The 72089-nt window shown below is 39.2% G+C and overlaps 2 protein-coding genes, 2 long non-coding RNA genes and 1 pseudogene across 4 annotated transcripts; all 5 read right to left on the bottom strand.

The window, feature by feature from the left end:
• Window positions 1-28065: 28065 nt before the first annotated feature.
• Window positions 28066-29681, bottom strand: LOC127074107 (UDP-glucuronate 4-epimerase 5). The gene has a single exon (XM_051015398.1). It carries the CDS (start codon window positions 29523-29525, stop codon window positions 28215-28217), a length of 1311 nt encoding a protein of 436 aa, XP_050871355.1. The 5' UTR covers window positions 29526-29681; the 3' UTR covers window positions 28066-28214.
• A 5772-nt stretch (window positions 29682-35453) lies between these two features.
• Window positions 35454-37284, bottom strand: LOC127136413 (DNA replication licensing factor MCM7). Its single transcript, XM_051062969.1, has 5 exons — window positions 37173-37284; window positions 36879-36997; window positions 36201-36343; window positions 35786-35963; window positions 35454-35522 (listed from the first exon to the last, which is right to left on the bottom strand). The coding sequence occupies exons 1-5, from the start codon at window positions 37282-37284 to the stop codon at window positions 35454-35456; spliced, it is 621 nt and encodes a 206-aa protein (XP_050918926.1).
• Window positions 37285-37766: 482 nt separating this feature from the next.
• On the bottom strand, window positions 37767-52126 carry LOC127074106 (uncharacterized). Its single transcript, XR_007785925.1, has 3 exons — window positions 51821-52126; window positions 37946-38000; window positions 37767-37789 (listed from the first exon to the last, which is right to left on the bottom strand). It is a non-coding gene; the product is annotated as an uncharacterized LOC127074106 (long non-coding RNA).
• Window positions 52127-52146: 20 nt separating this feature from the next.
• On the bottom strand, window positions 52147-52690 carry LOC127074105 (uncharacterized). The gene is made up of 4 exons (XR_007785924.1): window positions 52614-52690; window positions 52450-52526; window positions 52317-52350; window positions 52147-52227 (listed from the first exon to the last, which is right to left on the bottom strand). It is a non-coding gene; the product is annotated as an uncharacterized LOC127074105 (long non-coding RNA).
• A 66-nt stretch (window positions 52691-52756) lies between these two features.
• On the bottom strand, window positions 52757-67276 carry LOC127136412 (transcription factor SCREAM2-like; annotated as a pseudogene).
• Window positions 67277-72089: the final 4813 nt, after the last annotated feature.

Below are 72089 nucleotides of genomic sequence, written 5' to 3'. Positions count from 1 at the left end.
AACTAAAGAAGCAAGAAACCCGATGACCTCTCAAGCTGGCACCATCAAAGAAAACAGGTCAGCAAGGTAATCGGAATAAATCTCCAGATGGTATCCCACAAATAAAGTGGAATACCAAGCAAGCTATCTCTTCAAGAGTCATGTGAGCCCTCACAAAAACTCAACAAACAGGTTAGAATAACAAGATGGGGTGCAATCAAGAGTTGCACCAAATCAGAAGGATCGTAGCAACCACATGAATCATGCTATTAAAGTTCACAAAAAGCTCACAAGAAGCAACCAAGGGTAGGAGGCCTAAACCTCTTATCAAACAAATGCATCAAAAGGGTATCAAAACTCAAGGTCAGGGTGTAAGGATCCACACATCAAGACGTGACATATATACTAAAACATGTGCCCGAAGGCAATAGAAAGCATGTCATAACAAAGCGTGAAACAGATTGGAGAGCAAACAAAAAAAAATCAGCTACTGTCACGATCGCTACTGCTTCGCCTAGCGAAGCTTCGCTGCAAGCTTGCCTAGCGATGCGGCTAGCGAATGCCTGCGGGTTCTGGATTTTCCATGGATAACAGTACGATTTCAGAAATTAAGTGGTCAAACATTCAAGGCATTGTTTTACACATTCATGCATATCTAAACCCACATGTGAAACCTAACTATACCCACTCTCCCGGATTCAACCATAATACCTCATGCTTTAGGAATTTCAAATTAAAAGCGTAAAGTAATGGGAATAAGGCAAACCTGATTGGAGAGATCGAATGAAATTGAATTGCACCGTTGGGTTTGCAGAACAATCTTAGGGTTTATATGAGATGGAATTGGTAGAGGTGATCCCTTCAGTCTCTGGAGGCTGCTCTGAATTAGTTAGAATCTCTCTCCTTTTTCCTTCTAGGGTAATAGGAATAGAATAGGGTTTGGCTCAATGAAATTTTCAAAATTTATACTCTGATTTTCGTGGATTTGTGGGCTCAAATGAGAGAGTCCAAGTCCAAAATCCTTTCTGTTATATTTTTTTTATTTTCAAAATGCGTAGGCTTCGCCTAGCGAGCATGACAGTTCAGACTCTGGTGGCTCGCTAGGCGAACCATTCTGCTCGCCTAGCGAGCATGACAGTTCGAGTCAACTTTCCAAATTTGTAACCTGTGCGCTGGACCTTTGTTCCTTCAAGAGTAGTATGTCGAACGATGAATAGACCCCATTTGAACATGTTGGAAGTAACTCAAGTCATCCTCTAGCCATTTGACCTTCAGTAGACCAAAGTTGACCAGAGGTAATTCAGATGAACTTTGCTGAAATGCAGTATGAAATGTTAAATGACCTAAAATGAATGCATGAATGAGGAGGGCAAATTTGAGGTGCTACAGCTGCCCCTATTCAATCAACAGTGAACCTGAACGGATGAAAGCAGCGGCTATCAGACTTTCAAGGTAAATAGGGATTGAATACCACAAGAACCGGAGAATTTGCACTCGGTGGGTGATGTATCAAAGAAAGCGAGGCCATTTACCGATGGCGGCTTCAAAACAAATTTTGATATTTACCGATATCAAGGAAAGCGAGGCCATTTACCGATGGCGGCTTCAAAACAATTTGATATTTACCGATATCAAGGAAAGCGAGGCCATTTACCGATGGCGGCTTCAAAACAATTTGATATTTACCGATATCAAGGAAAGCGAGGCCATTTACCGATGGCGGCTTAAAAACAAATTTTGATATTTACCGATATCAAGGAAAGCGAGGCCATTTATCGATGGCGGCTTCAAAACAATTTGATATTTACCGATATCAAGGAAAGCGAGGCCATTTACCCATGGCGGCTTCGCTGGGGATGAAAATGATGTTTGTAAGTGAAACAAGACCAGACATTTACCGATGACTGGGAAGGAACTCGACGTTTACCGACATCGAATAATGATGTTTAAAAGTGAAACAAGACCAGACATTTACCGATGACTGGGAAGGAACTCGATGTTTACTGACATCGAACAATGATGTTTACCGACACCAAAGAAAGAATACACTTATGAAACGAAACCATTTACCGATGGCAAAAATGAAACACTCGATATTTACGGATAGCGAATCTGCTGGGGAATCTTAAACGACAAAACCATTTACCGATGGTTAACAAGTGGCTGATGTTTACCGACATCGAACAATGATGTTTACCGACATCAAAGAAAGAAAAGGACACACACGGGTGTTGACAGAACGATTTTTTTTTGTAGACACTATGAGAGACATGCCGTTTACTGATGGCCAACGATTGGAATTCGACGTTTACCGACATCGAAAGATGATGTTTGTCGACATCAACGAAAGCACAGACATTTACGGGGATCAATACGACACTTACCGGTATCGCAAGGATGATATTTACATATGTCAAAATAAGGCAGACACTTGCCAGGGACTAAATCGGAGGGGAATCAAGCTTTCCTTTCACGGACTGGTGAGAAAATAAATCTCACTGGGATTATCGATTCTGAATGTTGCCGAGAGCAACTGCTGATGTGAAAAAAAATGATCTGTCTCTGCTGGGGATAAGATCCAATCTGGTTTAACACATGTATGCATATGTTCGAGTTTTTTATGGCGTAATGCTCCATACTGGATGGAAATGCTATGCGATTTGAGAATGCGAATGCAAATGATGATTACTACATGCAAGATGCAAAGGGAGGAAAACTCCTGCTGGGAAAGCAAATGATCGCTTTACTGAGCGCACAATCTGATTCGATCTTCCAGCTCTGTGGGGATATACAACAATTCTGCTGAGGATACTTACTGATCTGACATTCTCGGTACGGTAGAGAAACCAACCCAACTGGGGAGTCACTTGTTGGGAAAACACCACCCTCTCGACCATGCTGGGGAAACAAATTCTGAACTTGACTTAGACGACCCAACTTCTTACACGACTGGACAGCGTTGAAACAACAGGGTCTTTCTTCGAACAAACTTTGGCTCAACTACTTTAGCCATCAATCAAAGATAGTGACCTGCAAAACGGCAAGACATACATGCCCCAGGGGATCGTATGGACAAAATATACTCAAGTGTACTCAGCATTCAAAATGATCTTCAGATGTTTTATCTTTCCGCACGTCATTGTCTAGCCTTCATGTTTCTAGATGCAATGTTTATAAAAAATTCGGACGTTTTTTGCAAACAAAACAGTAGAATAAAAAAAACAAGAGAGCAATTTGACTGATGAACGACTTTTATTGATTAAAAATGGCCTATAAAGGCAAATACATCAGGAAGCAATTCCTAGGAAGAGGTAATTGCGCCAAAAGAGAAAATAAACTATCCTATTGGCAATGTGAACACGACATTCCACTATTTTCCAATTCTGTTATGACTCATAGATCTTCAATTTCCTCAAATTCTTTGCTTTCCGAGAAGAGTGATTGGACCGATCGTATCCTTCAAGATGGTAGACACTGAAACACGATGAAGTACAAATAATTCAGACTGTAGCCTTCGCTTTAATCCCTCTTTTGCCTGGACCGCCTTTTCAGGTTTTCAATCCACCGGGATACCCATTTTTGCCTAAGCCGCCTTTGCAGGTTTTCGACTTACCGGGTGTACATATTATTTTTTATTCTTTATCCCTAACTTTTGCCCGAACCTTTTTCTTTTCTTTTTCTCTTGGTTCGCCGGGATGCCCTTTTTTGCCTGGACTTTCTTTTTTTGTCCAGCGGGTCAGTTCATGCGAAGTATTTTTTGACTACATCTGAATTCACAGGAGACGGAAAATCTTCACCATCCATAGTTGTAAGCATCAAGGCTCCACCAGAAAATACCTTTTTAACAACATATGGACCTTCATAATTCGGAGTCCACTTGCCCCTGTTATCTGTACCGGGAGGAAGGATCCTCTTCAAAACTAAGTGTCGCATTACGCGAAAAACCGGCGGGAAAAAGAAAACAACAGAGCCGCCACCGTGCGTTATTTATCCCAAAGGAGGGAAAGGAAACGCTCGAAGTAAACCTGGAAAGGACATGGTCTCGCGACCGGAGATTGATGGGATCGGGAGTCGGTTATGCGAAGGGAAGGTATTAGCACCCCTACGCATCCGTCGTACTCGACGGGATCCACGCTCAGAAAGGATAGAAGAAAGGTTGCTAGAGACTGCTCGAACACTGCACACACGCTGGAAACGAATACAGATGAAAGACGGAAGAAACGGGACTCGGCAGGATATCGCATCCTGGGCCTACGTAGTCTGTCAGACACAGACATCAGAGTCGACGTAGTTCGGGGATAGAGGAAACGTGCTCGCTAGGATGTCGCATCCTATGCATACGTATCTTCTCTAACCAGAGAAGAATCAGAGCACTCGTAGCTCGGCTAACGCACGCCAAACAAAACACAAACAGGAAACCGACTACCAATCGCTGGACTTACGTCAGACTCCACACAAACAAGCAAACATGGAAACCGAATGCCAATCGCTGGACTTACATCAGAGTCCGAACCAACAAACACACACAGGAAACCAACTTCCAATCGCTGGACTTACGTCAGACTCCAACAAGCAAACAAGACATAGGAAACCAACTGTCAATCGATGGAGTTAAGTCAGACTCCAAACACACACAAGAGGGAAAGAAAGTGCCCGGAGAGATCAGCTCAATCTCCTGCCTACGTACCTCATCTGGTATAAGGATCAGGGCGACGTAGTTCCCCTTAACAAGGAAAGAACTTCTAACCTAACCAGAGACAAAGGGGGATAACAAGCTACTAGGGAGACTACGACTCGAGCCTGGAAGTTGTCATGCATAAGATCCCTATGTTGAGGTCTCTATCCTAACTTGCACAGGAAGCAAGCTAGCCTAAACAGCACAATCAAGCAAACAAGCACAATAAAGCAAGCACACACACTATATGCAAACAATGGGCTCATACAAGGCTAGGCTGTAGAAACAAGCCAACTGGAATGGGGTGTTTTTAGCTCTTAACCCTAACATTGAGAGTTAGGGTGAAGCAGATGAAATGGGAAGTGAGGGTAAGACCTCACAGCTCTTATCCCTGGCCTGGGAGAGCTTGACTCAAATAGAAAGCGCGGGAGTTCAAAATGTAGGAACTCTTCTCCACAAATGACTGACACAACAAGATCTTGGATTCTTATTCACAATGCATCAACACCTGGTGTGAGCAAAGTGAATGACACAACTGAATAGCAGGGGATGGATTGCACATCCCTTTTATCTGCCAATTGCCTCTTGAGAGGACTTTACCTGCTTGGCACAAAATTAAACATCCACAAACATTGCCTCTTAAGGAGGGCTTCAGACAGGTGCCTGCCAAAGTAACATGACAGGTCTTCCAGACTACATGAAGATCAAGGAATTATGCCTAAGTGGTATGCCAACCACAAGCAAGCCAAGCAAAGTTCAAATGAACTTAAAGCAACTTAGGTACCTCTTGAAGAGCAGAACCTTGTTTTGCACGTTCCAAGGCTTGTAATGGTCCAGATCAATTCCAGAAGTCTTGTGGAGATGTTTGATGAAGAATTGGAAGCTTAAATACGTGTGAATCCAACTGAATTTGAAAACTCCATTAATGCTTCAAGCTCCAAGCATGCACGAAATTGAGCAGAGAAACACCAATGGCACGTCCAATCTCACTCAAAACCACTCCATGATCAACAATTCAACAAGAGAGATGAAGTTTGTGTGAAGAATTTGGAAAATCTTTTTGAGAGAAACTTGAGAATGGAACTTGGATCTAGATCTGAAACTTGTGTTCTGTTCAATACAGTTGTGATTAAGCTTATATACTCCCTCTTAATTAATCTGAAATCCAACTTAAGCCATGGTTAATTGAGATTAAGAGAATACAAGGTGTATGCACCAATTGGCATTTTCATCTCATGCATGAGATGCACACGTGAACAGTGCACACCAAGGCCCAAATCCACTCAAAATTACTCCATGCACACATTAGGATTGGAATTACATGCATGTGATCAACCAATTTTGATTTTGGCAAATTTCCTTCAAAAACTTCATGAATAAGCAAGTGATCATATGTCCAAATTTCATGCAATGTGATTGTTGATTTGGAAACTTCATGTCATGAGGAGAATTGTGCAAGAAGAACCACCAAATTTGGAGTCTTGGTTCAAAAGATATGGCCATTTGAAGTTTCAAGCACACTTTGCAATGATTTGATCATAACTCCTTAACCATTCATTAGAAATTCATGATCTTGGACTTTTTGGAAATGGGAGAGAAAGATATTCAACTTTCATGTTGGACAAAATTTCATTTGAAGCTTCTTTGATGTTGGAAAATTAAGGTGAAGTTGGTCCAAAACTTGCCATTTTTGGAAACTTTCAAATTAAAGGTCACTTTCCATTTTTGGAAACTTTTGATATGGCTTCAAAATCTTCAAGGTAGATGTTTGATATGTTGAATAACCTTCTTTGGGACATGAATGAGGTGTCTCAAACCATTTCTCCATCTCCTAGCCCTCAGTTGACTTGCAGTTGACTTTTATGGGCCCCAGATGACCTGGTCATGCACTGTGGACTTCTGAGCCTCTAGCCTTTGGTCAAGTTGCTTCAAAATGATCCTTGGGTCATGTAAGCTCTCTAGAACAACCATAGGGCCTTTATCTCATGGAAAAACCTTGGTCTCTTGCACAGATGGATTCTCCTGATCAGTTTTGACTGATGCAATGCAATGTTAATGACCTAAAAATGAAATGAATGTACAAATGGGAGGTGCAAATTTGAGGTGCTACACTAAGTCACCTATCTGATAGCTTCGAGGACGCACTTTCTGATCAAAGGCCTTCTTCATCCTTCTCTGATATAGTTGTCCATGGCACATAGCTGCTAATCGCTTTTCCTCAATTAAATTTAACTCATCAAACCTGGCTTGAACCCACTCAGCCTCGTCAAGTTTTACATCCATCATTACCCTCAAAGAAGGGATTTCAACTTCTACTGGCAAGACTGCCTCCATGCCGTACACAAGTGAAAACGGAGTTGCCCCTGTTGATGTACACACTGAGGTACGATACCCATGCAAAGCGAAAGGCAACATCTCATGCCAATCCTTGTACGTCACAACCATCTTTTGCACAATCTTCTTAATGTTTTTGTTTGCCGCCTCTACAGCACCATTCATCTTTGGTCTGTAAGGAGAAGAATTGTGGTGTTCGATCGTAAAGTCTTTGCAAAGCTCTTTCATCATCTTGTTATTGAGATTCGAACCATTATCAGTGATGATTCTCTTAGGAACCCCATAACGACAGATAATTTCTTTCTTAATGAATCGAGCAACCACTTGTCTGGTAACATTGGCATAGGAAGCTGCTTCCACCCACTTGGTAAAGTAATCAATCGCGACTAGGATGAAGTGATGTCCATTAGAAGCGGTAGGTTCAATCTTTCCAATCATGTCGATGCCCCACATCGCGAATGGCCAAGGAGAATTCATAATATTCAGAAGGTTTGGTGGTACATGCACTTTATCTGCATAGATCTGACATTTATGGCACTTCCGAGCGTATTTGAAACAATCAGATTCCATGGTTATCTAGTAATAACCGGCACTTAACAACTTCTTGGCCATTGCATGACCACCAGCATGGGTACCGAAAGATCCCTCGTGTACTTCCTGCATTAACATGTCTGCTTCGTGTCTAACCACGCATCTGAGCAGAACCATGTCAAAGTTCCTCTTGTACAACACATCATCCTTGTTCAAGTAAAAGCTTCCAGCCAACCTTCTCAGTGTCTTCTTGTCATTCTTTGACGCTCCTTCAGGATACTCTTGATTTTTGAGGAAATTCTTAATATCATAAAACCATGGTTTCTCATCAATAACAGACTCGGCTACAAACACATACGCGGGCCTCTCAAGTCGATTCACAGCAACGTGTGGCACATGATTCTGCCAATGAACTTTGATCATGGAAGACAACGTGGCTAAGGCGTCAGCCATTTGATTTTCATCTTGGGGTACATGATACAACTTTACTGTCTTGAAGAAAGTCAGGATCCTTCTGGTGTAATCTCTATAAGGAATCAAATGCGGCTGATGAGTATTCCAGTCTCCATTGACTTGGTTAATCACTAGAGCAGAATCTCCATAAATGTCTATAGTTTTGATCCTTAGATCGATTGCTTCCTCAATCCCCATGATACAGGCCTCGTACTCAGCTTCGTTGTTGGTTACTTCGAAAGTCAATCTGGCGGAAAAAGGTATGTGTGCACCTTTAGGATTGATGAGTACTGCCCCAACACCATTTCCATTCACATTTACCGCCCCATCAAACATCAGTGTCCACTTGTCATCGGGGTCCGGTCCTTCCTCGACAAGAGGCTCTTCACAATCTTTCATCTTTAAGTACATGATATCTTCATCGGGGAATTCAAACATCATCGGCTGATAGTCATCAATTGGTTGCTCGGCAAGGTAATCAGACACAATACTACCCTTGATGGCCTTTTGTAACGTGTACTGGATATCATACTCTATCAAAATCATCTGCCAACGAGCCACTCGTCCGGTAAGAGCCGGCTTTTCAAAGATATACTTTACTGGGTCCATCTTAGAAATCAACAAGGTAGTATGGTTCAACATATAATGTCTTAGTCGGCGAGCAGCCCATGCCAAAGCGCAACAAGTTTTCTCGAGCAACGAATATCTTGTTTCACAGTCGGTAAACTTTTTGCTAAGGTAGTATATTGCATGCTCTTTTCGACCAGACTCGTCATGTTGTCCCAATACACACCCCATCAAATTCTCTGTTACTGAAAGGTACATTATCAGAGGCCTCCCAGGAACTGGAGGTATAAGAATTCGAGGTTTCTGCAAATATTCTTTTATCTTATCGAAAGCTTTTTGACAGTCATTGTTCCACCTGACTGCTTGATCTTTTCTTAGCAATTTAAATATCGGTTCGCACGTAGCTGTTAGGTGAGATATGAACCGTGCAATGTAGTTCAGCCTCCCTAAAAACCCACGAAGCTGCTTTTCCGTTCTTGGTTCAGGCATTTCTTGAATAGCTTTTACTTTCGCTGGATCAACCTCAATCCCTTTCTTACTGACAATGAAACCTAACAGCTTTCCAGATCTCACTCCAAATGTACACTTGTTTGGATTCAGCCTCAGTTTGAACTTTCTCAATCTTTTAAACAACTTTTGCAAGTTTACCAAGTGCTTCTCTTCTGTCTGAGACTTCGCAATCATATCATCCACGTACACTTCAATTTCTTTGTGCATCATGTCATGAAAGAGAGTCGTCATAGCCCTTTGGTAGGTAGCATCGGCGTTCTTCAACCCAAATGGCATTACCTTATAACAGAACGTGCCCCAAGGTGTAATGAATGTCGTCTTCTCCATGTCTTCTGGCGCCATCTTGATCTGATTATAGCCGGAAAATCCATCCATGAAAGAGAAAACCGAGGACTGGGCAGTGTTATCGACCAATACATCAATGTGAGGTAATGGGAAGTCATCTTTCAGATTGGCTCTGTTTAAATCTCGGTAATTAACACACATCCTGACTTTGCCATCCTTCTTCGGCACGAGTATGATGTTGGCCACCCAAGGGGGATAATTGGTAACTGCTAGAAAACCTGCATCCAACTATTTCTGAACCTCCTCTTTGACCTTGACAACCATATCAGGACTAGTTATGCGAAGCTTCTGCTTTACCGAAGGACAATCTTCTCTGAGAGGTAGCCTGTGCACCACAATATTTGTATCCAAACCAGGCATATCTTGATACGACCATGCGAATACATCCACATATTCTTGCAGCATTTCAATCAGCCCTCTCTTGACCTTTTCCTCTAAAGCAGCCCCTATCTTGATCTCTTTCTTTGCGTCCTCAGTACCAAGGTTAATGACTTCCAACTCTTCCTGATGAGGTTGAATGACCCTTTCCTCCTGTTTCAATAGTCTGGCCAATTCTTTGGGGAGTTCACAATCTTCTTCACTCACCTCTTCGGCTTGGTAAATGGGATTATCAAAGTCATACTGAGCCATAACAGAACTGTTTTTAATGGAATCCGCAAGATCAATTCTGCACGAACGATGTTTCATGCTTTATTTTAGAAAAGAGTTCAAGGAAGTCACAGAAAAACATTGCCATTTTTATTGTTTTGAAAATGAAAGTAAAAATAGAAAGACAGTGAGCACAAATTTGATTGCAAAACATCCTTTATTGATGATAATCATTGAAAATTCAAAACATGATGTGGCCCTACAATGAACCACTACGCCCTGGGCAGAGCGTAGGGTTTTCATGTAAAATGCAAAACAAAAGAAAATTACTCTGTCTGAAGAGTAACTTGGACTATTTCTTCAGCAGTCCAGTTGTTGATCTTCTCCCCTGGAGCACACGGGCGCACCCAATTATCCATATCACAATCACTGTCACCATCTTCATTGTCTGTTGCAAAGACATCCCCGTGATTCATCAATCTAGCACTAGTGAAAGTACACGGCTCTTTCTGATCAAACAGTAAACAACCTTCGTTCATCAATTCCTGGATACCTTCTTTCAATTTCACACAACCGTTTTCATGATTACCACAATCTGAACAATTCTTGTCACATCCCGGGAATACTCCCCCTCTAAGCAGACGTTCCTTCACCACAAACAACGAAGTTTGAACGTCATTAGCATCGACTACCAAGTTCAAAATTTCCCCATCTTCCACACTGTTTACTCTGGGCCCTCCATGCTGAGGCATATGATTATTCATCACATTCAGAGTAAGAGCAAAGTTAATCGTCTTGGCATCGATCAAGTCTTGGACTTTATGGTGAAAAGCCCGACAATTCTCGATGTGGTGCCCTGGCGCACCAGAATGAAAATCACAACGGACATTAGCATCATAACCAGCGGGAATCCTTGTTAATGGAGCCATAGTGCGAAGTTCAACAAACTTTAATCTGAGTAGTTCAGGGTGTAATTCAGCATAAGTCATTGGCAACGGATCAAAATGACGATCTGGCATTCTTTGTCTTGGTTGGAATTGGCGTTGTTGTTGTTGTGGTTGTCCTCTTTGTTGTTGTTGAGGTTGGGTTGCTGGACTAGTCACAGCAGCAACTTGACGATATTGTTGTCCTCTGTTTCCACTTCTTTGATTATGTATAGCATTTGTCTCACCTTCTCTCCTTCTGGGTGCCCCTGAAAATGGTTTCTTAGCACTTGAAGAACCAGGGTCTTGGATTTTTCCCGCTTTGATAAGACTTTCGGTCCTTTCTCCGCAAATCACAACATCCGAAAAACTACCAAATGGGCAACTTCCCATACAATCCATGAATACACCTTGCAGGGTTCCAATGAACATATCCGTCAATTCTCTCTCCAACATCGGAGGTTGTACTCTCGTAGCTAGTTCACGCCACCTCTAGGCGTATTCCTTGAAACTCTCACCAGTCTTTTGAAACAAACTCTGCAACTGGGTTCTGCTCGGAGCCATGTCCATGTTATGCTTGTACTGCCTCAGAAAAGCTTCACCTAACTCTCTCCAACTTCTGACAGATTCTTTTTTCAAGTCCATGTACCAATCCAAAGAGGCTCCAGACAGGCTGTCTTGGAAAAAGTACATCCACATCTTTTCATCATCAGTATAAGCGGATATCTTCCGGTAGTAAGCTTGCACATGAGTTCGGGGACAAGAAGTGACATTGTATTTGTCGAAAGATGGCGCTTTGAACTTGTACAGGATCCTCAACCCATCAACTAAACCCATATTAGAAACATCAAAACCCAAAGAATTCTGGCACTCCATGGCGCGAATCTTTTCAGCAAGGGCGTCGACCTTTCTATCTCTCTCTTCCGCCTTTCCAAATTCATCATCATCATTGGAAATGGTGAACATATCTTCTTGCTTGTCAACCAAATAAGAAGGATGGTGAACTGGAGAACGTGTCGCTCGAGCATTAGCAGCCTCTGTAATGATGGGTTGTCCATTGATTCTAATGCCACACAACTCGTCACCATTAGCATGGTTGTTGACAGGGTTGGTAACAGCAGCGTCATCGACAGGGGTCCCTTATGGCGGATTCTGACCGACAGGGGGAATCACAGTTTCTTGTCTCTGGACCAAGGCTCGGAGTTCCTCTTGCCCTTGCACTACCCCTTGCATCATACTCATGAATTGGGCCATGTTGGTTCTCATCTCTGCTAGATCTGCTTGAAAGCTTTCCATTACTCTCTGCTGGTTTCTGCGGGTACCGTACCGATGAATGCCTGAGTCAGCTATCCTGCTAGTGAACACCAAATAATATAAGAACACCGCAGCGGTACCTGTTATGCAAGATATGCAAATGAATATGTAAATGCAATGACATGTTTATCAATTCCAACGGGTATTCTACCCCCTTGATTCCAGTCTCACATCCGACAGAAGGCGCAAGAAGACCGAGTTGTGGATAAACTTCTGAGATCAAGATGCAATAAGGAAAACCATCATATAAATAGGTTCAAGAAGGGAAAGGCCTTAGCCAATAGTTCATCAAAAAAGGATCTCCACAACAAGCCTGTGGATCATCACTACAATACAATAAGTAAAGAGAGGAATATAAATCAGGAATCAGCCTCCTGTATACAACCCATAAGGACTGCTCCTCACTTCAGCCAGTAGTACTACTGTGTCAGGATGATCCGGAGATTCTGTCAAACGCCGGATAAGCAGATTTCTCTTGTGAATAACTCCATCCAACTCGTTGATGTGCTCTCTGTAGTAATTCCCATCATCTTCTCTGAATACCTCTTCAAGTCTGGATTTCTTCAAACCTGCCAGCACTTTGAGTTCCTCAATCTGTCCTTGAGCTTTGTTGAGTTGATATGTGATATAACCATTGGTTGAACGGGCGCACAGAAGCTCATTGTTCTTCTCCTTCAGCAAAATCTTCAACTTCTCCATTTGACCAGTAAATTCGGCCACCATCGCCTCCTCTTTTACCTTCCTAGAAGCTGAAAATGTATCCCATTGCTCTTGCCAACCAGCTAGCTTACCAAGAGCATCTGTTAACTGCTGTTTGACTTGTCTCAACTCAGAACTGGATGATCCCAGGGCTTCGTCTGTCTTCTTGAAGAAGTCCACCTCCACAACTAATTTCCTCTCTGCTTCCCCTTGCAATCTGACGGCTTCCCCCTTCTGTTATTCTGCCTCATGGAATTGATGCATACAGTCTTGCAGCTTCACACTTAACTCCGAGTTTTTAGTTTGAAGCTCCTCCATGGCATTCTTCAATTTGTCATACTCCTCTCGGCTCACCATTGTTTACTGCTCAGGAGTAGGTGGATACAAAGGTTCTTCAATAGGAAACGGCAGACCAAACTCTTCGACTCTTCCTTGAAGCCACTCTTCATACTGAGGGTAAGTTCTACAATCTCCTTTTCCAAGCATAGTTCTTCCTCTCTTGATCACCTTGAGCCAAGCCTCAGCTACCTTACGGGATACAATCAAATCAGATGAAGAATGGAAAAACAGAGATTCTTTCACATCTTTTTTCGAAGGCGGAGTTCTTAAAGCATATCCAAATTGTCTGACTGCCAGAGAAGGATTGTAGTTGATACTTCCTCTTCTTCCTACCAATGGTACATTTGGGAAGTTCCCACAACTATGAATAATATCTGCTCGAAGCAAGCTCCGATCTGACCACCAAGAAATATCTTTAGCTCTTATCCCCATCAGTCTCTTTGACCAACTTAACGAGTTTTTGACATCAACGAACGCTCCTGACTTGGGTAGGTGGGAACTGAACCACTTATAAAACAAAGGCGCGCAACAATTCACCAATCCTCCCCTTCTATTCTCATTCCTGTGATGCACTGAATGAAAGAAATCTCCCAACAAGGTCGGCACCGAATTTCCCAACACGAAGAGGCATATGGCGTCTACGTCCACAAATTTCGCCACATTAGGGAACAGGACAGTCCCATACATACAAAGAGCCAACACAGCATTGAAACCCCTATGATCACCTTCTTCCAGCTTCTTCTTAGCTTCCCCCACTAGGAAACTCAAATGAAAACCACTGACTCCTCCTTTATGACACATATTAGACTGCAAGACTGACTTCCCCAGATATGTGGCTGAAGCAACCATGTTGAGATCGGGCAGAAACTCGGAACTATAGAATAGCAACTGCGGCTTAATAGGAACTCTGAGAAAACTAGCAACCTCCTCCAAAGTAGGGACCAAAATATAATCTGGGAACATGAAACACCTCAATGGAGGGTCATAGAACTGCAACAATGTAAAGAGAGCATCATGTTGATCTTTGGAGAGAACCGTAATGAAGCTTAGAATCAAACCATAGTCCTTCCGGAATCTTTCTAGATAATCCTGATCCATTAACTTCATCAGCTGTTGAATAGGCTCCAAACAGACCACGGGAAACTTGTAGACGACATGTCTCTTTCTGCCAATTTCCATCTTAAGAGAACCAGAGAACCCCGACCGGAATCAAGAAGAAGATGTAAACCCCTAAAAATAGATAAACATGTGTTAAATGATATGAATGCAAAATGATGTGATGCAATACAGTGACATGGGAATCAGGACTGCTGTATCTGCTTGAACATCTGTCAGGTTGCACTGTCTGAAGAGAAACCCACTGAAGAATATAATACAAGATCAAATCTCTGCTCCTGAAAACCGGGTTGGTTGGAGGTTAAGGTTTCCTGAATTTAGCCCGCCCCTCACTGGTAGGTTCTAAGAACAGAAGTTCGTCAACTTCGGCCCTTCAGTCGAGAATAATACGTTTACCACTGAAGGTTTGGCATTATTACGAGACAAAAGACCTCCACTGACTTCCCTCAACAGGACATCCTAATAGCAAGTTTCCAGCCTCGGGGTCCTCGGATTGAGCAGCGAGAATGCGCCCACCAGAGCTAACATAAACGCGTCTCGGAGGAGAGGCCTCGACTGAGTTCTCGGGAAATGGTCACCAGAGTCGACGATTTCTAAAGGAACATTTGTCGTTATGGAACACCCATAGGACAGAATATAACCAACAGAAACCTCGTCTGGAATGTGGGTCTTCATGAACGACTTAACGTAGCAACATGCCACGCAAGCCTCATGACTATCCACTCTAAAACCTGTGTGTACGCTCAAGCCTGGGTAGTGGGCTTATCTCATAGAACATCCCACCCCGACAAACAAACAACCCAACAGAACCCACAGATACAGCAGACATATGTACATGAATGCAATAAGGTAAAGCAGGTAAATATATAACTGTACAAAAGAATAAACACCCAACAAACAAGAAAACTACAAAAGCTAGGAGGGACTCGCTTAGGGAAACCGGGTCCCCAGCAGAGTCGCCAGCTATCGTAGCCTAAAAAAGGGAATGCGAAAAAAAACAATCGGCGAAAAAAGAAATGATAGGAGAGTCGCCATCGTGCGTTATTTATCCCAAAGGAGGGAAAGGAAACGCTCGAAGTAAACCTGGAAAAAGGAAAGGAAAAGACAAGGTCTCGCAACCAAATCTTGGGTTCGGGAGTCGATTATACGAAGGGAAGGTATTAGCACCCCTACGCATCCGTAGTACTCTACGGGATCCACTCTTGTTGTTCTTGTCTAAAGGGTGTGGGTTTATCTAGTGTACTATTTACTAAAAGAGGGGTCAAAAGAAAATGACTCGCACGGAAGTCGCATCCACTGCATACGTATCTCATCTGAACATGAGAATCAGAGTCTTCGTAGCTCGACTACCTATGGGTTAATGAGGAGTCTACTCGCTAAGACATCGCATCTTATGCCTACGTATCTCATCTGAAATGAGAATCAGAGCAAGTCGTAGTTCGGCTACCTATTTTTGTTTGTTTTGTGTTTTAGATGAACGACGTTACTACGCAATCTACCGGATGCTCGACCTTTGGAGACTTATTCGCCTGTAGTAGAAGGAGTTAACGTGTTCTTAGGAGAAGAAAAATCAATGAGTTTGTTTGTGTTTTAGGAATACTCATGCAAAAAGGAAGTCCTAGACGAAGGAACCGTGCTACCTTAATTGACATGCAAACGAGAGACTATACGAAGCCTAACAATCCTATGGGGGAGACGATCACACCATACAAAACAAACATGCATAAAGTAAACACGCCAACAAGAGGGCTCAACATACATGGGTAGGGCTTTAGTCAAGAGGGGTCATATCAACCTCGACAAACAAGCCATGGAAAGGTAATCAAATGGGCTCTTAACCACTGACAATGAACGTCAGGGTGAGCAGATCAAAAGGGTAATGAGGATAAGACCTCATAGCTCTTAACCCTGGACAGGGTGAGCTCATGACAAAAAGTGGGGATTCAGAAAGGTGGAACCCTCTCCACTGACCGACCGGACAAAAGATCTTGAGATTTTGTTCTGAAGCATCGACACGTAGTGCGAGCATAAAGAACGACACACTGAATAACGGGGATTGACTACTAATCCCTTTTATCCGTCAATTGCCTCTTCATGGAGGTCTTTAGCACTGGTGCCTCTTCTTGGAGGTCTTTGGGCACAAAAGTAAACACACAAAAACATTGCCTCCTATCGAGGTCTTCCAGCTAAGAAAGCGGTAAAATGCGGGGAAGATAAAGGGATCAAGAGATCTACCACACGGATAAAAATCCGAAGTAATAACAACTAAAGAAGCAAGAAACCCGGTGACCTCTCAAGCTGGCACCATCAAAGAAAACAGGTCATCAAGGTAATCGGAATAAATCTCCAGATGGTATCCCACAAATAAAGTGGAATACCAAACAAGCTATCTCTTCAAGAGTCATGTGAGCCCTCACAAAAACTCAACAAACAAGTTAGAATAACAAGATGGGGTGCAATCAAGAGTTGCACCAAATCAGAAGGATCGTAGCAACCACATGAATCATGCTATTAAAGTTCACAAAAAGCTCACAAGAAGCAACCAAGAGTAGGAGGCCTAAACCTCTTATCAAACAAATGCATCAAAAGGGTATCAAAACTCAAGGTCATGGTGTAAGGATCCACACATCAAGACGTGACATATATACTAAAACATGTGCCCGGAGGCAATAGAAAGCATGTCATAACAAAGCGTGAAACAAATTGGAGAGCAAACAGAAAAAAATCAGCTACTGTCGCGATCGCTACTGCTTCGCCTAGCGAAGGCTTAGCGAAGCTTCGCTGCAGGCTCGCCTAGCGATGCGGCTAGCGAATGCCTGCGGGTTCTGGATTTTCCATAGATAACAGTACGATTTTAGAAATTAAGTGGTCAAACATTCAAGGCATTGTTTTACACATTCATGCATATCTAAACCCACATGTGAAACCTAACTATACCCACTCTCCCGGATTCAACCATAATACCTCATGCTTTAGGAATTTCAAATTAAAAGCGTAAAGTAATGGGAATAAGGAAAACCTGATTGGAGAGATCGAATGAAATTGAATTGCACCGTTGGGTTTGTAGAACAATCTTAGGGTTTATATGAGATGGAATTGGTAGAGGTGATCCCTTCAGTCTCTGGAGGCTGCTCTGAATTAGTTAGAATCTCTCTCCTTTTTCCTTCTAGGGTAACAGGAATAGAATAGGGTTTGGCTCAATGAAAATTTTCAAAATTTATACTCTGATTTTCGTGGCTTTGTGGGCTCAAATAAGAGAGTCCAAGTCCAAAATCCTTTCTGTTATATTTTTTTTATTTTCAAAATGCGTAGGCTTCGCCTAGCGAAGAATCTGCTCGCCTAGCGAGCATGACAGTTCAGACTCTGGTGGCTCGCTAGGCGAACCATTCTGCTCGCCTAGCGAGCATGACAGTTCGAGTCATCTTTCCAAATTTGTAACCTGTGCGCTGGACCTTTGTTCCTTCAAGAGTAGTATGTCGAACGATGAATAGACCCCATTTGAACATGTTGGAAGTAACTCAAGTCATCCTCTAGCCATTTGACCTTCAGTAGACCAAAGTTGACCAGAGGTAATTCAGATGAACTTTGCTGAAATGCAGTATGAAATGTTAAATGACCTAAAATGAATGCATGAATGAGGAGGGCAAATTTGAGGTGCTACACCAAGACAAAGTGGCTTGAGGTGCAAACAAACTCATACAACAGCCACCCTTGTCCCCCTCATTGATCATCCAAAGCATGCTTCGACCCTCACCCGCTTTCTGAGCAAACCTCCATCTCTTTCCCTCCAAACCATCCACACACCTTCCCTACAAATAGGGTAAAGTGTATCCTTCATTCTCCATGCTGAAAAGGCTCCAAACACTCATTCTATATCTGAACCAAAGCCTCCATAACAGAGATCATGTTTCTAACTTTCCAAGTGTTTCAATCCCAAATAACCACCCAGAAACCTTCACTAACATTCACTCAAGCTTTCTCCATTCCTAACTCATCCTCCCCAAGTCTCATCTAAGCTGAGCTCAGTCGTCAGAATCCTTCCCTGAACCGATCCCGACCAGGTAGAAATACTCATCTCCTTCACTCAAACAAGTTACCCTTTTGCTCAAAAACTTTCACTGATTATTAACCTCAAACGTTTGGCTTCGATTACTCCATTTCCATCATTTAATTTTTAAATTAGATCTAGGTTGTTCTTTTGTTTCGTTCATAATAAGTCCACACTCAGAGTCAATCAATGGCTCATGCGTGTGAAGGTTAGTTAGTTTTTGATTGGGGAAGATGATTCCATGGAAAAATCTGAATGAAAACACGTATTTTTGAGGTTTGATTTTGGGATGATTCGAGGTTGAAGACGACGTTGTTGCGTTGTTTGAATTTGAAAATATTGGTTGTCACTCTATGATTGGTTGAGGCGCGCATGAAATCCATTTATTTACTATTTTTATTATTTATTCGTATTAGCGTGTTTTGTAGTCACAATTGGGCCAGTGGGTGAGGGGATGGACTCATCTATGACCCCAAGGTTAGGGGTTCGAACCATACTTGTGCACCCTGACCATTTTTGTTTTTTACTTTGTCATTTTTATTTATTTTATTCATTTTATTTTCTCTTTTGATTTATTTTTTAACCCTCTTATTTTTATTTTTTAACCCTCTTATTTTGGAAAAATGTTGAACATCAATCCCCTTTATTTTTAACCCTTTTAATTTATTTTATTTGGATCATTTATTATAGACTTTTGGAGTCTTGACATGAAGGACTCGTGAAAACCACTTAAGTCATGATATGCTTGGTTTAGGATTGACAAAATCCTCTCATACTTCAAACCTACCATTAGATGACCATGAGATCATCCATGGTACTTTGAAGTATGGATAGGTTCACCCTATTTCAAGCAACTTGGTCATTTGACTTGCGATTGAAGTCCAAATTTTGTTAAGTTATGGATTAATTTGACACATTGCTTTTTCATTTGATTTATGCTAACCCACTAACCCTTCTATACTTTGTTTGTTATCATTTTGACTTGTTTAGGCTAACCATCTAACTTTTTAATTTTTCATCTGGTTCATATAACTTGTTAATTTTTCATCTGGTTCACATAACTTGTTAATATTTCATCTGGTTCATAAAACTTGTTAATATTTCATCTGGTTCATATAACTTGTTAATATTTGCCTTATTTATATAACGTGTTAATATTTCATATGGTTCAATATAACTTGCTAATCAAAACAACTAAAATTAATCACTCAATTTTGGGTTGTATAGTCAATCTATTGATATATGGACTTGAGATTGAATAACTTTCATTGTTGCAAATCTAGGGTAAGTTAATCAATTGATCATCTTCCTTACTTTGCATCAGCGATAAGTTATCCCTTGATGCGCCATATTTTGAATCTATTGACCTAAAGATAGATAATCCTCAAAAGTTGTCCATAACCCTAACTTTGACTTTTTTTTTAACTTTGATTACTACTAACCTTTGTTTTTATTATTATTCATTGTTATTTACTTATTATGTCATTTATATTTAAGTATTCATCATCATTATCATTGTACAAATTCATCATGCATACTTTACTATTGTTCTTTATTATTGTCATCATTTAAAAACAACCAAAACATGATAACATTAAAAGACCAAAAACACTTAATCCCTTGGGCTTAGAAGATTCCATTTAATACCTTTGCTTGGAGGTATTTCCTTACTCTTTTGTGATACTTTGTAAACACTTGGGTTTCATCTGTAACTTAAATTCCGGTTGTAAGAATGACATCATGGCACCACCTTAGGGGAACATATTTGTAAGACCGTTATCCTTTGTTTAGCATAGGTCACTTTGCACACACAAGGCTTTCTCTTGGGCTACCTTACAATGAGACCCTTTTATTTTCTTGTCCATTACTTTGCATTCATGTTGCATAAGCCACATTTCTTAATCAAATAAACAAACCTGAAATTCTGGCGTAGTTAGAGTTCAGATGTTCTACTTCAAGTCATGACATCTGATCTAACATTGTACCTATTACAGCAAGACAGTTATTACCCTCTGTACTAATGTGCACCTTTTCACAGTGTCACGACCTCTCCTTCTATGTCATCCTAGAATGGAGGGACACCTAGTTATGTGCACCTTATCATTCACTTCTGTTGTTTTCCTACACAGATATCAGCAAGATGTCTCAATCCTGTTTTGGACATTATCTGTTTCATTGTTCCAGTTTGTTGGTCATGTACTTGTATTTCCTAAATTAAAGGTTGTAACAAGTTAAACTAATCTCCACTTATTAAGGAACTAACAAATAGATTATTTGCCAGGTTCATTAATTGTAGCTTAGTTGTTAGTTTCCTAGATTTTAGATCAGCTGGTGGATTCCTGAAGAATAGCCTGAGAAAAATCCTGAAACAGAAAAACTAACCATCCAACAATGTAGCATGTGCAGTCAGGAGTGAATGTCACAACATCCCGTTTGACATCCAAGTCCAGAACCATATGCTAAGTCTGCTTGGTTCCTGAAAACAGACTGTGCTAAATTTGCTGTACTGTAAAAGACCAACCAGTCTCTACTTCAGTATCAGCTTACTGGAAGAACTGTCAAGACATCCAGTTTGACAGTTTCACAATGATCTTTTGGCCAGGTCTGATATGCTTTTGAACTCCAGACTTCACTACATACTGAACTGAAATCATCAGCTTATTAAACAGTATGTGCTGTTGTTGATGAATGTCAAAACATACTGATTGACATTCCAACAGAAGGCTATGTATCAGGTCTGCTATTATCTTGATGAACAGACTAGAATACATGCTTAGTTATGGCAGACATGATTATATCATACAGAAGGAAAACAAACACAGGAAATTGTTAACCCAGTTCAGTCCAACATGACCTACATCTGGGGGCTACCAAGCCAGGAAGAAGATCCACTATTAGCAGTATCAATTTAGAGTTAAACTCACCCGTTTACAACTCATCACTTAATCCCTACCCAATGCAATCTATACCTAGGAACTCCTAGATAGAAACCTCCAGTTTCCATTCCTATCACTACAATCACAATGTAATGTTACCACACCTTGAACTTGCTTCACAGCTTCATTCAAGAACAAAATCACTCTTGCCTACAAGCTTCGAGTTACAAACACTCTCAGGTTTTACCACTGAGAAACACATGGTAACCTTCCCACAGATTGGGAGGTTTACCTTACACACACCCCTAAAAATTCATTCTAAGAGGCTTACAAAAACTAGATTACAATCAGCTATTTATAACCTAATCACCCAACTGGATTTGGGCCTTCAGAAAATTGCAGCAGACTTGTTCTTTGCTGTTGCAACTTCAGCAGAAAAATTCTGCTACAAACAAGGTCTTCAAGTTCCTAAACTCTCTCCATATATATCTCCATGTTTAGAGCCTATATATATTCTGATTTAGTCTTCAAGACCTCCACATGGGAGTTAGGATATTCACCAGATATCCTTGCTGATCCCATGACATATACTGAATTAATTTATTCAGTTTCCTACACATGTGCGATGTCACAGACCTGATGTCGTGACATCGTACATGACATGTTGGTCCAGATGTTGAATTTCTTCAACCCAACATATTAAAACAACAGAGATGATTACATTATTTGTTTTCTAAAATTACTGCCAATCCTAAGGAATCAACAAAACCCTTAATCCAACGTCAAGCAATTTTTTTTTCTTAATCAAACTCAAAAATACTTAATAACTACGATTAGTATTGTGCTCCACGAGTCTTAAGTGGTGGAGAATGAGTGAAAATGGAGCATTCTTACCCTCACTTTGATCATTTTGGATGCAAGACACTTGGCTTGTTATCTAGAATAATCACCTTTATTCATAGGCTTTAGTGCAATCTAATCACAAACTCTTTTTGTAAACCCTTGTTTAAGGTAAAATCAACACGACCCATCAAACCTAATTTTTGTGCCTTAGGGCACCCACCCGGAAAACCCTTTTCTCAAAGGTAAAATCAACCAACACACAAACACTTTCTACTCCAAACTACGGAGCTCTGATTCCTCATCCCCGAATGAGTGATACGTAGGCACAAGGGCCTCAATCCTTTGCGAGTACTATAATAACAAAAACACCCCCTCTTTCACACATTCTTTTGAAAAATAAAACAATGGCAGATAAATCCCCACGTACGTAAAACAAACCAAATGGTTCCCATGAAATACCATGGACGTGAAGGGTGTTAATACCTCTCCCTTGCGTAACCGACTCCCGAACCCTAATCTTGGTTACAAGACTGATACCTTATTCATTTTATAGCGCTTCTTGTGCATTTGTCTTTTTGAGGGTTTTATCGATTATTTCCCCTCGCCTCTCCGATGGAGACACAGAAAATAAAATTTGGTAGCGACTCTTCTAACCCGACTTTAAGTCTGAAAGTCCGTCCGGTTTCTCGTTACTTCATCCTGATAGCGACACACCTGTTCAACACTTCCTTTCACCTTATCGATCTTACCTTTCATCGAGTCGATGTATTCTTTGAGGGCAATCTGGTTTTGTTCTATTTGCTCCATGATTTTTTTGTCTGGAGCTCTTTTTTGGTATGGAGGTTGGGAGGTTTATTGGCTCGTTCGATGATTCTGGGGAAAGATGGGAGAAAAATGAATTTTTTGTATGTAAAAAATGTAAATACATGTAGGTCTATGTATGCTATATGCAGATGTATGTTAAAATTTTTGATTTTATTTAGATAAAATCTCAAAGTTCATCGTCTAATGTGAGCATTTAGAAGTACAAGAACGGTAGAGAGATTGGATCATACAGTTGGTGTAAATAGTAGATTTTTATTCATTCATGATAAAGGAAAATACAAATTTTGAAAGTTTTAAAACTAGAGTTGTGCTCTGATGGCTACATCTAGGTGAGCCTTTAACTCCTTTAGCATAGTATCACAAATCTCAACAAACATCAAATCATCAGGGGGTACATTGTTATGATGCATATCTACACGTGCCTTCATAAGTATCCTTGGGATGTCTTGAACCAAGTTGTTGGAAAATTATACTAAGTTGTATTGTTCTTCTATCTTCCACGATGCGGGCTTTTGATATTGCTCCCGAAAAATGGTTTGAGCTTGATCTACGAGGTCCCTTAAGTGATCGATTTCACCTTCCAAGTGTAGGTTCTAGATCCTCAAGACCTCATGGTTTTGCCTTTGGTGGTATCCGTGCTCTTTGAGGATTTGTATCTCTTTGTACATTTCCCTTTAGTTAGCGGGGAGTGATATTTCATCTTCTACTCGGAGACGATGCTCTTTTGATGCAACGACTTGGGACTCCTTGAGAAATATTTTAAAGTCTAGGATCTGAGCTTCCAACCCTTCTTTTATTTCTTTCTGCTCCCTCATAGCTTGTTTCCAAGCACTTTTCCAATCACGATCTTATTTCCAGGCTACATCTAGTTGTTGACTAAGGTTGTCAAGATTAAATCAAACCTTTAATATACCCCATGTTGTATTCTTCCTCTTACTCCTTTCAATCTCAACCATTTCTTCGCTTTTATGAAGTTGCTTCTCCTTTTGGCCAAGGTTGAACTTCAGCTGATTTCTTTAATAAGAAACATGATTGAGATTTTGTTGTAACTCTTATTTTTCTTGCTTAAGTCAAATAGCGGTTGCCTTAAGCTCATTGACTTCTTCAATAGAAATATGAACTGGATTAGTAGAATCCGGGTGATTCAAAGGTTCAAAGATGAAAGACAACTTGATTTGTTGAACTCTTTCCTCAGTGTGGGGTTCTTTGGCCACAATATTCTTTTTACCTAGTTTTCTTCCCTTCTTATTCACTTTTTCCCAAGAGTGGATAATCCCTTGGAGCATGTTTGGGTCATTGGCCCTCAAACCATGTAGTACAAACCCTTCTAAAGCTTCATCATCTGGTTTGTACAACATCAGATAACCTGATTGCCTCATAGATAATATATGATTGTAGTTAATGCACCTTTTATAACCGATGAGAGGGACATTAGGAAAGTTCCCAGAGCTGAAGGTTATCTCTTCTATATTTAGCTTCCTGGAATACCACAAAATAGACTTTTCAATGAGAGACACTAATTTCTGAGACCAATCCTGACTATTCATTTTCTTGATCATGTAGACATCCTTGTATAGGTGAGAAGTAAGCCATTAGTATAACAAAGGAATACAACATATCATCAATCCATTCCTTTTATCATGTCTCACATGAAGGGTATGTTATACATCATCAAGGAGAGCATGTACTAGGTCTTTTTCTTGAATCTTTTTAGCCTAGAACTCACTAATGACAGCAGAGTCAACGAAATCGTCCAAGTTAGGAAAAAGGACCAACCCAAAGATAAGTAGGGCCAACACATCTTCAAAGGATTCCCAATTTTTGGCATTTGCGAATCCTTTGGCTTTTCTCTCTAAGTACCCTTTTTGAGACCATGGATATCCCCCATCTGCCATATAATGAAGCATTAGATCGGACACTGGTATCTTCAGGGTTATGGCCAGATCCTCGGGGTTTATGACTTGTCAAATCCCTTGATATGGGTCTTTCTTCTTTTTGGGAAAGTCTAGAATCTGCTCAAATTCCTTATGAGTAGGAGCTAGCTGGAAGTCTTGGAAGCTAAAGCACCTTAAAGGAGGGTCATAGAAATGGGCAAGGGTAGTGATAACCTCTATTTGCACCAGAACTTTCAAGAGATCAAACGACTTTGGCCTTATATCGTTCATGCAAAAGTGAAGAAAACAATATCAGTAATATTTAAACACATACACAAATATGGACACAAACACAAACATAAAAAAATAAACAGAAATAGAAACTCAAACACAAATATTCAAACTTTTAACTGCGAACGTCCTTAAAACAGAATTAGTCATAGATAAACAAATACATAAGGATGGTCAGAAACATAACAACAATAAGAAAAAAGAGAAAGAAGAAAGAAGACGGAAGTAGATTTGTGTAATGGAAGAACACTACCTTCAAATCGTTTAAACCGTGTTTGAGAAAAAATTGAAGACGTTGAATACTGTGAGGATGGAGCCAAAGAGAGAAAGAGGGTAAAAAAATGGGGAGATAAAGGACAAAATGCATCTTTTGGATGAGTATTTTGCAAGTGCAAAAGTGACATTGCTAGATGGAAAAAATTGAAAATTTTGGATGGGATAGATTTGTTTTGAACCAAATACTACAAAAATCATTCAAAGGAAATATATAATATACAGTTAGCAATTTGGTTCAATAAGATAGTTTAGTTTTAAAAAAAATGAATCAAATTTAACCCCATTTTAAGGGAGGTGGCAAGATTAAAGCGAATAACAAAATAATTTTTTCCACAAGATCTTCTTTTATGAATTTTGATTCCATTAAAAAAATTAAAAAAAAAGTAGATGAAACAAACTAGTTCATGGTGCAAATTTCTTCCCTATAAAAGAAAGATTTGCATTACAAAATATTAAGGTCCCAAATGTTATACTTCCATCTCAATCTCCTCTCTCTCAAAATAAGTGTTATACACAACAACAATTAAATTTTATCTCATTAAATAAAATCAACTACATATATCAACTATTATCATAATGTTTACATTGGACAAAGTTTTACATTCATTATCTAACAAAACTCTCTTTTTTAATCCAAATTTGAAGAAATACTATCATATGACAAAATAAGTGTATCTTTTGGTTGTTACTAAAATTTAAATCTTTTCTTCCAATTATCTTATATTTTTAATTAATACTCTCAATTTACTATTCTCTAATTTTGCATTTATAATAATTCAAAATACACCAATAAATTAATAAATAAAAATAATTTGACAAAAATACTTTCTTTTTTTCATTTATCACATTTTCTTAGTTTGTATTACTGTAATATACTAATATACTAGTATAGAAAATAGCTCGGTTACTTTAATTGTCACGCTACTATTGAGATAGCGTCTGTCATAAGAAATATTACAGGTAGTAGATGATCTTCCAAGCAGTAATGAGTGAGTGAGGTATCTAATGAGCAATCAAAGCTTGAGGGACAAACTTCAACTCATTTCTTAAATGAATTAAATATCAGGTCCCATAAGTTTGATTATTAACAAGTGACATTTTACATGTTTGGCTTATTACATCTTTCAACAATAAGCCATTTGACCCATTTTTAGAATAAGAATCAGTTAAGTCATTAGTGAGTTTGGTATGAAGCTTCTTCAATCCCTATAGGACAATGACCTAAGAGTTGCAACAAGATCACATGTCACCAATCAATCTGTACCAGAAAAATGAAGTGGTACTAACTATGAACAACTGAAACATTTCATAATTAGTACTGCAGTTAATATATAACCAAATGCTTCTTTAAGTCACTTTATGTTTGAAAGCAACAAGTTTTCCTTCCAAACAAAGGATTGTGACCCTTTTGCTATTACAATTTACAACTGTCTACCTGATATGGAAGTTCCAGAAATCAAAAGGAATTTTGCATTTCCACCCCTTTACGGTTGCTGCAGCAGGTTCTCTGTCATGTTACTCTCACATGCACTTGAACATGTTTCGTGTCTGAGACGCTTCAAAAAGGACTATTCCGGAAGAGGAAACCTATGGAAACCCAAAAAACTGATATCTGCACAAAAAATATCAATTCATACTGCATATGATTTAAGATCCAGACCAAACTACCAATGAAATGTGAAGGAAACATAAATTTCTGGCAAGTATTTGATTCAAAAGTTCATTGTCATCAAACTTCCTTGAATGTTTATATCATTATGATTCACATGACTACAGAGTGACATGACCAAATCCATGTTTATCATTTTTGTTCTTTTCAAGTACAACTTAATAGCAATGATCACTTGTCAAGTAGTAGATTATTATCAACCTAAACTCAACTGCCACCATACCACATTAATATGTTAAAACCAAATAGGTTATATGGTATTAGTAATTGTCACTCTAAAATTAAACAGGGCATGAGTCCATTGTATATACCTGCAGGATGGCAAGAAGTAGCAATCTCATTTAACTTTGAAAACTAACAACAACAAATAGTTAGTTTGGTTCTGCGTTAGAAATCAAAAAACGGTTTTCGACCGTGAGTTTTGGCGAGAACTAAACACTGAAGCAAACATATACAGAATCATATAGCAACAATACCTGCATTATATCCTCAAAGCAGACAATTAATTTGTCACCAGCTGACAGGCTAGTTTAAACCTAAAAAACAAAGCAAAACAACTTCATCAAAAGTAAAAGGGTGTTTGGAAGATTTTACACTGTCAAGACATAAGCCCTTACCCTTCTATTTTGAATACTACCACCACACTCAAAAACCTGTCAAGATTTTCAGAAGCTAATTTGGACTTACTTCAACAAGTTCCTGGAATAATGTAGTAAAGGTTACAGGTAAAGGTCAGAATGATGATTTTTAAAATTGTTGAAACCTGAACCTCAACACGGCCCAAATTGCGGCCATGTCCACAACATTTTACTACAATTCTCCGCAATATCAAGAATCGCGACCACAACTGTTATTAAAAACCTGGTGCTTAATGAAATGCTCAACCATACTAGCTTATTTTAATAATTAATTAAATTGCTTATCCAATCACAGTTTTAGATTACTATGCAACTATTCGAACTCAAAAAAAAACATAAAAGAAAGGGAACATAAACACATAATTAGTAATATCATATGAATTTGATCTCTCAAATCACAATTGAAGAATGTACATGGACTAATCTAAAAGACAAGCATACAATAGAAGACGAAAATGTAAAAGAAAAAGAAGCAATAACAAATGCAACAATGCAAAAGAATCACCAAGATCCCTTCTTGTAAAACCCAGTAGAATAAAACTCAAGATACCACTTCACAAACTTCTTCAACCCTGTTTCCAAATCAGTGGTAGGTATATAACCAAGATCCCTATGAGCCAAACTAATATTAGCATGAGTAAACTTAACGTCGCCATTTCTCGGCATAGGAAGAATCTTCTTCTTTGCCTTAACCTTCAAAAGCTTCTCCAATATAGCAACAAGCTCACTCACAGGAACAGGTGCAGTATTCCCCAAATTGAAAACCCTAAATTGAGCTGAACCCTTTTTCTTTCCACCACTACCAGTACTCTTCTTTGCAGTATCCAAAGCCCCTAAACAACCCTTCACAACATCATCAATGTAAGTGAAATCCCTAGCCACACTTCCACCATCTGGTGATTCATACACTGTTATCACCTTCCCCTTCAAAATATCCTTGGTGAAAAAGAAATACGCCATGTCAGGTCTACCCCAAGGTCCATAAACCGTGAAAAACCGCAACGCGGTTATAGAAAGTCCGTAGATATGGTTATAACTATGCGCGATTTCTTCCCCGGCTTTCTTTGTTGCAGCGTAGAGGCTCGCCGGTTGATCCGTTCGGTCTTTCTCCGAAAACGGAACTTTCGAATTCAGACCATAAACGGAACTCGACGAAGCCCAAACAACTGCCGGCTGAGGATTCGCCGATTTACAAGCTTCTAGAAGATTCACAAAACCAGCGATGTTACTGTGAACGTACGAGCCAGGGTTTTGCATAGCGTAACGAACACCAGCCTGCGCCGCGAGGTGCATCACGTGAGTAAACGGAACCACATCGAAAAGCTTCTTGAGGAGACGACCGTCGTTTATATCACCGTCAACAACGAAAACTCCGGCGCGTTCGAGAAGCTTCTTCCGTGCTTGTTTTAGGTTAGGATCGTAATACCGATTAAAATTATCAATACCAAGAACACCATCACCGCGGCGCTTTAAAGCGAGGGAGACATGAGCACCGACAAATCCAGCAGCGCCGGTAACAAGAACAGTATGTCCCGAGGCAGAATTCCGGCGAGCCGATTTCGAAACAAGACGCTCCCACTGAGAGCCGCCCCATGAATCACCTAAAACACGGCGGGGCGCGGTGGTTGGCGGCGGCGGAGAAGTGAAAGTGAAAAGGAAAATAAGGAGAATAAAAGCGAGGAAAAGAGAGGTGAATAGTGTGAGCCTTGAATGTGAAGAATGGATTCTGAAGCGATGAATGTGATGTGGTTTTTCTGGTTTTAACTTTCCCGGAGTTGACGGTGGTGATGCTTCATTCATCTGCTGCACCATTTCATTCACTTTTTGCTTTCTATTTTTTTGTTTTTTGTTTGGTTTTTTTCTTCTGTAAAACCCTCACTGTTTCTTTTTCCACTATAAACACTGTGACCACTATAGGATAGAGTATAGACGCGTTTTATTTATTTTTATAGCACACGTTTATGCGGTGAGATAATTTGGTACCTTTCCTAAATATGCACACTAAATATTTAGTTGTTAGGTAAAAAATACTAGTATTAAGTATTAGTCAACACTAATTATAGTAAAAGAAAATTAGTGTTTGTTACCTTGCATTAACACCAATTAATAGACTTAAAAGAAAGAAAAAAACCAATTAAGGGATTCGGAGCTTTGCGCAAGAACAGTTTGGACATGGCTTAAATGTTTTACTAATTTAATTTAGAATTTTTTATTCAAATATCCTATTTTTTTTTTTAAAATCTCAAAATAATCCACTTTTCAAATTATTTCCTAAACTATCTCACTTTCAAAAAAAAAAAAAAGTTAAGGCATAGGTGTCGGATCAATTGGCTTATATCTTTATTAAAAAGGGAGTGTCAATTGAATTGGCTACGTCACATGGTGCTGCCAATCCAATTGACGCCCATGTGTATAAAGTAAAAGGAGGTGCCAATTGATCTGGCGTATCTGTGTATTGGATAATTTTTTTGTTTAAATAGATTTGTTGTATGATTCATTTTTCCACGTCTCTTTTCATTATATTACAAACATGTTTCGTCTTCGTCGACGCTATGAAAAAGTGATTTATTCGAGAGGTAAGTCTCCGATGGAGATGATGTTTTGGAACATCTATTGTTTCGAGCAACTAAAGAGGGGGTTGGTTCGTTGGTTAGCGGAAACATACCTGAACTCGATGTCGTACGTGGTTGAGTGCGAGCAAAAAATGATAAGGATGCGGGGGAAGTGATGTTTGGACCCAATGTCATCAGTTTGATTATTGTAATCAGTTAGAAATGTTGTTTTTAAATGGTGTGGTTAAGTATTTTTATTTATTTTGATATTTGTTATTTGTGTTGTTTATTCAGACCTGTTCAGTTTTAAGTATGTTTAAGTTGGAGTGATATTTGTTGTTTGTGTTGTTCATTCAGACATGTTCGATTTTAAGTATGTTTAAGTTGGAGTGATGTTTAAATTGAAAGGAGGTACTAAATTATGATACATAGGTTGCTTCTAGATTGAGACATTTTTTCTTATTATGATCGGGTTTACATATACTACATAATCTTACCATCCGACAAACCTCGGAGAATGGCATCTACGAAAAGTTAACGACCAATGGAACTTTAACCTTTAGCAAAACTTCTCTAGATTTGAGTGTCGAAAATGAAAACACCTACAAGACCATGTCTTAATTGACGATGTGATGTCAACCAAAGAAAAATCAACTCGTAATTATATGGATTGGTACATATCGGTTGGATTTGAGTTCCTCGTCGAGGATATGTACCTATATAACCCACGTCAGGTAACTTACACACAAGAAGGTTCAACATCTAACCCCTAACAACATTGTCAGACTGGTTACTCACAACCCTTTATCCATCAAAATTTTTGGTCCACAAACACACAAACCTACGATCCTAACATGCCAAACACTCAACCACAATACCAAGAGCATACCCGGTACCACCACCAACAAGTAGATAATCATCTCTATGCACCCAACATATCACCTTACCATAGTCGTCTTAGCCAAAACACTCAGCGGTCATTTAACACTAACCGTCTCTCCTCCTACTATAGCAAATAAGCCCAAACATCACAAAACCAAAACATGCAACAACCATATGGCTACCAAACACCACAACAATCATTTCAACTTTTCATCGACGCATCATTCACACCAATGTCGCCCTTCATTTGTCCTGGTCGCCCTCCAATAACTCAAACACAATCCAACTGCTCTGGCATGGGTCACGAACTCAACTATGGCGGTAGCGCTTCATTGCATACACAGGACTACGCAGATTTGTCTGAATATCTTAGGCAATCTCCTGCAGGTGGTGGTGATGTTTTTGGCCCCTCAAATACTCAAACACCTAGGGTGAATCATCAACATGGGTTAGGGTCACACGTTTGGGTAGATAGGGGATGTGATACTGGAGGTCGGTTAGGTCATTCCGATCAACGACATTAGTCTTTTTGGTTATCGTATGTAAATGCATATTAATATTAATATCAATTGGTCTGATTTTGACTTTTATCTAAAATGTATATTGTTTTTATAAAAAAAATACGCAACACAAATAGGTGTCAGACTAATTGGCATCTCCTTTAAAACACATGTGTCAATTGAATTGACAATACTAGATGCATAAGTCAATCCAATTGACGTCACCTCTTTAGTTTAGAAAGCAGACGTCAATTCATCGGTGTCACCTCTTCAAAATGGGGTAGTTTAAAAATGAATTATTTTGAGAATTTTTTTTAAAAGATAGGTTATTTGAGTAAACAATTTATTTAATTTTATATTTTTTCCTTTTCGTTGCATACTGCACCACAGATGTGTGTGCGCTGTAACGGTGGGTGGGTTTTTCAATCTTTGTGTAATCGTAATCAGTGGGTGGGCATCTTATAACATTATCCGTTTTAAAAGCTGTGTAGCATGCCCCCACAATTTTTGTTTCATATGTTGATATGGTGACACTTGGTGTGAATAAACTTTTGTATTATATTGTTTTTAAATTTGAAATTTAGCTTCAAGAATAGAGTAATTGTTTTAGTTATGATTATCTTTTTGTTTTAAATTATTATATTAAAGAATGAACTTTCTTTCACGGCTATAAATTTCTTTTAATTTCAAAAGTAATTTTAGTATGAAATTGAGTTTTTTAAGCTATTAAACTAGTAATAAAAATTTAACAAATGTAAAGCATAAAAATAAATTGTAAGAAAAATTATTAGTTGTGTTTCTGTTAAAATTATTATGGTTGGAATTTATGAAGAAAGATTCAAATATGTTGATCAATTTGTGTCTCATTTATTATACGTGGATTATTATAAGTGGAGAGAATCAATTTAATGTGAGAGAGAGAAAAAAAGATACAAAAATCAACTTCAAAAGAGAGAAAATATGAAAGAAATATATTTCCTTTTTCTTCAATCACTCTCAGTAAATCGGCGATTCTGAATTCATTATCTGTTAGATCGAGCTCATTTGTGGATGGCAGGTTCACAGCGCCTGTGTCTACCTTTTGACCGTTTGGATCTTCAAAGCAAAGTCTGAGTTTAGAGATATTGACTTCACACTGAAGCTACAAATTTGGGTATTTTTGGCTTCTTGTTTCTTATTTGTAAGCTATTTCGCTTTGTGATTTTGCGGTTGTTAGCACTAGTTTGTGAATCACTTTGAGCCTCTCTTGTACCCTTATTTGATTATAGTGGAGATATTTTCTACGTATTGGTTTATTATTGTGTATTAATTTTCCATTAGAATGGTATCAGAGCTCTTAGTCAAAGGATATTTTACTTGTTTGAATAATGAGGTCAAATACAAATATGAAGATGGTGTAAGTGTCATACCCCAAAAAATTTCATCCATTTGTCATTTTTCATTTAACCTATGACTTAAGATTCATCTGCACTCACTCATGTCTCATTCATGTGAATCATTCATTCATGTTAACACTTTTTCATAATCATCATAGATTTAAATCTTGTGGCTAACAAAATCTAGGGTTTACTTGTGGATCAAACCCTATAGATGTGGTATGGCTCTTCGTGTGGAATCAATGGGGTGAAACTCTAATTTCTTGATCTTTGGGACTTCGATGCAAGGAGATCACAACTTGGCATTCATCATTACATCAAAACCCTAATTCTTGAATGTGCTACTATGGGACTTTGTATTTGACTTTTGGAGCTTTGATTTGACCACTAAACCCTAATTGTGGGTTCATGTGTTAGGAGATTGATTATGGAGCTTCATGCTTAGTTTGAAGACCTTAATCATGGGATTTACTGTAGAGGTTGACTTTTGATCATGAGATTGACTAAAACCCTAACTCATTGATCCCGATAAAGTTCAAGCAATCCAAGATATGCCACCTCCCAGAATTGAGAAAGAAGTCGGAGGTTTCCTTGGTCGGCTTAATTACATCTCCAAATTTATCTCTCATTTAACATCTACCTGTGAGCCAATCTTCAAATTGTTCAGGAAAAATCAGTCGATCGTATGGAACAATGATTGTCAAGCGGAATTTGACAAAATAAAAAGTATTTACAAGAACCACCGATCCTCATACCACTTTTTCCTGGTAGGCCTCTTATTATGTATCTCACGGTACTAGATGAATCTATGGGTTGTGTTTTGGGTCAGCATGACGACACAGGCAGAAAAGAACATGCAATATACTATTTGAGCAAGAAGTTCATTGAGTGTGAGACCAGATACTCATTCTTGGAGAAAACTTGTTGTGTTATGGCTTGGGCTACTCGAAGCCTAAGACAATATATGGTTTTCCATACCACTTTGTTGATATCCAAGATGGATCCAATAAAGTATATTTTTGAAAATCCTGTTGTCACTGGTAGAATTTCTCGTTGGCAAATGTTGTCAACTGAGTATGACATCCAATATGTGACCCAGAAAGTTATAAAGGGGAGTGTTATGTCTGACTACCTTGCTCACCAACCTGTAGAAGCTTATCAATCGATTAGGTTTGAATTTCCATATAAAGATTGAAGGAGAATTGTCATCCAAGGCGCAGCGGAATTTAAAATTTTCTCCATTTAATGATCCTTACGAATGGGCATGATCAAACGTTGAACGATGACAACGTCTCTACTCAGTCCACACGAACGGATTCCTTCAATCTCAGTGCTAGCTACTACGAATGAAGGCTTTGAGTGGGAGAGAGAGAAACGAAATTGAAAGCAAGAGTGACAATGCTTCTACACAAAGGTTCTATTTATAGAACCACTTGTGTTGGTTTCAAGCTAAAAAACCCACTCAAGTGTATATGGCCCATATGCCAAAATCACTTAAGTGTTTGGTACCTTACCATATTTCGTATTCTACTTAAGTACACCGTACCTTACGATATTCTATAATTCACTTAAGGGAACCGTACATCACAATATTCCTTAATTACTCTACCTCTCATCAATCCGTCCTTTGTGTGTGACCCTATAGGTTTTCGCGGCGTTGACAATTATATTAAATCACATATTTAACATAATAAACAGTGAGCGGTATCTAGCAACACATCACTGCTCCCCAAGACACAAAAATGTCATGTGATCTGACAAGTCCTTCTGTGATAGTAATTATGTGTATAATTACCCTTTTTCCCTTATGTCTATATTGAACACAAGGCATAGACCGTGTCATCCTTGTCCAGTTCAATATTGGGCCCATAGACATTTATCCTGTTACGCAGGATGGGCAAATTCCATCTAGGTCACCCATGTCCCTCAGCATGCTTCGTGGAGTACCCATCAACTCTCTTTATGGTTATCCAGTTACGGACAACCACTACAACAAACAAGACCTTAGACAGTGCTTTTTTTAGCCTTAGACAGCGCTTTAAAGCGCTGTCTAAACCTCCGCTGCTAAAGGTTTAGACAGCGCTTTTTTAAATCTTAAAAGCGCTGTCTAAGCCCCCCCCCCCCCTTAGACAGCGCTTTGGCCAAAAGCGCTTTATAAGACCCTCTTATTTTAAATTTTTTAGGTATACCTTAGACAGCGCTTTTGAAAAGCGCTGTCTAAGCCCCACCCCCTTAGACAGCGCTTTGGCCAAAAGCGCTTTCTAAGACCCTCCTATTTTAATTTTTTTAGGTATACCTTAGACAGCGCTTTTCAAAAAGCGCTGTCTAAGCCCCCCCCCCCCCCCCCCCCCCCCCCCCCCTTAGACAGCGCTTTTGCCTAAAGCGCTTTCTAATCCCCCCCTTAGACAACGCTTTTTACAAAAGTGCTGTCTAAGGTATACGAAATTTTTTGGCAACACCAGGATCCCCCATCAAACATATATGTAGATCTCCTCTAATCTGCAATTAAATGAAATTTATAATATTTAGTTATTTAGTTGTGTACTCCAACACAGACAACATAAATTAAATCAAAAGCAGAACAAACTTAGCATAAAGTTTGAGGGAGGAAATAAAACAAAAATTTCATACAAATCACTAATACCGTTACAATTTAATAAATGATATCATGTCTTTATCCCTAATAATTCAACATGATTATTTTTATGTAAATCTTAAGCTCCATTAAACATGTGCGCTTCAAATAATATGAAGTTTATTACCTTCATTCCATCTTTCAATTGCCGGTGGGGTGCACCAACAAGAAGCAGCAGCAGTGCTTTCTTAATATCTTCATGTCCAAAAATTTCAGGAGCTAGTGACCTTGCCAGCTTATCATAGATATCACCATCTTCTGCTAAACGTTTGATCTGCTCTTCCTCATCTCCTCTAAGTTCATATCTATGACATAATTAAATTATTAGGAAGCTGCATGTAACTACATTCCCCAAACTACTGTAATAAGATTAACTAGGCATAAATTTCATTGCGCGCAAACAAGTCATGACAATATCCCAGTAGACAGCAACCCAAGCAAAAAATGGAATAAAAAGTCCAAGAAGCACTGCTGTATTGGAAGTGGGGTAAAAATAAAGGGATTGGTTATTATAAAATAAAAGATCTGCAAGTGTAACTTACTCTTCATATTTTTTCTTAAAATGAGAAACAGACATGGCCTCTAAGTATGTGTCAGCAACTAGGCCAGTACGCATTGCTCTAAAACCAACATAAGGTATAGGAAGAAAAATCCCTGATAGTTCAACAACATCACCCGGAGCTACCTGATAATACACAATGAGCAAGTTAGTAAACAGTAGCAGAAATATAGCCAGTTAAACTTCAATATGTACACCAAATCATTGTAATTATTAATCATGATTAGTGCCCTGGTGTTTTATGAGATAACTTTATTCATATGATTGTCAGGTAAGGTCAAGTTCATATTAAAGGAATACAACTATGTATTGACACATTTCAGGTACTTGATAACAATTGACATAGTAATGTTAGTTCAGTTCCATTGGAAGGGAATAGCAAACCTTTCTAGTGAGTTCTCCCCTAAGATGAACAGTCATTGTTCGAGGAATATGACCCTTTGGAACATGTTCAGCTAACTCTTGGAAAAAAATCCATCCCAAAAAAATCCATCCCAAAAATCTAACAAAGTTTAATCATACTTATAAATAAATTATAGTAGTAATACTTAACATAGTTGATTAACCTTCTGACCTCCAAATCCTAATCCAGATACCAGAACTGAACAATTTCATTTCCTTTTCTATATAAAACAGTTCTCGCATTACTCTAATAAACTACCTGGTAGATTTCAAAGCCACAATCCTCACAGGTGTACACAGCAACCTGCATCAATGGTTTGACATCAGAGCATCGAGTGACTATACCAGCTAATCTTACAAGCTGGCCAATGTTTGAAGCTAGCACAGAAAATAGCACAGAAAACAGGTTTTATAATTTTTATGAAACAAATTAGCACAAAATAATACATCATTACAAAACACTAGTAATTGAATAGCCCAAAAAATCTGGAGTCTTACAAAAAGCGTTTGATTTCAGAAGGCATCTTCTGGTGCGGGTCAGACCCATCAGCACCTTCAGTTCCTTCATCAGACCTCTGAGTCATCAAAATGTCATGGTCATCATCAATAAACGCCTCAGTAGGCTCCGGCATGAGCTCATCAATGGCATCAGCAAAAATCCTCATCTAGATCCTTGTACTGGAAAAAACAAACACATCAGTTAAAATCATCAACGGTAACTAAAGCTTAGAACGCACAATCACAATACAGTGAAAGGTCAATAAAACTAACGTTCATTAAGTCGTCGAGATCAATTTCAACAGATCGAGTTTTGTGGTTCGCAACATCTTGCTGAAACGAAAGTAAACAAAAAAAAGTACAAATTAGGGTTAACAGTCAACAGTGCGATAGTACAAATTACTCTGCAAAATCAAGATGTTGCAACACGCCAGTATCACGATTGTTCAAATCCCGCTATGCGACAGTGCGATAGTATCGCTATCGCCGATAATTCACAACATTTTTGTTCAAAGCATGTTAAACTATAATTGAAGGTTCCCCGTACCTCAAGAAATCTGAAAATGTCAGGCAAAAGTCTCCTTCACACACAAATGACAACAACCAATTGAGGAAAAAAGAGTGAACTAAAAGTAAATAACTATTTCAGCCGGCGGTAAGACCCAAAACCACCTACATATAAACAAGTAAAATTTAGAAAACTACTAGCCAAGGTTTAATCAATCGTCAGTAAACAAGTTCGAAGTTTGGCTGAAATAACTTTTAGCCAGACTTTAAACTTTAAACCATAACAATTGAATTGAAAAGGCAAAAAATCATAACAATGACCTCCATAAGAAGCACTGTAGCATGCAACAGCACAAGTCTGAATAATGGTATTCTCCTGTTGTCATACGGTGAACTGGACTTTTTTGTGGTTTTAATCGCAATGTCGCGGTTAGCAAGAGTCGCCACCGACTTTTCTTTTATCCAATAAGGAAAGGTGGAAAAGAACAGGAAAGACCTTAGTTTAGATTTTGGGTTCGGGAGGTACATTATACAAAGGGAAGGTGTTAGCACCCTTTGTATCCATGGTTATCCATGGGCTCTTAATTGCTCGATCACTTATATTATTTTTGTCTAAAAAAGTGTTTGTGAATTGTTTGGAAAATTGTTTTGAAAAGAGAATTTAACTTCGTAATGATTCTTGTATGAATGTATACAAAGTGGTTATCCCGTTTTAGTTTTGAAAATTGTTTAGAAAAATATAACTCGGTAATGATTCTAGTATGAATGTATACCAAGTGGTGATTTTCTAAAGGCATTTTGAAAGGTGTGAGGTGCAAAAAAAAATGTTTTAAGTTGTGAGCCAGCAATTAAGAGTTATACCGACCCAAGGTCTTTACGGGCATTTCCTATCCTTATGAGGGTAAAACTGTCCTTATTATTGAGAAATAAGTAGTTTTATCCTTTGGATGTAAAAGGGTCATCGTAGGGTCATCGATTGGTCATTGAAGGCAACAGTTATGAGGATACCTTAGCATTCGAAGGGACTATCATCATTTAACCGTAGGCAACATCGGAGGGTCATCGAGGGACAAAGTTGTATATTCGAAGGCAACATCCGAGGGACTATAATTTATTTTATGATGATTTAACTGAAGGGTCTTTGCTAAGGGTATCCCCACGTTCGCGGGACATGACCGTAATATCGTAATCGTAAGGCAACAAAGAGAGGTCCAAGATCACTTATTCAAAGGCAAAGTTTTACAATTAATTATATAATTAGGATGAAACTCCACATTAAAATTATTAAAAATAATATATTAAAAAATTAATACATTAGAAATTAATACATTAAAAATTAATTTAGGGTGAAACTCCACAAGGGTATCCCACAAATAAAGTGGAATACCTAGCCAATAACCTTTTCCTGGGATATGTGAACCTTTACGAAACTCAAAAAAAGAAACATGTTAGAACACCAAATCAGGGTGCAATCGAAGATTACACCGGAGAAATATCACAACAATAAATAGGATAGGATGAATAATGCATGGCTATGATAAAAACAAAAAAAAACAGACTAGAAGAATCAGGTACTGTCTCGTTCGCCTCTGCCTCGCCTAGCGAAGGCCACGGATTTTGAATTTGAAAACAGCCCCATGTTAGGAACTTTGAATTTTATGGCATTTTATCACAGGAATAACATGGTCAAACATTCAGGGTATTCAGGCATATTTAAATTCCCATACGAAAGCAAATTATATATCAACATTTAATCATGATGCATTATATATGTAGATATGGCCAATTGAAAGTATAAACAATAGAGATACGCAAACCTGTTTGCCAATTCAAGGTTGAAGGGATTGACCACTTGTAGTATCGGAATAAGTTAGGCAGCGGGAATTGGACGGCGGTGGCTTCGGTGCAGATGGGCTGCCTTCAGGGTTTCTTTACTCTGAATTCTCCGGGTAGGCAGGGTTCCTATGCCAAAGTTTCTATCCGTCCTTCTCTGTTCTCTCTCTTCTTTTTCCTCAAGGTTTTGTTCCAAGGAAACCTCAGAGTGTTTTGCTTCTCTTCCTTCTTTCTCCAGTGAATCTCCCAGTGTAAACTCCAAGTCCCTCCAAGTGTCACTCCCCCTACTGAAACTTCAGTATTTATAGACTAATTTCGTGGGTAATGGGCTTGGAATGAGGGAGACCCAAGTCCAAAATAATTTGTTATATTTTATTTATTTATTTATTTTAATTATTTAATTAATTAATTAATTAATTAAAATTTTTTTTCTTTTTTTTTTTTTTTTTTTTTTTTTTTTTTCGTTTTTTTTTTTTTTTCGTTTTTTTTTTCGTTTTTTTTTTTTTTTTTTTTTTTTTTTTTTTTAGGAAAAATGATGGGTAATTTTTGGGGTATGATAGCTGCCCCTGTTCAATATTCTTGAACCGAGAGAGTTAGGATGGCGTGTATGCCATTCGTGGTCTGGAGGTGGAAGATTATTGAACACTAGAATGCCCCAAAAATTTGCACTTGAGAATCGACAGTTGGTCTTGATGGAGATGGGCTTAAAGATGCCATCCGGGAGGTTTGATGACGAAAGCTTCAGATCGCGCCGTATATTAGGCCAATTTGAAGACATGGGTGCCACACTGGGTCGTACGTTAGACCGTATAATGAGTCATCCATTAGGCTGCCGACTTCGCTGGGGAGTCGGAGTGTGTCATACGCTGTTGGGGATAAAGGATCAGAATGGACCATACGCTAGATCGTATCTGAGTTGCAGAATGAGCCGTACGTTAGGCTGAATCTGACGACGAAAGGGGTAGTCGTACGTTAGACTACACTTCAGAAATGTACCGTATGTTAGGTAGGATCTGATGATGAAAGGGGTAGTCGTACGTTAGACTACACTTCAGAAATGTACCGTATGTTAGGTAGCATCTGAGGGGATGGACATCCGAACGGGTCGTACGTTAGACCGTCGCAGAATGAGTCATCTGTTAGGCCGCATCTGATGATGAAAGCGGTAGTCGTACGCCAGACTACACTTCAGAAATGTACCGTACGTTAGGTAGCATCTGAGGGTTGTAAGATCCAAACGGGTCGTACGTTAGACCGCGTTGGGGTTGTTGAAGTTCAGAATGGATCATACGTTAGATCGTATCCGAGTTGTAGAATGAGCCGTCCGTTAGGCTGTATTTGAAAAAGAAAGTAGTCGTACGCTAGACTACACCCCTGAATGTACCGTACGCTAGGCAGCATCTGAGGATTTGAAGGTCCAAATGGGTCGTACGTTAGACCGCATTGGAGTTGCTGAAGAAGTCATATGTTGGGCTGAATCAGAATGAACCGTACGTTAGGCTGTATCTGATAACCTGTATATGTTGTACTTGCAATAAATGTCTGGGATGGGCTTAGAGATGCCATCGTTAGGAGGATATCGAAGTGTTGTCAGAATGAATGTTCCCATGAACTGTATTTGAAATATGTATCTGAATCTTGAATGTGATTGATAAAGGTGTCTGTCTGAATGAACCTTCTACTTTGACTATATCAGGAGGATAATTAACCTGCAAAGAAAAGTTAGCTTCATGCTATGTCATGATGCATGAGATGTTTCGTGTTATGCTAAAATAAATGTGAATGTTGTATGCATGCGTATGCTGTGAAAGGATGTAATGAATGAGTTATGCGTATGAGAAGTTCTGCTTGGGGACTCTACTGGGGAAAATAAATCCCCATCTACTGATTTGAGACATTTGTGTCGATGACCCTTTCTCGGCTGGGGATGCTTGATTTCTGTCTGATGGTGGAAATATTCAGCAGAGTCGGGCTGGAGATGGATGAGATGATCAGCCTGTCTGGCGATGCCGACCTCTGTTGGGGAATAGCTGGCTGTGCCGGGGAATACTGCCAATTTCTTCTGGGAAAAATAGGCTTGCTGGGGAAGAGAATTGGTAGCGGATTCATTGGAAGCATGGTTAGACCTTATCCTCGATCCTGAAGTCTTGTAGTAATTGCTATTGCTATTCTATGCATGTATTTTGGTAAACATTGGTCATATTCAAATGCATATATTAATTCAAATTAAATCAATGGACGTTTACGCAAACAAAATAGAAAAAGAAAAAACAAAAGCATCTTTTGAAAGAAGGTTGTATTGATTTTGAAAGAAGGCCTATAAACAGGCAATTTGTGTACAAGGAGACAGAAATCCTAGTAAGAGGAAATTGTCGAAAACAAAGAGAAAGCTATGTGGAAGAAGTCCTATTGATTTTAAGTCTACTACTGTCATTATGTCTTCACGCATCTCATCCCCTGCTGTCGGATGGAAGTGATTGGCTTGGTCAGTCCCTCGAACTTGGATGAAAGTTGACTGAGAACGGGACATAGTCATACGCTTTAATCCCTAATTTTTGCCTGGACCGCCTTTTCAGGTTTTCAGTCCACCAGGATACCCTTTTTTGCCCAAGCCGCCTTTTCAGGTTTTCGACTTGCCGGGTGTACATTTTTTTTTATATATCCCTAATTTTTGCCCGAACCCTTTTGGTTCGCCGGGATGCCCTTACTTTTGCCTAGATACGTCGATCTAGCGGGTCTCTTTTATGCGTAATATTTTTTAACTATGTCCGCGTTCACGGGATGTGGGAAGTCTTCACCATCCATTGTAGCGAGTATCATGGCTCCACCTGAGAATACCTTCTTAACTACAAATGGCCCTTCGTATGTGGGAGTCCATTTGCCTCTGGGGTCAGTTTGTGGTAGGATGATGCGTTTGATTACCAAGTCGCCAATTTGATACACTTGTCTCTTGACCTTTTTGTTGAATGCCCTGGTCATGCGCTTCTGATATATCTGCCCGTGACATACAGCCGCAAGTCTCTTCTCATCCATCAAATTTATCTGATCGAGTCGAGTCTGAATCCATTCGTCCTCGTCTAAGCCCGCCTCTTTCATGATCCTTAGAGAGGGAATCTGAACTTCCACTGGTAAAACGGCTTCCATTCCGTAGACTAAAGAGAAAGGAGTTGCCCCTGTCGAAGTTCGCACGGAAGTACGATAACCATGAAGAGCAAATGGTAACATCTCATGCCAGTCTTTGTATGTTACCGTCATCTTTTGTATAATCTTCTTAATATTCTTATTAGCCGCTTCTACAGCGCCGTTCATCTTTGGCCGGTACGGAGAAGAGTTATGGTGTTTTATTTTGAACTGCGTGCAGAGTTCAGTAATCATCTTGTTGTTCAAATTAGTGCCATTGTCAGTGATAATTCTCTCAGGGACGCCGTATCGGCAGATGAGGCTGTTCTTGATGAATCGTGCCACCACATTCTTAGTAACAGAAGCAAATGAGGCTGCCTCCACCCACTTTGTGAAGTAATCAATAGCAACAAGGATGAAACGATGTCCATTAGAGGCGGTAGGTTTAATCTCGCCAATCATATCAATGCCCCACATTGCAAAGGGCCACGGCGCGGTCAACACGTTTAATGGAGCAGGAGGCACATGTACTTTATCCGCATAGATCTGGCACTTATGACAAGTTCTGGAGTGATGGTGGCAATCAGTTTCCATGGTAGACCAATAATACCCTGACCTCAGAATCTTCTTGGCCATTGTATGTCCACTAGAATGAGTCCCAAAGATACCGTCGTGCATGTCTTCCATAATCTTCTCTGATTCCTTTCTATCCACACAGCGAAGCAAAGTCGAATCATGGTTACGTTTGTACAATATTCCATTACTCAAAAAGAATTTAGCGGAGAACTTCCTCAGAAATTTCCTGTCATTGATGGATGTCCCTTCAGGGTATTCCTGAGCTTCTAAATATCTTTTTATCTCGTGGTACCAAGGCTTCTCTTCTACTTCATCAGCGTTAAGTTCATAACAATATGCTGGTTCGTCTAGTCGTTCAATGGTAATCCGGGGAGCTTCATTGTCCCATCTGACTCTGAACATAGATGACATGGTAGCTAATGCGTCTGCCAACTGGTTCTCCTCTCGTGGAATATATTCGAATGTGATCTCTTCAAAGTATGGGATTAATGTCAACACCCGTTCTCGATAAGGGATGAGATTCGGATGTTTAGTGTCCCATTCTCCTTTGACCTGACTGATTACCAAGGCTGAGTCTCCGTACACCTTCAAGAACTTGATTCTTAGGTCTATAGCAGCTCTGAGTCCCAAAATACACGCTTCATACTCAGCCATATTGTTGGTGCATTCAAAACATAGTCTAGCGGTGAAAGGCGTATGGCCACCCTTGGGGGAAATGATCACGACGCCAATACCGTTGCCCAATGCGTTAGACGATCCATCAAAAACCATAGTCCATCGGGATCCCACTTCGGGTCCTTCATTCGGTCCAGGTTCTTCATAATCAGTAACAAGCATGACATCCTCATCTGGGAACTCAAAATTCATAGACTGATAATCATTCACGGCCTGATGAGCCAAATGATCAGCTAGCACGCTTCCTTTGATTGCTTTTTGGGTGGTATACTGGATATCATACTCTGTTAAAATCATCTGCCATCTTGCTATTCTTCCGGAGAGGGCGGGTTTCTCAAATATGTATTTGATAGGATCCATCTTAGAAATCAACAAAGTGGTGTGATTCAACATATACTGTCTTAGTCGGCGAGCAGCCCAGGCCAAAGCACAGCAAGTTTTCTCGAGCAGTGAGTATCTTGTTTCACAGTCGGTAAACTTTTTGCTAAGGTAGTATATGGCATACTCTTTTCGACCGGACTCGTCATGTTGTCCCAACACGCACCCCATTGAGTTTTCTAAAACGGTTAAATACATGATTAGAGGTCTTCCCTCAACTGGTGGCACCAGAATTGGAGGTTCTTGGAGGTACTTCTTGATTTTGTCGAAAGCTTCTTGACATTCATCATTCCATATCATCTCTTGATTTTTTCTCAGTAACTTGAAGATGGGTTTGCAAGTAGCGGTCAAATGGGAAATAAACCGGGCAATGTAATTCAAACGTCCCAAGAAACCTCTGACTTCTTTATCCGTACGGGGAACTGGCATTTCTTGAATAGCTCTCACCTTGGCCGGGTCAACCTCAATACCTTTACCACTGACAATAAAGCCCAAGAGTTTACCGGATCTTACTCCAAAGGTGCATTTGTTCGGGTTCAATCTCAACTTGTATTTCTTCAGCCTCTCAAACAGTTTGTATAAATGATCGAGATGTTCTTCTTCAGTATGAGACCTGGCTATCATATCGTCCACATATACTTCTATTTCATGATGGATCATGTCATGGAACAAAACCACCATAGCACGCTGGTACGTTGCTCCTGCGTTCTTTAAACCAAACGGCATTACTTTATAACAGAAGGTGCCCCATTGCGTCACAAACGTAGTCTTCTCCATGTCCTCAGGTGCCATTTTGATCTGGTTATAACCCGAGAATCCATCCATGAAGGAGAATACCTTGTGTTGAGCGGTGTTGTCTACCAGAACATCAATGTGTGGCAGTGGGAAATCATCCTTGGGACTCGCTCTATTCAAATCTCTGTAATCCACACACATTCGCACCTTACCATCCTTCTTTGGCACTGGTACCACATTAGCAACCCATTGAGGATAAGAAGTAACCGCCAGAAAACCAGCATCGAATTGTTTCATGACTTCGGCCTTGATTTTCTCGGACATTTCAGGACGCATGCGACGAACCTTTTGCTTAACAGGACGACAATCTTCCTTCGTCGGCAAACGATGCACTACTATATCGGTATCCAGCCCTGGCATGTCTTCGTAAGACCAAGCAAAAATCTCCACATAGTCATGTAGCATTTGAATCAATCTTCTTTTGACACTGATTTCCAAGCCTGCTCCTATTTTGACTTCTCTCTTGTCCACCTCGGTACCCAGATTTACAGTCTCAACTGACTCCTCATGCGGCTGTATAGTCCTTTCTTCTTGTAGTAACATTCTGGCAAGTTCTTCAGGTACTTCACAATCTTCCTCACTTCCATCTTCGGCTCGGTAGATCGGATTTTCAAAGTCATAATGAACAGTAGTAGAACTATTATCAACAGGATCCAGAGTGGATAGGGATCTGCAATTCGTTACGTGCGTGTGTGTAAGAAAACATAGCTCGTTTGAAAGATAATAGGAAAGACAAAGAGCGCAATATTTGAATGCAAAACGTCCATTGATTTATTGAATATAAATATGCTTATGAAAATGACAAAACCCCTAACAAATTAGCCATTGTGCCTCGGGCATAGACACAATGCTTTAAGAAGTTTGATTGTAAAAGAAAATTAAAATTTGCAATTCTAGAATAAACAATAACAATTACTCCTGACTAAAGGAAATCGGGATAATGTCTTCAGTCTTCCAATTGTTGAGTCCGTCACCAATTGTTGGGAAAATCCAGCTATCCAAGTCGCAATCACTATCAGCATCTTCCATAGCATTAATCTGATTTTTGACTATCTTTCCAGAGTTAAACCCCAGGCCAGCTTTATCAGACTTGTACGGTACATTGATCAGTTGACCCCAACCAGCACGATCACCATTTTCAATCGCGGCTTGAGCATCTTTCAGAGAGATCATGACAGGGGGAGCACGAACAACCTTGGGCACAAGGGGAGTTGGCTTAAGGACAGGACTGGGTGGAGGAACCACTTCAAATGACTGAGAAGGAGTCTCAAAGAATTCACCATCCATCTCGACGTATTTGAAGGCTTGCACACTACTGACAATATACTCTTCTTCTCCACATACAGTGACAACCATGCCTGCTATTGGATACTTCAGCTTTTGATGAAGCGACGAAGCTACCGCACCTGCCCCATGGATCCAAGGGCGCCCCAACAAGCAGGAGTAGGCGGGACGAATGTCCATCACGTGAAAGGTAGTGTTGAAGACTTGAGGTCCTATCTTGATAGGGAGAACCACTTCACCATAGACAACACTCTTCGCACCATCGTAAGCACGCACCACAACATCACTAGGTTTCAGTTCAATGCCTTTGTAGTCAAATTTATCGAGTACAGCTTTCGGGAGCACATTCAAGGAAGAGCCGTTGTCGATCAACACGTGAGCCAGGGTGATCCCCTCACACTCGATGGAGATATGCAGAGCTTTATTGTGATTCTTTCCTGCTGGCGTCAGGTCAGCATCGGAAAAGCCTAGGCCATTGTCAACAGTCAAATTAGCAACATAATGTTCGAATTGATCGACGGATGTTTCTTGAGGCACATGAGCGGTCTTCAAGAATTTCATCAATGCATTGGCATGGGATTCAGAGGATAATAACAAGGACAACATTGAGATTTTAGACGGAGTATGCCCCAATTGTTCCACTACATCAAAATCGCTCTTACGGATGATTTTCAGCATCTCTTCCATTTCCTGTTTGGCAACATCTTCAGAAGTAACTTCGACCGATGTCTCTGACTGAGGAGGATTGACTGGTCTTTTTCCTCGAATTTCGGGAGCGGGAGGTGAGATTTCTGGGGAGTAGATCCTTCCACTTCGAGTAACTTTACTAGTCCCCACAATATCATTAGGATTAGCAGAACTACCAACTTGCTTTATGCCATGGATGTAAACGTCGCCTCCATAGTTCCACGGAATAGCTTTGCTGGAGGAATATGGCACGGGGCCAGGTGCGGTAATAATCAGGGGAGCCCCTTTGGGCTCAGCGGTAATCTTCACAGGCACTCTAGTAGCGGTAATCTTCACTGGAGCTTTGGACCTAGCAATCACAGATACCTCTTCAATAGAGTTGTCCACCTTAGGAACCCTTTCAAATAGAATTGTACGATCATCCATCAGCCGTTGAATGCCGTTCTTCAACTTCAAACAATCATTGGGTCGGAGTACACAGAGATCGCAATCTTCAGCACAACCTGGAAATAAACCAGCTTGCAATAAATTCTTCTTAACGATCAGGAGAGGAGATGCTAAATCAGCAACGTCAGTAACGTGAGAATTGTCGTCCACAACATTAACATTCTGGTCATGATTAGGCATAGGTGCTGTGATGACATTGGGGGTCGCCGGAGGATCAAATTCAATTTCTCCAGCGTCGATCATATCCTGAATCTTGTTCTTCAACAACCAGCAATCATTCGTATCATGCCCGGGGCTATCGGAGTGATAGGCACACCTGGCGTTGGGATTATAACGAGGAGAAGTAGTGTTGGGATTTGCAGGAGGGCCTCTGAGGGTAATCAAATTGGCCTTTAACATACTCTGCAGTGCTTGGGTTAAAGTCATATTGATCTTGGTAAACTGTCTTCTCGACCTGTCTTGTTTGTGTTGGAAGTTCTGAGATGGCGGTGCGGCAATTGTAACTGCCCCAACAGTATGGTCACGATTCTTCTTGTTATGCTTCCTCTCACTGTACACAGCATTTGATTCATTCTTTCCCTGATAGGACTTTTTGGTGCTTGCAGAAGTAGCTGCCTGTATCTTTCCACTTCGAATGCCGCTTTCAACCCGTTCACCTGTCAAGATAAGTTCAGTGAAACCTGACGAGGAACTTCCCAGTAGATGGCTGTAGAATGGGCCAGTCAGTGTACCCATGAACATGTCCACTAACTCTCGATCAGTCATAGGGGGTTTGACTCTGCCAGCCAAATCTCTCCACTTTTGAGCATATTCTTTGAAACTTTCTTTAGAGCCCATAGTCATATTTTGTAGCTGTAGCCGAGTAGGCGCTAACTCAGAATTATACTGGTAGTGCTTGTAGAAAGCTGTTGCTAAATCAGTCCATGTGCGGATGTTAGAGCTCTCAAGCTGATAATACCACTCTAACTGTGTGCCAGACAGACTCTCTTGGAAGAAATGGATCCACAGTTTCTTATCAGTAGTGTGCGGCTGAATCTTTCTCACATAAGCCCTTAGATGCATCTGAGGACAAGAGGCACCATCATACTTAGTGAAAATGGGAACCTTGAATTTGCGGGGAATGACCACATCAGAGACCAGACCCAAGTTTTCGAAATCCAGACCGGGCACTTTCTGCCCCTCCATAGCTAGCATACGTTCTTCCAGCAACTTGTACTTATCATCCTTCGGAGAGTACTGTTCATGTTCATAATCTTCATCGTCGTCCTCAGAATTGACGAGATTAGGATTCTCATCTTCCGAATCATTCTCGGTCTCTTCTTCTGAATCCTTCGGAATTCTAATCTTGACTCCTGTAACCTGTCCCTTAAGCCTTCTCCCCGGGTTGATGTAACCCACAGGTTTCTGGTCCTTCTTCTTCTCCATCAAAAGAGCTTTCAGTTCTTCCTGCCCCTTAGATAAGCTCAGCATCATTTCCTGGAATTGAGCATTCTGGGCCTGGAGATCTTTGACAGTTTGTTCGAGAGCCATTGTTCAATCTGTTTGAATCTGCTGGAATCTGTTTGATAGGAAAATCGTGAGAACACTGATCCTTTAGAATACCTGTTATGCGATGCAATGCAATGTATGAAATGTTTTCAAGGACTTTCGGGATTTAACTTTGCATAAACTAACAAAAAGAGCTTTTTTTTTTCTTTCTCTTTTGTTTTTGCTTTTGTTTTTGTTTTTTTTTAGCAGAGTTAAATCCCTAAATCCTTGAAATGGTTAGTACAATGCCATGATGTTATGATGTTATGATGTTATGTTGTTAGATAAATAACAAGCACAAGCAAGTCACACAACAATCATTCCTAGGTTTTAAGGCTTGCGTGAGTTCCATAGGTAAATACCCTCCCCACTGAAGTTTGGTTGGTTCAACCTGTCTTAGAATAGTAACCGGGTTCTAGAAGGATCTCAAATCATTGACCTTTCCTTAAGTCCACTTCAGTGCAACACCAAGTGGTTGACCGAAGCTTCCCTAAAGTCCAATCTCAAAGAGTGTAGTATCGAGTCTCAACCAACTCCAGTCGGAACCGAAGCCAGTTATCTCACTACTTTCTAATGGCCAGGATGAGTCAATTAGGGTTCTAAAGGTCTGGTTAATGCTTTTATGACACCACGCGAATGCCAAATATTTCCTCAACTAACATGAGGAACATCAGGACATCCAAAGTGCCACATTAACCGTAGCCATCATTTTGACCATTCCAGTATACGCCGGACAGTCGCGATGATCTCTTGCTACTTACCTAAGGTACACTAGATCCGGGTGTAGGATCTTTCACTCAAGCATAACATACCCAAGCAATCCCTTAAAAATAAATCAGACAAATTGAATAAGTGATCTTGTTTTTAAGGTAACCTCTCTTTTTAAATATTTAGTATTCCCCAGCAGAGTCGCCAGTTCTGTCATACAGTGAACTGGACTTTTTTGTGGTTTTAATCGCAATGTCGCGGTTAGCAAGAGTCGCCACCGACTTTTCTTTTATCCAATAAGGAAAGGTGGAAAAGAACAGGAAAGACCTTAGTTTAGATTTTGGGTTCGGGAGGTACATTATACAAAGGGAAGGTGTTAGCACCCTTTGTATCCATGGTTATCCATGGGCTCTTAATTGCTCGATCACTTATATTATTTTTGTCTAAAAAAGTGTTTGTGAATTGTTTGGAAAATTGTTTTGAAAAGAGAATTTAACTTCGTAATGATTCTTGTATGAATGTATACAAAGTGGTTATCCCGTTTTAGTTTTGAAAATTGTTTAGAAAAATATAACTCGGTAATGATTCTAGTATGAATGTATACCAAGTGGTGATTTTCTAAAGGCATTTTGAAAGGTGTGAGGTGCAAAAAAAATGTTTTAAGTTGTGAGCCAGCAATTAAGAGTTATACCGACCCAAGGTCTTTACGGGCATTTCCTATCCTTATGAGGGTAAAACTGTCCTTATTATTGAGAAATAAGTAGTTTTATCCTTTGGATGTAAAAGGGTCATCGTAGGGTCATCGATTGGTCATTGAAGGCAACAGTTATGAGGATACCTTAGCATTCGAAGGGACTATCATCATTTAACCGTAGGCAACATCGGAGGGTCATCGAGGGACAAAGTTGTATATTCGAAGGCAACATCCGAGGGACTATAATTTATTTTATGATGATTTAACCGAAGGGTCTTTGCTAAGGGTATCCCCACGTTCGCGGGACATGACCGTAATATCGTAATCGTAAGGCAACAAAGAGAGGTCCAAGATCACTTATTCAAAGGCAAAGTTTTACAATTAATTATATAATTAGGATGAAACTCCACATTAAAATTATTAAAAATAATATATTAAAAAATTAATACATTAGAAATTAATACATTAAAAATTAATTTAGGGTGAAACTCCACAAGGGTATCCCACAAATAAAGTGGAATACCTAGCCAATAACCTTTTCCTGGGATATGTGAACCTTTACGAAACTCAAAAAAGAAACATGTTAGAACACCAAATCAGGGTGCAATCGAAGATTACACCGGAGAAATATCACAACAATAAATAGGATAGGATGAATAATGCATGGCTATGATAAAAACAAAAAAAAAAAGACTAGAAGAATCAGGTACTGTCTCGTTCGCCTCTGCCTCGCCTAGCGAAGGCCACGGATTTTGAATTTGAAAACAGCCCCATGTTAGGAACTTTGAATTTTATGGCATTTTATCACAGGAATAACATGGTCAAACATTCAGGGTATTCAGGCATATTTAAATTCCCATACGAAAGCAAATTATATATCAACATTTAATCATGATGCATTATATATGTAGATATGGCCAATTGAAAGTATAAACAATAGAGATACGCAAACCTGTTTGCCAATTCAAGGTTGAAGGGATTGACCACTTGTAGTATCGGAATAAGTTAGGCAGCGGGAATTGGACGGCGGTGGCTTCGGTGCAGATGGGCTGCCTTCAGGGTTTCTTTACTCTGAATTCTCCGGGTAGGCAGGGTTCCTATGCCAAAGTTTCTATCCGTCCTTCTCTGTTCTCTCTCTTTCTTTTTCCTCAAGGTTTTGTTCCAAGGAAACCTCAGAGTGTTTTGCTTCTCTTCCTTCTTTCTCCAGTGAATCTCCCAGTGTAAACTCCAAGTCCCTCCAAGTGTCACTCCCCCTACTGAAACTTCAGTATTTATAGACTAATTTCGTGGGTAATGGGCTTGGAATGAGGGAGACCCAAGTCCAAAATAATTTGTTATATTTTATTTATTTATTTATTTTAATTAATTAATTAATTAATTAAAATCATTTTTTTTTTTTTTCGTTTTTTTTTTTTTTTTCGTTTTTTTTTTTTTTTTAGGAAAAATGATGGGTAATTTTTGGGGTATGACACCTGTCTAGTGAAAGGTTTTGAAACAATATTTGCTTTCTCAAGAATCTTAGTCCAAAGTTTAATGAACACAAAACCAAGAAGTGCAACTGAAACATTGAGATTAGGGACTAAACCAGTTGTGAGGTTCAGTTTCAACACAATGACACTATAAATTAAGCCAATAAAGATGCTAGTAATCAGTCCTCTAATCACAGAAATTATTGCCCAACTCAATCACAGAAACAAATAGATTAAAGTAAATAATGATGAATATTTACCCAAGGATGAACACCAGGTCGAATAATAAATCTGGCAAGAAATATAACAGATGCAGCAACAGTAGACGACAAGAATCGTATACATTCATAGTCCAACAAGCTTAGCTCAGCAAGGTAATTGCATAGAAACTCCATTTGCAATTTTGAAGTCTGATTTTGAAAATACAAACCACAAATCAATAAACATAACAAAGGTTTCTAAAATGATCAATAAACAATTCATGAACATTTTCACTTACCTTTTGATTCTCAGTTGCAAACCCAATAAACTCACTGAAACACAGAAATTGAACAATAAAACAATTAGTCCAATTACTTCAATTTCAACAAGATTTTAGATGTCCAAACATACATTAAAAAAAATGAACTTACTTTAGAAATGTGTTAACATGAGGATTGCCCATTTCAAAGTTTAGTGACTTAAGTATTTCAGCTTCCATTTTTATAACCTACATTAACAGTAATTTACATTATAAACAAAGACATGTAATAAAAATGAAATTATCTAACACCAAGTATATGAATAGGGTATTTACCTCTTTCAACTCATAGGTGTTATCAGTAATGTGACAGAAATCAACCGCCTTTGGTGGAGTGATTTCTTCATATTTCCTACATACCCAAAACGAAATTGAATGCGTAAGCTAATTAACATCGCAACATAAGCGCAATTTAATCATAAATTGAACAACATGCGGTCGCATTTGTCATAAGCGCAATTGAGAAAATGTTAACAGCTATCTTCTCCACCTAAAGATTAAGCTAATCTATTTCATCTTGTCCTGAAACATGGGTTTTTACTAAGGCGAAGAACAAGAAGCAATGCGTCTACAAACAAGGAGCTACAGCAGCTACAGTTAGTACCTCCATAAGGGTAGCATTTTATCAGACACTTCAATCAATTCAAACCATGATATCCTGCCGAATCCAAAAGTACTGCTTTAATTTGCTCGGGGGGAACATCCTGACCTTCTCTGCATTGCTGCTAAGAAACAAGAAAGGGTATAAATCAAAACCATAACTTACAAATTACAAATGGTAGAAGAAAGCCAATAATACTTGACTCAAAATATTTGAACTCAAAAGACTTCAGAACAAATAACCTAGAGAAGCAATTAAACATCAATAGGCAAGCATCATAATAATAGAAAGCAAGGAAGGCTAATAACAGATATGTTTAAGTGAAGTTTGGAACTCGAGAAAGAGCTATACCTCGGCTCTGAAAACATCCAAAGCAAAGCCATTGAAACAACTAATAACAGCTTGTTGAACATCCAATCCAAGGTTATCCAAAGCCCTCATGGTAGATAGCAAAAGTCCTGGTCTTCGGGTACAAAACATATGAATGTTGACCGCTCTCCCTTCCCTTACCCTAACTTCCACCTGTAAATTTCAGAAACAAAGTCAAAACGACATCCTCAATTACCATGCAAATAGTTTCCATTCATGTACATACACTTGTTTGCTATGTTACTGATCCATATGAAGGAAGCGTGAGTTGTCGTGTCGTGACAATAATTTACATGGTTTGCAAGCCACAAGCTATAAATCTGATAGATTCTTAGAACAAATTCGCGTTAAGACAAACAAAAATTACCTTAGGAGATTGGTTTTTGGGGCTTAGCAAGTCACCAGGATATAGATCTTCCTTGACTCGGCAAGGAAGAGTCGGTGGAGTGGGTGTCAATGGGTGAAAGCTTGCACTTGCAGAAGGTTGCAGCAATGAGCCAGGAGGAGTTGATTCCAGTTCGTTATGAAGATTGTTAATCCGCTGCAGTAGCTCCTTCAAGTAGTCAACTGCATCACCAAGTATTGAAGCCCTGTCCATCTAACAAGCGAAAATACCCAACATTAGCATGTTCTACTTCCTAAGTTGTTCAATAATACATAAAGGAAAATGTATTGATATGCTACCATTAACAGCAACAAGATGACATCAAGTAAATAGTCTAATTACACATCAAGATAACATTAAAAAAGGAATGGATTTCTTCTTCCATACCTTGCTAATCTTTGGCACAACAGACCTAAGCATGTACAACCTATCATTGAGTTTCTTCCTTCGACGCCTCTCGGCCATGAGATTTTTGGCAGGAAGCCCCTTCTTCTTCTTCCCCTTTTGATCTCCACCAGTAACAACAGTCCCATTGGAATTGTTCAAATCATTTCCATTCTCATCAGAATCATAATTCAACTCAGAGAAATCCTCAACATCATCCTCACCACCACCATTTCCATCTTCCTCCCATTTTTTCTCCACCTTTCTCTTCTTCTTGTTCCCCACCGTCTCCATTCTCGGAATCTCCAACGCCCCTCGCCGCTTCTGAAACAGCGTGGTCGGCTGCTGTTGTTGCTGCTGCTGTTGAGGTTACGGTTGAGAGAGCTCAAGAGGCATAGAAAACGAAGCACTAAAAGGTGGTACAGAAGCATCGAGTTCAAGAGTCGGTGGAAACTCGGAAGCGGAAGTCAGGTCGAGGGAGGCACCCATAAAAACAGGTGAATTGGAAGCGTTGGTGTTGTTGTTGTTTCCCATAAAGAATCCATTTTCGAATCCCATTTCAAAAGGGTTATTATTGCTGTTGCTATTGTTGAAGAAGTAGTTGTTGTTGTTGTGGAAGAAAGGGTGTGGATTTGAAATAGAATCCATGGTGTTTGTGTTTTGGTGCATGAGAAAATTATCATTAGTAGAATTGGGATTTGAAACAAACGGAACAACGTTGTTGGTTGTTGTAGTAGTGGAGTTGAGGTTGTAGAAGTTATCAGGTTCGGGTTTGAAGAAAGGGAGAGAGGTAGTAGAAGCAACCATGGCAATAGCAATGGCAATGTCTTGGTCGTCGTTGTTGTTGTTGAGTTTAGGTTCGGGGTTAGGGTTTAGGGGAAGAATCTTTCACACAGGATAAACAAGCTCTGATTGAGGGTTGGAAGAAGGGGGAGTGGATTTGGGAGAAAGAGAAGCAAGCTCTGATTGAGGGTTTGGGAGAAGAATGTAGGATTTTTAGGATTTGGGAGGGAATAACTTTTTTTTCGTGACATGGAGGGAATAAAGACTTTAGACAGCGCTTTTGGTTTTAATTTTTTTTTTTAATTTAAAGACTTTAGACAGCGCTTTATCAAAAGCGCTGACTAAGGTCTATATTTAAAAGCGCTTTCTAAAAGCGCTGTCTAAGGGGGGGTCTTAGACAACGCTTTTAGAAAGCGCTGTCTAAGACCCCCCCTTAGACAACGCTTTCATTATTTTTTTGGAACATTTTCCGTGTTTTATTTTAATTTTAACCTTAGACAGCGCTTTCTTTTAAAAGCGCTGTCTAAGATGCGCTGTTAAAAAACCTTTTTGGCGTAGTGAACGTTTGATCAGGAATAAAGCACTCGACTCTACATCTAGGGTCCATAGTGGTTTTAGGTCGAAGGGTGGTATACACCATTATCACCATGAGAATAACTTATGACACTTTGCATAACATTCTATATAGTATTCTCATAGCGGGTCAATCCGGTATAAATATTACTCTTAATATTCATACCTATGTTTAAGACTTGATAACTCCTTATCCATGATCCATGAGATGTGACCAGCAGTCTATATACATAATAGTCTTCATGCTTTAATGTTATCCCATTTCACAATAAAGCTTGACTACGGATACTTTAAGAATAGTGTCCTTATGTTTAATGTGATCTCATGATTAAGTCATACTTGATACATTAAACGGACTAGCTATTCTAGGGACTTTATTAAACAAACATAATAAAGAAAAAGCCTTTTATTATTAATAAATAATTCGATACAAGTACCAAAAGTATTGGCCTCTAGGGCTTACACCAACAATCTCCCACTAGCACTAGAGCCAATCAGGCATACCCCTAATGCCCATAGATCTAGTATGGCCATTATGCTTCTGCTACGCAAGAGGCTTTGTCAGTGGGTCAGCAATATTGTCAAGTGTGGGTACTCTGCATATTTTCACATCTCCTCTATCTATTATCTCTCGAATGAGGTGATAACTCCTAAGTACGTGTTTGGATCGTTGGTGAGATTTAGGCTCCTTAGCTTGTGCGATAGCACCATTGTTATCACAATAGATACCAATGGGATCCACAATGCTAGGAACTATGCCAAGTTCACTAATGAACTTTTTGATCTAAACAGCTTCCTTTGCTGCACTTGAGGCAGCAATGTACTCGGCCTCGGTTGTAGAATCAGCAACTGTATCTTGCTTTGAACTTTTCCAGCTCACAGCGCCACCGTTCAAGCAAAACACATAACTAGATTGCGATCTAAAGTCATCCTTATCTGTCTGGAAGCTGGCATCGGTGTATCCAATTACAGCCAACTCTTCCTGACCTCCATATATCAAGAATGAGTCCTTAGTCCTTCTCAAATACTTAAGGATATTCTTGACAGCTACCCAATGGGCATCACCAGGATCAGATTGGTACCTGCTCGTTGCACTTAAAGCATACGAGACATCTAGTCGAGTACATAACATGGCATACATGATAAATCCTATTGCAGATGCATATGGAATCTTATTCATGCGATCCCTTTCTTCCTTAGTTGAAGGGGATTGTGTTTTTGATAGACACATGCCATGTTGCATAGGTATGAATCCTTTCTTGGAATCATGCATATTAAAGCGTCTTAGCACTTTGTCTATGTACGTACTCTGACTTAGGCCAAGAAGTTTTTGTGATCTATCTCTATAGATTCTGATTCCTAATATATAGGTTGTTTCACCTAGGTCCTTCATAGAAAAGCATTTCCCCAACCAAGACTTTACTTGTTGCAGGGTAGGGACATCGTTTCCAATAAGTAATATGTCATCTACATATAATACCAGAAAAACGATCATGCTCCCACTAACCTTCTTGTAGACACAAGGCTCATCTTCGTTCTTGATGAATCCATATTATTTTACCGTTTCATCAAAACGAAGATTCCAGCTTCTGGAAGCTTGCTTCAATCCATAGATTGATCTTTATAACTTACATATCTTTTGGGCTTCTTCTGGTATGTCAAATCCTTCAGGCTGTGTCATGTACACATCCTCAAGAAGATTCCCATTAAGGAAAGCAATTTTGACATCCATCTGCCATATTTCATAATCATGATATGCAGCAATAGCAACTAAGATCCGAACAGATTTAAGCATTGCAACTGGTGAAAAGGTTTCATCATAGTCAACCCCATGAATTAGTTTATATCCTTTTGCAACCAGTCTTGCCTTATAGGTATGTACCTTACCATCCATGTCAATCTTCTTTTTGAAGACCCACTTGCATCCTTTAGGGTTAACTCCTACAGGAGGCTCTACCAAGGTCCAAACTTGGTTTGTGTATATGGAATCCATTTCAGATTTCATGGCTTCTAGCCGCTTCTAAAACTCGGGACCAGTTATGGCCTCTTGGTAGGTCACAGGCTCATCTTGATCCATGAGTAATACATCACCTTGATCTGTTATGAGATATCCATATCTCTCAGGTAGGTGACGTATCCTGCTTGACCTACACTGGTCTTGTTCTACTTGAGCAGGTTGCTCTTCCACAACTACTTGTGTTTCCTGCTCTAGTTCCTCCATAGGTGTATCGATGCTTTGTGATTCTTGAATTTCTTCAAGCTCTACTTTCCTCCCACTGATTCCTTTGGAAATAAAATCCTTTTCTAGGAAAACTCCAGTTCGAGCGACAAACACTTTGCCCTCAGAAGGATTTAAGAAGTAATACCCTCTTGTTTCTTTAGGATACCCACAAATAAGCATTTGTCAGATTTGGGCTCAAGCTTAGTTGAAATTTGTCGTTTCACATAAACTTCGCAACCCCAAACCTTCATGTAAGACATATGTGGTTTCTTACCACTCCATATCTCATATGGTGTCTTCTCAACCTTTTTGGATGGAACACGGTTAAGTGTGTAAGCTGCTGTCAATAGTGCATGTCCCCAAAAGGAGTTTGGAAGATCGGCGTGACTCATCATGGATCGGACCATGTCTAACAGGGTTCAATTTCTTCTCTCAGATACACCATTCCATTGGGGTGTTCCAGGAGGAGTAAGTTGGGATAGGATCCCACACTCTTTCAGATGGTCATCAAACTCTAGGCTTAAATACTCACAGCCTCGATCTGATCGAAGAGTTTTAATATTCTTACCTAGTTGGTTTTGTACTTCATTCTTGAATTCCTTGAACTTTTCAAAGGACTTTGATTTGTGTTTCATTAAATACACATAACCATATCTACTGAAATCATCAGTAAATGTGATGAAGTACTGAAAACCCCCTCTGGCTGGTATGTTCAGTGGTCCACATAATTCAGTATGTATGAGGGCCAAAAGATCATTAGCTCCTTCACCTTTTCCTGTGAATGGAGACTTTGTCATCTTTCCAATTAAACAATATCTGCATGTTTCATATGATTCATAATCAAAAGAGTCCAACAGTCCATCTTTATGGAGTTTGGAAATGCGTTTCTCATTTATGTGGCCTAATCGACAATGCCAAAGGTAAGTTGGATTTAATTCATTAGGTTTCATCCTTTTAGTATTAATGTTATAAATAGGTATTTCAAGATCAAGGACATATAGTCCATTGTTCATTTGTGCAGTAGCATAGAATATATCATTCAAATAAATTGAGCAACAACTGTTCTTTATTATAAATGAAAAACCAAACTTGTCCAAACAAGAAACGAAAATAATATTCCTGCTAATTGCAGGTACATAATAGCAGTTCTCTAACTGAATTATTAAACCACTAGGTAAAGTCAATACATAAGTTCCTACGGCTAAAGCAGCAACCTTTGCTGCATTGCCAACTCGTAGGTCGACTTCACCTTTTGCCAAATCTCTACTCCTTTTTAGTCCCTGCACATTTGTACAAATGTGAGAACCGCATCCAGTATCTAATACCCATGATGCAGAAGTAGATAAATTAATTTCAATAACAAAAATACCTGAAGTTGAAGTCTCTACTCCATTCTTCTTATCTTCCAGGTACTTTGGGCAGTTTCTCTTCCAGTGTCCGGTCTTACCGCAATGGAAGCAGGTGCCTTCTTTTGCTATGCCTCCACTAGGCTTCAAAGCAGCAATAGTGGGTTTGGGTTTGGCAACTTCCTTGCCTTTCCCTTTATCATGTTTGAGGACAATCCTCAAGTTTCGGTACCAATCCAGAAAATTTATCCCAGACAATTTTTCCTTGTCAAGGATTGATCGCAAGATGTCGTTAGAGGTGTTTGTTGTCATGGTAATCTACATAAGGATTAATGAAAATATAAGTATCATTGACATATTTAATTAGGCCTTTAATTAAATATGCTCCCACTATTTTACTCAAAACAAATGACCCTCATCATTTGATTCGAAAAATCCCGTTGGAAGATTTTCTAGTGGGTCGAGATCCATATTTCACTTCGTTCTAAGTCCGCGTAGGCGGATAACACAAAACTAGGTTATTTAGGTAGGAACTCCTTCAAATTGTATCTCATACAACTCTCGAAAATTTCAGTTGGGTGAATAACTCCTTATTCCAATCCATCATATGGATCATTCCCAACTCTTGCTTCTAGACATATATAATATTATTATAATTAAGTTTGACCCATCGTTTTAGCAGTTGGATATTACAATTATCCCATCGCACCTTACTAATACAGAACATGCTCCTCGCGTAGGCGAAACCTACATTATCCGATACTAGTCTTGATGAGTGCTAAAACTTGGAAAGCAAATATATATAATATTATTATAATTTGTTTAGTTAAGTTTGATCGATTGTTTTAACAGTTGGATATTACAATTATCCCATCGCACCTTACTAATATAGAACATGCACCTCGCGTAGGCGAAACCTACATTATCCGATACTAGTCTTGATGAGTGCTAAAACTTGGAAAGCATAAACTTAATATTTAATTTGAGGGAATTGCAATTTTTCTGATCTCACCGGCTTATTTATCATATAAATCATCTCTCACATGCATCAACATACATCAACATACATTCGCATGCATCAACATACATACACATGCATCAACATACAAAATGAAACAGTTATGGCCCCTAGCGCAATTGTTCTCCCAAGATGAGAGAACCTAAGCTAACCTAATAACGATCTAAGCTTCCCCAAGCAAGATCTTCAAGGTTGTCCTCCTTTGGCATTGACTTCTTTGCTTTCTTCATATCATTACATTACATAAAAGAAACTCGTTTTACATACGAGGGAGTGAGATGAGAAAAGAAGTTACATTGAGAGATTAAAAGAGAGGCACGACACGCAGGTCGTATTTTAAAACCCAAAAGAAAATAAAGGAAAACTAAGGCCATAACCGATCACCACAAGACAATAATAAACACGTTATTATTATGATCAATTTTAATTCTTTTAATAAATTAAAACCAAATTAAATCTCGACGACCGATCACATTACGCAGAGTTAGCCGAACGGGTGAATTTTGCCTTGCGTTAACCGGTTAACCAAATGCGTTAACCGGTTAACACTGTTGGAAATCTGTTCAAAATTTGCTTTCTGTCTTGCGTTAACCGGTTAACCAAATGCGTTAACCGGTTAACACTGTTTGAAAAACTTAAAAGGTTGTATTTCGTATTGCGTTAACCGATTAACCATATGCGTTAACCGGTTAACACTGTTTGAAAAATAGTTAGAAAGCTGTATTCCGTTTCGCGTTAACCGGTTAACCATATGCGTTAACCGGTTAACCCTGTTTGAAAATCTTTTAGAAAACAGTATTCCATCTTGCGTTAACCCATTAACCACATGCGTTAACCGGTTAACACTGTATGAAAATTTGTTAGAAAACACAACTCTTGTGCAGTCACAACCCTTGTGCCGTCACTAACCCTGATGCACCAATTTCAGACCGTCAAACACATCTCAAATGTTGATTCAGTATGATTGATCAACACGTCATTGCTTCACCATACTAATGTCGGATCAAGAAGCAAACGACCATTGATCGCTCAAAGGAAAACAACCATTGAGTGTTTGAATGAACGAAACGAGAACACTATATCATATATAATGTATTTTGCATCAGGATTACTTATATCATATATATAACTTGATCGATCTCAATTTAATCATTGATTCATTCTGTCTTTAATTGTATTAATACAGAAAATAAACAGTTATCATATTCATGGTTTCGTAACCCAGTATGTGACCCAGAAAGTTATAAAGGGGAGTGTTATGTCTGACTACCTTGCTCACCAACCTATAGAAGCTTATCAATCGATTAGGTTTGAATTTCCATATAAAGATATCCTATTTATAAGAGACTGCGTTATTCCAGGCCCTAAGAAGGCCCCAAACCAGGATCGTGATGGACGCTCGTGTTCGACGGTGCTTCTAATGCTAGAGGTCATGGAATAGGTGCAATTATTACTTCTCCAACTGGCCTTCATCTTCCATTTACTGTTAGATTATGCTTTGACTGCACCAACAACATGGCAAAATATGAAGCATGCATTTATGGTATTGAAGCAGTCATTAACTTAAGAATTAAAATTCTTGAAGTGTATGAAGATTCTACTATGGTAATCAGTCAGGTTAAAGGAGACTGGGAGACTTGGGGTAGTAAATTGATTCCTTACAAAGAGCATATCATGAAGCCAATTCCCTATTTTGATGAAATCTCTTTTCATCATATCCCAAGGGGAAGAGAATCAGCTGGCAGATGCTCTAGCTACTCTGGCATCCATGTTTAAAGTTAAATGGAGGAATGAAGCACCTGCTATTCGCATTGACCACTTGGATGAACCAACACATTGTCTAATAATTGAGGCAGATTCTGATGATAAACCTTAGTTCTATGACATAAAAAGATATATGGAAAAACAGGAATATCCTAAGGGTGTATCCATTACTGACAAGAAAGCTCTGAGAAGATTGTGTTCAAAGTTTTTCTTGAATGGTGATGTGCTTTACAAAAGGAATTATGATTCTGTGTTGCTCAGATACATGGATAGACATGAAGCAAGCACAATCATAAGGTCCATACGTGAGGGTTGTGAAGGTGTATAAGAAAAAGGGCCCTTAATGGCCAAAACGATCCTTTGAGCCGATTATTATTGGACAACAATGGAGGTGAATTGTTACAACTTCGTCAGAAGATGTCACAGATTCAAATATGTGGTGACAAAATTCATGTGCCACCGACTCCATTGAATGTTTTGACTTCTCCTTGGCCTTTCTTTATGTGGGGTATTGATATGATTGGGATGATAGAGTCGAAAGCTTCCAATGGACATCGATTCATTCTAGTTGTTGTTGATTACTTCACAAAGTGGGTTGAAGTCGCTTCTTATGCTAATGTCACACGACAAGTGGTTACCCGATTCATTAAGAAAGAGATAATTTGTCGCTATAATGTTCCTAGCAAGATTATCAATGATAATGTCAATAACCTCAATAGCAAAATGATGAGTGAGTTATGCCAAGAATTCAATATCGAGCATCACAACTCTTCACCATATCGACCCAAGATGAATGGCGTCATAGAAACAACGAATAAGAATATCAAAAAGATTTTCCAAAAGATGGTTAAAACTTACAAGAATTGGCATTAGATGCAGCCTTTCGCTTTGCATGGCTATAGAACTTTGATTCGTACTTCCACTGGGGAAAATCCGTTCTTATTGTTGTATGCGATTAAGGTTGTTTTTCCAATTGAGGTTGAAATTCCTTCGCTTAGGGTTATCATGGAAGATGACCTTGATGAAGCTGAATGGTTCAATCTCGATATTATCAGCTGAATCTAATTGAAGAGAAGCGTTTGACGGTTGTTTGCCATGGTCAATTGTACCAAAGACACCTCAAAAGAGATTTTGATAAGAAGGTTCTCCCTCGTGTATATCATGAAAGGGATCTCGTGCTCAAGAGATATTTTGCTATACACTCGGATCCACGAGGCAAATGGACTCCCAATTATGAAGGACCTTTTGTTGTCAAGAAGGCCTTCTCAGGTGGGGATCTAATCCTCACCACAATCGATGGGGAATATTTTCCACTTCCAGTGAACTCCGATACAGTAAAAAAATATTATGCCTAGAAAAAAGTGAACAAAAAGCCCGCTAGATTGACATCCGCATGGACAATCTAGGCAAAAAGGGGTATCCCGATAGACCAAAAAATGAAATGTCCATGCAAAAGTTAGGAATCAAATAATAAGAATGTAAAGCTCACTGGGTTGAAAACCCAAAAGGGCGACTTAGGAAAAAATAAGCATCCCGGTGAACGAAAAAAATAAAAAATGTGCAGGCAAAAGTTAGGGATAAAGGCATTTGATTGTAACCCTTGAGCCTATCTCATTACTGCTTGATCTCAGACAGCCAAAAATCGATCCAATCACTGTCAATTGTCATACCCCAAAATTTACCCTCCCCTTTTTCTCTTTTAACATCCCTCATTTTCATATATCAAATCATATCATGCATGACCTTTGAATTTGGTCATGGAATCACAAGCATGATCATATTTTGGTTTGTATATTAACATTAGGGTTTCACTTTGTTTTACTTGTCAACTAACTTAATTCATAAAGATATGGTACTTGTTTGATTTTGTTACTCAAGTAGGTAATCATGCTTTAAAGTAAGGCAAAGTCAATGTTTTTGATCAAGGGAATGCAAGTTTGCTTCAAGTTGTTTCAAAGGTGTTTCATTTGTTGATCTCAATGCCACAACCCTCAATATTCAATCCAAGCTCCATATCATTCAATCCCTAATAAAGGTTTCATCAAGGGATACTCGTTCTATCATAATCATGGCTTAAAATTCAAGAAAACACCAACTTTGCACAAAGGGGTGCAAGGTGGTTTGACCTAATTTGCAAGTGTGCCATGCCTTTGGTCCAAACTCCATAACTCCTTCAATTTTTATCCAAATTCCAAGATTCTTTAAGCCAAGTGTGATTTTTGGGATCCTGTACAACTTTGATTCAAGGGTCAAACATCAATTCATCCATTTAGGACCTCATTTGTGCAATGACCAAGTTGCCAAAATGGGCTAAGACCATGCCATCACCCCTACTTTCCACCCTTGCCATTTTCAGCTCAAGCACTATTTTGATCCGATTATTTTTGCATTGTGTTAAGCTTATGTCAAAGATAATTTGGCTTAAGTTTGGATCAAAATGCACGAGGTAATCAAAAGTTATGGCATCATGAACATGAGACCTCAAAATGACCAAGCATGCTACAAAGTGTTTGACCAATTGCCCAGCCCAATTTTACAGGTCACAATCTCAACTTCACAACACCATAACTTTCACCTCAAACTCCTTTTGGATTAATTCCTTTTTCATCTTATTCTACTCCATGAAGTTATCATTTGGCTCAAAGAAAATCACAAAACGCATGAGTGGATTGGATTTGGCCTAAGCTTGAACATGGTGACCTAATTCTGTTTTGGTCTGTGACCTATAAAGTTGAAACTTGCAAAAATCAACTTGTGATCACTTTTAACACGTGCAAATCAATTACACATGACCAAACGCATCTGATGACAACCTGAAATAAATTGAGACCAAAATTTCACGAGTTTGGCACCAACATTTTACACAATTGGGATTTGAAATTTTCCAACTCAATTCACTCGAACTCAAGCCTATTTCACACTTATTTAGATCCCAACACATTCCCTATAGTGGAAGTTGTTGCCTTCATTTGCAAGCTTTGAAAGCCAAATAAACCATGCCATCATTGAAGCCTGATACCTCAAATAACCAGTCAAGTTATTTTTTGATTCAAGTTTTTCCTTCCATTTCTTTGCCCATAATCCTTCATCGGAATCCTTTAAAGGTGTTTGAAGCATTTCCTTGGTCTGAATCCTGCTGCAACCTAGTTTCCGGATCCATCATTGTTGAATTCTAAATCTTCATTTGAACAGGTAGATACGAGTTACAACCTTGAGCAAACAAGTTACAACATTCTTCGCCTTGTTCCACTGATCAAAGGCCCTAATCTATTGGTCATCTATTTTCAGTATTCACTATTTAATTTTACTTTGAAGAACTATGGTTCTTCGAGTTTTTGAACAAATTCTCCCTACTCAGAGAAAATCAATTGCTCTGATGTAGGGAGACATGAACGATGAAGTGTTTCGCAACTGAATCCATGCTTGATTCATGTTACAAACACGAGTTCATGATGTTGCTAAATTGAAAATCTGGAGGTTGAAGATGAATGTGTGCGTGCGCAAGAGAGCCAAATTTAGATGCTCCACCCAATCAGAATGCGCCACCTAGCCAGTTGTTGGATTCAAAAATTTTTTAATTTATTTTTTATTTCATTTTATTTTCTTTTCTTCCAAAAATAATTTTAAATAACTCCCTTATTATTTTTTAATTCATTTTTTCCATAATTCCATAAAAATATTTTCTACCCATGACATTTTTTGCATTTTTTAAAAATCATTTTTGCATTTAATGCATATTTTCTTTTATTTTTCTTTGAATTTTCTTTTTGCATTTTTATTTTAATGATTTTCAAATATTTTTAACCCCAACTTTTGACGTCAATTCACTCTTAATTTTGTTGACCTTCCATATTTTTGTTGGAACTTTGTTTGACACGTTGACCCCTATTTGAGATTTTCCCTTTTATTTTCTTTATTTAATCAATATTAAATCATTTTAATTTATTTATTTTAATTTTTGTTGATAACTTGATGTTTGAATTGAGTTCGATTGCTTGGTTGATGAATTCTTCCTCGTCTCAAATCATTGATAGATGTACTTGAGGTTGATCAACCTTCTTTGATCCAAAACTGTTGATAGATGATTGTGAATCATCTACAATACTTTGCATCAATGATAGGTTAACCCTCGATGCACCATATTTTGAGTAATTTGATTTGTCGATAGAATGATCCCTATATGATTGACTTGATTTCCTCTTCTACTTTTTCTATCTTCATCTCTTTCTTTTGTTTTAAACATTGTGTCACATGTTTTAAGAGATTGACTTTGTGTTAATTCTCTAACATGTCTGACACATATATTGTTATTGACTGGCGTCAGATAGGTATGTCTTTTATGTAATCCTACTTACGATTGCTTAACATAGCACTAAATTGTCCTGTCACAATTGACCTACCATTAACTCCTAACATTAATTCATTGCTCTTTACATTATTGCCATTTACTTCTTGTCATTTAATTCAAGTCATTTCCATTTATGCATTTAATTTTATGTCATTTGCTTAATGCACTTTAATTTTATCTCACATTAATCATCACATCATTCCATACTCTATCCATCTATATTCATTTGTTGCTCTTATCTTGTTTGACTGTTGGCTTGATTAAAACTTAATGAATCAAAACATGATAAAGTAATTTGGACCTAATCTTAATCATATGCTTGATCTGGAGTATTGAATACCTTTGCACTTTAACTTGGACTTAGGATTCAAGCCACTTTGCTTGACTTGGAGTAACATGGACCCTGAGACCTTGTGGACACTCTAACTTACCTTTGTCCCTATTGAGATTTTGAGCTTTTATTTTGTTTCATCTGTTTTATGCCTCTTGCATTCATCTGCTTAGGTTTAACATACTCTTGCACACACATGTCTTTCTCTTGGACTACCTAACAATGAGACATAGGATAGTACACTTTGCACCCACATGGTTTTCTCTTGGGCTACCTAATAATGAGACCATATGCTAGTTTTGTATGATCATGCATCTTTGTTTGCTCATTAATCCTGCTCTCTAATTTGGCTTAATCCAATTCATATTGGATCTATTAAATCCCTTCATCTGTTATTCTTTCCCTTTGTCTTTGTCAAGTGACCATAAGTCTATTGGTCACTTGATAGGACTTGCCTCTCTGTCACCTTGGAGCATTCAACCTCCCAACAAGATCAAGACCCTCAATAGACTACATCTTTCCTCAGCAGTTAATTATCTGACCCCTCCCCACAAGCATCTTTGGGAACCTACTTCAACAACTTGTCAGACATTGACTAAGTTTTACATGCCATGAACCTTAAGCAATAGAGAATGATGAGAGGAGATCTTCCCTACACTTGTCTAGAATATCTCTGGGTACGGGACAAATGATCCAGTTTCTCAGAGTATTTGCCTCTATTTCTAGACTTTAGTGCAATTCTAGTCAACTCACTATCAAGTCTATAACTAGCCCTCTGTGGCTCCTCTTTTCAGATCCTTTTGGTTTAAACACCATTGCAATATCTCTATCTTTTGGGATACACCTCCTTGGTCATTCCCCTTTCTTAGTTTTGACACCATTTTATTTTAAGATACACCACTTGGTCATTCTCACATTTATTGGTTTTGACACCACTTTTATTTTTCACTTTCTTGGTTATGACACCATAATTCAGGGACATACTTTCATGGCTAACATGCTTTTTGGTTTTGACACCACGTTTATTTCAATTCTTGGTTATGACACCGTTTTCTTTTTGGGATACACCTTCATGGTCATTCCCCATTTATTGGTTTTGACACCACCTTCCTTACCATATCAGTCCCCGTGACTTGGTAAGATCCTTGTCATGTGAGCCTCAGGCTTTGATAAGTTCATGCTTTCTTCATTACCATATCAGTCTCTGTGCTTTGGTAAGACCCTTGTCATGTGAGTCTCTGACTTTGACAAGTTTTCCTTCCTGTTGGTTTAAACACCATTGTAATTTCCTTTCCTTTTTAGGGACACACCTTTATGGTTAACCACCTATATTTTTCCTTTGGTTTAAATACCCCCCCCCCCCCCAATCATATCTTTTTCAGTCCTTGTCCTCTGAACTACGAAGCTCTGACTTCCTTATTGCACTATAAGGATACATAGGCACGAGGATATGAATCCTTGACGAGCACCTTTCTCTCTTTTCATTGTCCTCCCCGGTTCCATGAACTACAAGGCTCTAACTTTCTCATTGCATCATGAGAATACGTAGGAATGAGGGTCATAATCCTCCTTGAGCACTCCCTTTTCTTAACCCCCTTTCTTTTTTGCAGGAACATGAAGATTATAACACCCATCCAAGAAAGAACATTCAAAATGGTTTCCATAGAGTACCATGGATGTGAGGGGTGTTAATACCTTCCCTTGCATAACTAGTTCCCTTAACTGTTTCTCTGTCTCTTTTCCCTTGGGTTTTATCGATATTTTCCCTTCCCTACCTTTTGGGATAAATAAAGTTCGGTGACGACTCTGTTATATCTTCGAGCGTGCGATGCGTTCGGCGGGAATATTTCAGCTAGCTTCAACTAGAGACTCTGCTGGGGTATGCAACCTAGTTGCTAGAAAGAGTCAAGCCTAGTTTTGTCTGTTTTCTTGTTTGTTGGGTGTTTATTTTCATGTTTGCCTATTTTAGCTTTTATGTTATTTATTGCATGTTTATTGCTTTATATTTTTCATATTCGCTAACCACATTATGGATATTTGTTTTCCTGATGTTGGGGGCTGGGCAGATGTTACTTGAGAGAAACTTTACACCCGAGATTGAGTATATACACAGGATAGACTCGTGGATAGTCGTGTTGACCTGCGTTTCGCATGTTGGGTTGGCACGAGACCCACACCCAGACTAGTTTCACTTAGGGGTACTTTTGTCCTATGATAATTCACTACGGAAAAGTATTTTCACTTGATTCCATGACTATAGGAGTCCTTTTAGGATCACATTTTGAAGACTAGTTCATACTTATTAGTGGGATATTGGGTTTTGCAGAACCAAGCTCCTACATACTTTGTTTCTCCTATAACGTCATACTTTTGATCCTACATCAAGCAAAATATTCAGATTAACCAGAATGTGGCCATGCTGTTGCATAACATTTGCATATCATAAAACATCATAACATCATATAACTCTTTTTGAATATGCAGTTCCAGGGAATCCCAGAGCCTAGTTTGTTGACGAGTACTCAAAGATAACATGAATCCTAGAAGAAGAAGTATGTTTAGTTACAAGTTTGTGGAACCTCAATTGAAAGCCTTGAAAGGTCTAGGAACTCGTTTGGATACGGATCACAAAGAGGACTTAAGAAATCCTATGGGAATCTCCTAGGTATTCTCAATACTGAAGTGAGCACTATGACAGTCCATACTTTAGTGCAGTTTTATGATCCTTCCTTGAGGTGTTTCACTTTTCGGGATTATCAGTTGGCGCCGACGTTGGAGGAATACTCGTATATCTTAGGGGTCAGAATTAAGTATCAGGTTCCTTTCGTCAGTACTAAGGAACTACCGAACTCTCATCTTTTAGCCTAAGCTTTGCATTTAGAGAAGAAGGAAGTGAAGCTTAATCTTCAGCCTAAGGGTGGAACTCATGGTTTTACTCTGAAGTTTTAGGTTGAGAAGACCATTTCCTTTTCCGATGTTGGAAATTGGGTAACTTTCAACGTTGTATTCGCTATGCTCATCTATGGGATTATGTTGTTTCCTAGTATGGAGGAATTTGTGGACCTTGCATCTATTCACATATTCTTGTCCAAGAATCTAGTTCCTATGCTTCTTGATGACACTTATTACTTAACTCATACGAGGACTCAAAAGAAGAAAGGTATTATTGCGTGTTGTGTTCCTCTATTATATATGTGGTTTATTTTGCACCTACCCAACAAAGGTTCTTTCATCGAGAACAAGGACAATCTCAAGTGGTTATAAAGGATCATGTCTCTGACCGCTGATGATATTATGTGGTACTCTAAAGCCTATGATGTTGTCAATATTATACTTAGTTGTAGCAATTTCCCCAATGTGCCCCTCATAGGTATAAAGGGTCGGATCAACTACAATCCACCATGATCTTTACGCCAGTTGGGTTACCCGATGTTATGCAAGCCAGATTCCGAGCATGTGGAGGAGTTTATTTTATACGAGGGGGTTGACAACTTGGAGTTATTAAAGAAGTTCGTTAAAGCTTGGAGGGAAGTCCGTCCTCAAGGAAGATCTGAGTTAGGAATGAAGAATTGCATTGCCAAGAAAGCCTATACACATTTGGTTAAGGACAGGATTGAAGAACTTTTGTTGACATTTCCGTTGGTGCCATCTATGAACATCCTATAACCTATACTTGCATTTTTTCCTACCTCTGAGGTGGGGAAACTCAAGGAGACTATCAAGAGATTAGAGAAAGATAATATCGATCTCCGATCTAATCTTGGTAGGCTCACAAGGGAGAAGGAAGACTTAGGGCTTAACCTCAACCAGAAGAGAATCATGACATCCCAAGTGGTAGAGGAAGCACAAGAGGAGCAGTTCAAAAGGAGAAAAGTAGGGGATGCTTTTAAGGGGACTATTGACAATGTGTTCATGAAGAAGAAACAACTCGCCAATGTCCAATATCAAGCATGCAAGATAGACATCAGTTGCCAAGACCAACTCAAGAATATTTAAGAACGGTTAGAGAGTTACAAGAGGGAGCTGAAGGAAGAAAGAATATGTACTAACCAGTTGGAGGTTTCTTTATCTCAACACCAGACAGAGCTCGACAAGCGGTTAGAAGAGATTCGAGGGTTGAAGGATCAAGCGCACCAGAGTAGGGAAGACATTAATCAACTTCAGTAAGAAGTCACACATTAGGAAAGAAACAGTTTCCATTTGCAAGTACTTTTATACCAGTAGGAGGTTGTGCTACAAGACCTACTGAGTAGACCAATTCAATCTGTGCCTTCAAGGATACATAATGGTGGTTGACTGAGACTCAACAGATGCCTAGTTATCTTTGGGGATTTCCTTTTGCATTATTATCTTTTGAGCACACTTGATGTAGCCCTTGGGGAAAAACTATAATAATTTATACTCTTTGTTATTATGAATATGAAAGAGTCCTTTTCATATCTTACGCTATATTGTTTATGCTTATGATTACTTGCGACAGATAAAGACTTGAGAATTCCCCGGAAAAATATACAATAATCGAAATTTGTTTTGCATAACATCTCATTAATATATACATATTTTATCCAGAAAACTAAAACTACAAAATGCTTATATTCATCTTCCTATTCTTCAGAAAGACGACGACTCACCGCCACTTCACCAGGTCCAACAAAAAGAGAATTATGTCTAATTTCGAACAAGAAAATGATGCAACAAGGGAGGCTCTAGCTCTTCTCCAAGGACAAATGGGTACCATTCTGGAACATCTACAGATTCATAGGGACAATGTTGTTGTTGTCAATCAAGTTGATGCTACGCCAGTGGCTACTGCTGTTGACACAACTCTAGTTATGATGGATCCTACTGATCCAATTGTTCCACCTATTGTTGTTAGTCAACCTTTGTCTCATGTTGGTCCCAGTAGGCTTGTTGCTACCTACCCATGGGGCATGCCACATAATCACAATCCTCAGTTTGCTACTGGGAATTCATTCATGCCATACATGCCTTTTCCTGCTGCTCCTACCAATGTGAATCATGTTGCTTTCCCATGGGGGATGCGTAATCTATATTCTGCTCAAGGGGTCAAAACATAAGAGACACATGTTATTGACAATGTTGAAGAACAAGAACCTGAATATAGGGGTCCTCACCTTAACTTCCATATCTCCGCTCCACATGTTCATCCAAACCCATATACTTGTGCTGCTATGATCCCATAATTTCCCAACGATGTTGCACTCCAGTATGCCCATTCTGGGGCACCTCTTACTCCAAATGTGTAGCATGGGGGACAAATTACTCAAGATGGAACTCCGACTGCCCAGGCCTGGAATCCGTCTTTGATACATCAAATGTATCCTCAGTTTATGCCTCATTTACCTGCTCAAAATATTGTGCAACTTCCTCTTATGGTTGCTACTCAAAGGGTACCTGAGATCAATCCATATAGGCCTACTTGTCGCACCTCGAAAAATGAGAATACGACTTAGCAAAGCACAATCATACCCTCACATGATGGACTAAACAGAGTCGCCACCGAACTTTATTTATTCCTAAAAAGGAAAGGGGAAATATCGATAAAACCCAAGAAAGAACGACAATGATTATGGTCGTGGCAACCAAATCAGGGTTCATGAGTCGATTA

The sequence above is a fragment of the Lathyrus oleraceus genome, chromosome 4 (assembly GCF_024323335.1).
Source record: "Lathyrus oleraceus cultivar Zhongwan6 chromosome 4, CAAS_Psat_ZW6_1.0, whole genome shotgun sequence".
Classification (NCBI taxonomy): Eukaryota; Viridiplantae; Streptophyta; class Magnoliopsida; order Fabales; family Fabaceae; genus Lathyrus; species Lathyrus oleraceus.
Note: the sequence above shows the minus strand (reverse complement) of the source record. Positions and strands in the feature narration are given on the sequence as shown.

Bases quoted from the DNA above. Each gene is read 5' to 3' on its own strand.
- LOC127074107 (XM_051015398.1), bottom strand. From the start codon at position 29,525: ATGGTGCAGCAGATGAATGAAGCATCACCACCGTCAACTCCGGGAAAG.
- LOC127136413 (XM_051062969.1), bottom strand. From the start codon at position 37,284: ATGAGGATTTTTGCTGATGCCATTGATGAGCTCATGCCGGAGCCTACT. The intron at 36,344-36,878 runs GTAGTTTATTAG...GTGTATTATCAG, and splicing joins GTGGCTTTGAAATCTACCAG to GTAGCTCCGGGTGATGTTGT. The intron at 35,964-36,200 runs GTAAGTTACACT...ATTATGTCATAG, and splicing joins TTTAAGAAAAAATATGAAGA to ATATGAACTTAGAGGAGATG.